At 33.4% G+C, this 72,089-nt stretch overlaps 1 protein-coding gene across 3 annotated transcripts; it reads left to right on the forward strand.

Moving 5' to 3' along the window:
* Positions 1–47,954: 47,954 nt before the first annotated feature.
* LOC149534377 (uncharacterized) lies at positions 47,955–53,995 on the forward strand. 3 transcript variants are annotated; one of them, XM_089807157.1, is made up of 10 exons: positions 47,955–48,062; positions 49,088–49,259; positions 49,376–49,518; positions 49,600–50,268; positions 50,476–50,565; positions 50,762–50,917; positions 51,053–51,118; positions 51,215–51,280; positions 52,384–52,452; positions 53,215–53,995. In XM_089807157.1, exons 4-10 carry the CDS (start codon positions 49,636–49,638, stop codon positions 53,677–53,679), a joined length of 1,545 nt encoding a protein of 514 aa, XP_089663283.1. In that variant the 5' UTR covers positions 47,955–48,062; positions 49,088–49,259; positions 49,376–49,518; positions 49,600–49,635; the 3' UTR covers positions 53,680–53,995. The 3 variants fall into 3 exon arrangements, with proteins under 3 accessions (XP_089663283.1, XP_089663282.1, XP_089663281.1); XM_089807156.1 differs by having other exon boundaries at positions 49,088–49,116; positions 49,188–49,259; positions 49,376–50,268; XM_089807155.1 differs by having other exon boundaries at positions 49,376–50,268.
* Positions 53,996–72,089: the final 18,094 nt, after the last annotated feature.

Raw genomic sequence — 72,089 nt, forward strand, 5'->3', positions numbered from 1 at the left:
GCTCAAATTTAGATTTATCACTAGTCATGTGGTGAGAACAACCACTATCAATAATTCATGTGTCATTCTTGTTAATATAAGAAATGAGGGCCATCTTATCATTTTCATCTTCTGATTCATCTTTTACAACAATGTAAACCATTTCATTTTCATCACTACTATCAAAGTCTTTAGCCATATAACAAGATTTCTTACCTTTATCCTTCTAGTCTTTGTATCTTTTAAAATCTTTCTTTCCTTTGAATGTGTCATGCTTATTTTCTTCTTTAACTTCTTTGTTTGGACACCTTGCAACAATGTGACCAACTTCTTCACAAGAAAAATAGAATATAGATATTTTACTTTTTACTTTCCTTTTCCTTTAGGGAATCTTCTTGCAAGAAGGGCTTCAATGAGTTCAAGATCATCATCAGAATTATCTTCATCTTCACTATTATACTTTTTTCTTTTATATTTTTTACCTTTCTACTTGAGTGATAGTTTAGCTTGAAATGAAGACTCAATGCTACCAAAGTTAGTAACATAGTTATCAAAGTTATCTAACTCAAAGGCTATCAACCTTCCCTTTAGTGCATCTAAAGTTATATCATTTTTAGGATCACATTTCATCTCTTGAATAGTTGACACTCTAATTGCATAAATAGGAAGAAGAGTTCTAAGTACCTTGTTGACAATTGTCACATCATCTGTTTTCCCTCTTGAGGCTTTGATTGCACTCACACTTTCTTTGATTCTTTCACTGTATTATGCAATTTTTTCATCTTCTCTCATCTTCATCTAATCAAATTAATCTCTTACACTTTCTTCCTTATCTCTCCTCACACTATTATCACCTTAATAGATATCTCTTAGCTTGTTCCACATTTCATGGGCAGTAAGAAAATCTTTGACTTCATCAAATTCAACATAATTGAGAGTAGACGCAATGTCAATCATCATTATGTTGTGATGCCTCTTTTCCACAATTTGATCCATAGATAAAGGTCCAGCAGATGCCACATATTTGTTCTCCAGAAATTTAGGCCTATGTCTCTAATGGCTACCAAATGTAGCTTCATGAATTCCTACCATGCTTGGAATTTATCTTCATTTAGCTTAGGAATCTCCCTTCTATAAGACATCTTGATCATTAGCTTAGGTCCTTGAAACCTTATCTACAAGAACCAATAACTTTGATACCAATTGTTGGAAATGGAAAGGATTAATTAACAAGGGAGGGGTGAATTAGTTACTACAAAAACAAATCCAAAATCTCTTTTAAGATGTCAACACAATATAAAACCAATAAATTGTTGTAACAAGGTTAACACTGAATATTATGTTGTAACTTGATTAATGCTAAATATATTACTGTCACTTGGTTAGCATAGAGATCGTAAGATATTAATATGATTATCCTTTATTAATTTAGTTGCAAAAACATAAAGGAAATAACATGAACACAAGAGACACCAAGATTTAATGTGGAAAATCAATTTCGTAAAACTACCAATTGCAACTAGTTATTGTTTTTTCACTCTTCTGAAGTGAGCTATGTTACAAGCCAACCCTATTAAAGCTTGAAAATTACACTATTAGGTGTAACTCTATTGGAGGATTTAATTCACCCTATTAGAAGTGGCCTTATTAGAGGTCTTCAAACACTTCAATCTAGAAATGCCACCTTGTTAGAGGATTTTTCAAATAGCTATTAAGTTAACTTTGTTAAGAAATTTGATTAACTACTACAATTATTAGAGAGTAAAAATGACTTGACCTAATTACTGATGCAACTGACTTTGTTGATTCAGATCTCAATTCTAGCTTGCTTAGTTGATCCTTGTTGTTCATAATTTTCTTTGCAACTCAGTCAACTCAGATGCTCGGCCCTTTATAGATATCCTTCTAATTCACTTCCTTCATTCATCTTCTTCAATTTTATATTTCAATCCTCAACTTGACCTTTCATATATATCATTTACCTTGTCAAGTTAGCTTGAATTCTCTTTTAATCAATCAAATATTAACCCTTAAGTTGGCTTGTATAAACCAATAAATTTATCAAACTTAATATACTGATAGGCAACTAATACATAATTGAGCACTTGGACAACACTCATAATCTCTTCATTAGCTGATAGTTGGTTAACAATTTGTCCCTCTTGCTAACTTGGCTTTACCTTGACTCTAGATACCCAAAATGTGAGGAAACAAAAAGGATGTTACCAACAAATGGGTTAGTATATGTATTATATCACTATCCTCTAAATTGTAAGGTACAACTCTCTTATATGCAATATATGCAATCACTTGTGTTTTTAATAGATCATTGGAATATGGGGTATGCTCTTAACATGAGAGTAGAAAAGGATAAAATAGGAAGTTCACAACTACAAACACCCTAGGGAGAAATATATTTGGGCAACCTATAACACCCAGTGGAATGGATATCACAAGCTACCTTGAAGTTCTTCTAACATCTACTTCTACTTCTAAGTGCAGATTTATGATCTAAATGCAAAAGAGGAATGAAGAGATATGCACATGAGGGAAAATGGAATTTCTTCCACTATCAGCCTTGAATGAAATGGAATCCAACCAATAACTAATAGATTCATATACATTTATCTTTCATTTCCCAATGAAACTATCTAACATGATATGAAATAGATAAGAGAGCACGCAAAATCATATATGAGAAAGTAAATGGAATCATTTCTACTACAAATATTAAAATGAAATGGAATCCACTTAATTATCATAGGATCACATATAATTTTCCTTCAACTCTTAATGCAAAACTCATCTATGTTAGAAATAGATAATATGGAGAGGGGGGGTGAATCAGTATTTTCAATCTTTTTGTCCACAACTAGATATTATTAATTACTTTGCCACATGCATAAGAAAGTATACCAATAATTTTGAACAATATAAACAACCACACATAAAGAGAGCTCATAACACCATATTTTTTTAACTAGGGAAACCTTGGCCAAGGGAAAACCTTAGTGGTGATGAAACCCACAAGATGATTCACTATATAAAGAATCTAGTTAAGGATATTGGCCCTATTAGGAGTCTATGAAGAATGTATAGTGGCTCAAGTCCATATTAGGAGACTAGGCCTTGTTAGAAGCCTCAACCCTATTAAGAGTTGGTGGATCATATACAAATATGTGCAAGAAGAGCCCACTACCCTAACATGCAACTATACAATTAAGTTCTTCAAGAGAATAGAGATAAATACAATACTAAATCACTTGTTGTACTTTAGAATTCTTTTGATTGTTAGTTCTTCATACAAGCCTTTGGTAGACTATAGGCAATCTTTCCTTTTTTTTGCTCAATGTCATAAACAAGGAGTAGTTGTGCACATATCAATTCACATCATATCTCGCATTATCATATCACATAACTTATTCACACATCTCCCTTCGAAAAATGAAGTTCTTTACTTATATCAATCATATTAATAAATCTTTCCTTAGTAGGCTCTCATGTCATCCTTAGAGTCAGCTCATCAAGAATTAATAATAAAAATAATTCTTCAAGTTGTACAACTCAATTTGTTGACTTGCTTTGTTCTATTCACTGAAGTATTTGTATCAATGTTTCATTCATAACTTGAACTTGGTTGACTATATAGACATCCACACTGGTATACATCATCAGGGTGACATCATGCATCTATAGTCAAATACACAAGAGAATATTCTAAAGGAATATTACACTAACAATGAATCTCATCATGTTGTTGTAATGGTGTCCATACTTAAACAATTTTCCATCACAAACAATTATAGTTATACTGTAAAACATATGTCACCATAAATGACAACCACATATCACATCTTATTTGACTGATTGACCATATTTCCAACAATCTCCCCCTTTGGCATTGATGGCAACATTTTGGAAAAATTGTCTAAGTCCCAAAAATGTTGTCATACCAATCAAAGAGAATAAACATACATAACACAGTAAAAACATTATATTCAGGTTTTGAGAAAAAGATTGCATCCCTTATAACTCTAATTGCAAAGCTTGCTTGAAGGAAAACTTACTACTATACTTCAAAATACAACTATATAAGTTATAATTACAATTTTCCTTATTTCTTCCCCTTTGACATCAATGAAAAAGGTGTCAAAAAAAAAGAAAAATTATGTCAAAATCTGAAAGCTGCATCAAAATCTGGAAAAACAATCATTGAAGTTAGTCTTTGACTATGCAAGGTGTTTCTTCCAACTATCTTTTAGTGCATCTGATACACTTATTAGCGCACATAGTGCATATGTGGCTAACTCTGCTACATTCAAGTCTATAGGCACAAACTTGTCATATGAAGTTTTAGCTACCGAGCATTCCTCCAATTAATTCTATAACAATGTAACCTATGGGGATAAATGATCTCTCAAAAGAGTAAATCTTTTTAAGGCTTTCTCTTTTTCTACTTGTATATCCTGGATGCTATCATGAATTGCTTCCATTGAGTGCTCAAAGTTTTCTAACTTCTGATCTTGTTTCATAAAGTTATCAGTAAGTGTCTGTAGCTCAATTACTTTTCCTTTGATCTATTCATCAAAACTATGAAGGTGAAGGTATTTCAGGTTGCACTTAGCATATATCAGCTTTCCTTCCTCCATACTCTTCCTTAATACCTTAATACATATATTTAATGTTTCGATATCATTCCTTATGTTTTTACACATAGTATTAAGAAGATTATCATCATGCTTAGTTTGTGCTTGCATTGTAGAAACATTGGTAAGCATTGTAAACTCACTGTCAAAATTTTTGCACACAATTGTTGCTCTTTTTTGAATGTCTACAAATGTATCAACAAAACTTATTGTCTTCTCTAATCTATCCAAAATTGAAGTTAAAGTCTTCTAAAGTGACTTAATTGATTTCTTCTTTTCAAGGAATTTAGTTAAAGAAGATATAAGGTTTTGTGCTTCATCTTCATCATTTGACTGTACTATTGTGGTGAATGTTGCTTCTTGTGTAGGTGGTGTACAGGATTTTACTATTACTATAGTTATGGGTGCACTTTTAGTAGCTACCTCAATGCTAGTTGACATAGCTTCAAACTTCTTCTTAGAACATACATCTTCTTTCTTTTGCTCTTGCTCTTTTTCTTCATCAAAAGAGCTACTATAATCAACAATATTGGCAATAATGACAGAACCAAAATTCTTGAATGGATCTTCAGTTCTATCCATTATTACATTAGTGTTATCTATGTGCATGGATTCACTATCAATGGTAATGTGTGGTGAATCACTTGGAATTGAAACATTAGTTGGTTGCTTAGAACTATGAGGTGGACTGACTGTTGCCATAGTAAGGCTTATCTCCTCTGACTGCACATTCTTCTCAGTCTCCTTAGGCATAGTAGACATGTATATGACTATAGTCTTTTGAGTTTCCATATTTACCTCTTCATAATTTCCTCCCATAAGAAGAATGGATCTCTTCTTATTCCTTAGTAAGGGTGCTATACCTTTCAAAATTCCCTTTAACTCTTTCTCATTGTTTACTATACATAGCTTTTTCACCATATTTATCCTTATTTTTTTATCCTCCTCAATTACTCTAGTCTTTCTATTTCTCAATCTATTATACAAATCTTTAGGAATTTGACCTTTTATGCTATCAAACCTTTTATTTTTCAAAATCATGTTCCTAACTACAACATTTTCTAGTTGTCTCCTATCCATATTATTGTACAAGTCATAATAATTATTCAATTCCACAAAATTATTGTCATTAATAATTTGCATATTAAGATTTTCTACCTTTGGCTTCCATGCTTTCCTTCCTATGGAAGTCTTTAATTCTTGATCTATAGGCTCTACTGGTTTATCACCAGTCTCTTCTTTAGATTTTGAGGAACTAATCTACAGTGTTTCCTTCCTCTTGCTTGGTCCACTTGTAGTTTTCTTAGTTTTCTCTTATGAGAGGGGATATACACTGGTTTTCTTTCTCAAACCTTGTACATTTTCTTGTCATTGGTGCTTCCTCTATTTTCTTTTGGTTTCTCAGGGGTTGCTGCTATGCAACTATTGCAGATGTTTTTGCACTTGTATGTGCAACTATGAGCTCCATAGTAGGTTTAGCCATTGCAATAGGTATAGGAGTTAACAATTCATTTTGACTGCTATCCTTCATCTCCAAGGCTATCCCTTTCACTTCTTCAAATTATTTTCTTAACATTCCTGATTCTTTTAAGATAGAATCAATTATTTTGTCAACTTTCTTCTTGATGTCCTTGTCCATTAGATTTGTTTGGACCTCTTTCATCTTTTCAGTATATGTACCCCATATAGGGCATCCAGAATCTACTTCAGAGTGTAGAATTATTTTTTCATAGCCTTCCATTAGTTCAACACTCATTTCATAACCCATAGGTTCAATGAACTTTACACAAGGAACTATTGCCTCCATGCATGTGAAATCTACCATGAAACACAATTCAAACTTATATTTCTCTATTAGTGTAGGTATCCTATACCTCTGCTTCATTTCATCTTGGAATGATTTCATCATTCTATCAATATCATTGTCCCTAACTATTTCTAATTTAGATCTATAAACTTGAGTGATAGTTTTCATTGTGTACTCGCTTCCATCCCAAGTTGAAACACTAGGAAGCTTCTTTGTTGCATAGAAGAATATATGAGTCAATAGGGATTCAAACCTAAAGATTGTACTCTTAGACTTCTTGATCCTTGATATGTCATCCAACAATTGAATTTAGATAATATCACATAGATTAGCCTTTTCACCCTTTACTACCATCACATAAGTTAAAATTTTGGCTAAGACTGAATCTATCCTGGATCAATGGTTGAATTTATAGCCCAAAATTTTATTTAGGAGTCATACTCCATCATCTTGAATGGTTTTAATCTTTATGTTTTGGCCATCAAAGATTGTGTTGAGACTTGTTTCAACTATTCTGTGCACTTTCTTAAAGTTCACGGGATTACATCCTTTATTCCTCAAACTAGTGACCTTGTGAATTAGGTCATTATAAATGCATATAAGTGAATCTCTTAATCATAGAAGGTCATCATGAATTATTCTCAAAATGATTCTTTTCCATTCGTGGTTTTCAAAGTCCATATAAAACATGTACTTAACTAGGTTAAGTTGTCCTAGGTATGCATAATCTAGTTTCAATGCTAAATCATTGTTGCACATTCTCTCCAATTCTTTATGGAACTTAGTATCTCCTATGCTTTATATCTTATAGTGAATATAACTTCTTATGTGCTTGACATGAACATTTTCCAATACTTGTGAAAATGCTCCAATGGGGTCATCAAGCAAAGAAATAAATGGGTGTTTCTTGAAGTTATATCTAGGTCTATCACTAATATCAAACACTTCTCGAGTTTTCATTACTAAAAATATGCTCAACAAATTCAAAAAAAACCTCAATTTTGCATATTAGGGCTTTTAGCAATCTTGTGTATCTACAAACTTCTTCAACACTTCAATTAGCTATCAAATCACTCTTCAATATTGCATCCTTTAAATCTTTTATAATCTGTACTTCACATTAAATGTGTATCTGTCACAAAAATGTTGTCTCTATGTAATAGAGAGACTATTCTTCCTACATAACCTTATACTAATCATATCAAGAGATGTGCACTTTATTGTAGACTTCTCTCCACGTCTAGTATATACTGCTAACTATGCAACTTCTAGTATTACCTCTAACACCAATTTTCGTTAACTAACGTGTTGTTTTACTAAGAGTGCATAATTTAGGTAGCATGAGTCACAAACAATAAGTGATTTTACTATCTTATTAGGTACATTAGGTTGTACTTCTTCCAAAACCATATGAGAACTTCTATTTTCTTTTGCCTTTACAAACATTTTCTTGAATTCATTTGTCAGCTTCTTCATTTCTTCCTTTAGACTATCATCATTTCTTTTGTTGTTTCTTCTATAGTTTTGATTCCTATTTAGGTTTCTTCTATCCATTTTGTACAAATTTTCCATGTGTCCAAAGTTATTACATAACTAACATACAAGTACATTGCTTCTTTGTTCACTAAGCTAGTTATCAAGTGCTCCGCAATTCATTTCAATGTGTCTAAGATTATTACATCTATAACAAACAATTTTTCTTCTTTCTCCACTTTCATTGCTATGGGATCTTCTTCTATTACATACACAGTTAGTGTTCCTAAACATTCTACTATTTTTATTATCATTATCAAATTTAGGTTTCTTACAATCTACTGCATAATATCCATATCCATGACAATTATGACAATAAAAATTTGAAATACATTTAAAAGACTTACCTTTGCAATCATCTCCACTAGGTTCATATTTATCACATCTAACATGAGATTCCTTCCTTCCATTTTCCTCATCTTGATTAGATTCTTTGGATTTCTCAAAGTGAGTAACATTGTCTTTGTCTTTAGATGTATCATCAGATTTACTCATGTTTAGATCTTTCTTGACTTTGGGAGAACTAGGTTATTTTCTCTTAATAGATTTCTTGGTAGATTTTCCAAGAAAGAATCCAAGTCCAGTCTTATCATAAGTAGGTCTTTGTACAGATATTTGTTCTTCAATCTTTTCATTGTTGGTATATAATTTCTCAAGTTGTTGTTTAGTTTTTACAAGTTCACCTTTCACAATAGTATTGTATTTTTCTAGTTCTGCATGTTCCAACTTGATAGATTCTAATTTAGATGTTACTTTTCTTAACTAGGATCTTAGATCTGCATTTTCAGCTTTTATTTTAGAATCATTCTTTCCTCCATTTTTCTTAAGACTTAGCTTGAGTTCTACTATTTTTAACTCATGTTTCAAGATCTCATTTTCTTTCTTTAGATCTTCAATATCATCATCGCTAGTTCACTCACTAGGTCCTTTTTGCTTCAGGTTATCTATCTTGTCCTTTAGTTTACCAATATAAACTTTTGCATCTTCATATCTATCCTTTAGGTCATCTCTTTCATCAGTAAGGAGATCAATTTGCTCAAGAGCTTCTTCAATATTCTTCTTCAATTGTTCCATATCCATAGGGATCTTATTCAAGTTTTTAAGCCTCTTTTGAATAACTATGCTCTGATACCAATTGTTAGAAATAGATAATACTCCTATATGGATTCAAAATACAAGCCTATTGTGAAGCCCTTGAATTGAACTAAGGTTCCTTGGAGATAAATAAAAAGGGCTCTACATCATATTGGTATTAGAGCTTAAAGATATTGAGTATATGGGTAGAACGCCGAAGGAGGCAATCCACACTAGGACCTTGAAGATTTAGTTTTGATTTGTTGATAGAGTTTTTGGTCGTAGGTTCTCATCCATCTTGCTGTAAAAAGATGTTTTTCTTGTTTGAGTTGATAGATATGGAATTTTTTTAAAGGACCATGGAAAGGTCCAATGGATGCCAAGAAACTAGGGAGAGGGGAAAAGAGGAGAACTCCTAGGTGAGGCATATGGGAGAGTTGTTTATGGTGACTTTCAATTAGCAAGGTAAAGGTGGATCTTTGACTGATAAGGCACTATGGAGTAGTAGCCACTAATGCTCCACTTATAGGATTATTTGAGAATATAATTTTGAAAATAGTCCTATGTCCTTAAAGGAAAAAAAATTTGATGGTGATAAAGGCATGACGAGGAAAAGGTAAAGATGAAGATTTTTGGTCTATTTTGTTTTTCTTGTAGGTTACTACTTCCATGTTTCCAAAGGACTTGGAAACTTTTCAAGGTTGGAAGTATGGTGCAGAGGCACCTAAATTTCAATAAAAAAAGGAGGTTTAAATTCCTTAAGTCATATTATGAATTAATGTGATCCATTTATGATATATTTGAGTCCTTTAAGTTAAGATGTAAAAGCTAGAGAAGCCATTTGTAATAAGTTACGAAAAATTGTAAAAGGAGGTCTTAATATGATCAATAATGTCAAAATGATTATTTAATAGGTGAATAGATCTATTTGTATCCATATAAAGTCATTTGATTCATAATTTTTTTCTAGGTTGGATTTATATGAAAGGTTTAATGCAAAAATGCATAAAATGCATACAATGTTGTCAAAAATGCAAAAGGGTTAAAAGAATGTAATGGGATTGGTTTAAAAGATGGTTGAGAAGTTGTAAACCACCAAAACCACTATAAAATCATTGTATTGGTAATTCCAAACAAGAAATGAATGAATGAGAAGAAGAAGAAGAAGAAGACATCATTTTGAATCAATTCTTTCTTGAGAACTTATCATTTTGATTAGTGTTAACTATTCTTGTGTCGGTTCCAAGTATTAAATGGTCATTTAAAGCTTGGAACCCATGTATATTCTAAAAATTGGAATATTAGGATGAATAATATTCTTTCTCTTTTTGGTCTGGAGAAATTTTGTTAAGTTTTGAAGAAGTTATGCAAGTTTTTGGTAAAATTGCTCATTTGTAGATTTGAGGGATGCCCAACTATAGTCAGATTTAAATGTTTGGTATGAATACATGTAAATGAAAAAGGAACTCTGTTTATATTTATTTGAATGATACATGAACTAGCTTTCATTTCCAAATGTTTTGGGTTTTTTCCATTTGGATTTGTGTAAGTTATGTGTAATTAAGTAAAGACTAGTTTTTAAAGATCTCCATTGAAGTTGCAAACAATGAATTGTTCTTGCATAAAGATTTATCTATTAGATAAATTAATAGATTACATATTTTGAAACTAGACTCATTTAATTTTAATGTGGATTTGGTTTGGTTTCATTTGGAGACATTTTGAGGAAGATATGGGATACCCTATGCAAGGTTACTGGTTTTACTTCTGATTTATGACAGAGAAAATGGGTCTAAGTGAAGAGACTCTAACTTGTAATGTATTTTTTTTTCTCTCAGATTTGGATATGTTCTAGAAGGGAAATTCTAAACACCTAAAATTTTCCAAATACTCGTTTCATGACCAATTAAATAAATATTTATTATTTATTTAATTACCTTACCTTTAATTAAATAAATTTACATTTATTTAATTATATTTATCTTTCCTTGATTTAAATAAACTTAGGTTTATTTAAATCCTAGCCTTTCTCCCACCCAATTTGTTTCCTAACCCATTCACTTTAATTAAGTAAAGTACTTTGTTTACTTAATTAATCTTTTGCTAATCCCACTTGGAATTAAATATTAAATTTAATCTTATTTGAGCACATGGCTCCTAACTTTAACCCTTACCCAACCTCACTTTCCTAACCTAACCCATCCTTCTAAACCTACCGACTACTTAATCCCACTTACTTTTCCTAATCACCTTGCTAAACCACTTTTAATCCTAAGTGTGTGCTCACACATGTGTGAGGAACATTCACACTTTCCACACCCCTCATGCCTTTCACACCTCTTACATATGTGTCCCCCTTCACATGAGATTCAAGGTGTCTCACACATGTGTGAGAAACTATGCTTTTCACACCTCTTACACCTGTTATTGACCTATTACATCAAAGGTTGTTCACACGAGTGTGAGCATCTTCCCCCCTTTGAATGGTCAAAAACCCTAATCACATGGACTCTACTTGGCCTCCCCCTCAGAGACACCCCATTCATCATTAGAGATCCTAGCCCTTCATCTTACATTGAATCTCAACCATCAGTTTCATCTCATTTCCTATAAAAGGAGAGCCCTTTCCTGATTTCAAGAAGCACTATCTAGCCCATTGTTATGTTGTAGAATTTGTGAGCAACCATATACAACAACATGGAATCATCAACTACATGGTGATTTTGTGAGGTTTTCATTAGTGCTATTTTGAGTAGATTAAGCTATTTTGATGTTATGTCTTTACTATTTACATGTTGTCTTTCATATTTGAGGTTTGCATGAACATATAGCAATAGGCTTTAGTTGTTTATTGTTTATTTCGTTGTTACATTTTTATGCAACACATTTTGGCATACCTGATGGGACCCATGTCCCTATTTTCCCTTCAATAAATCATCAAAAAATAATATCTCGATGTCAAAATATGCACATTGTCATCTATGTAACATGTAGTGTTGTTTGTGTTCTATCATCTTCGCAAATTGGTATCTCCACCTTTGTTGTTTTAACCCCTTTTTTTTTGCACTAAACCCAAGTTTTAGCATCTACACCTACTAAACTATCATCTCTAACATTTTGTCATCTACGTCTACTAAACTGTTGTCTCCATAGTTTAACTTGTTCTATCATCTATGTTGTTCAAACTGTCATCTCCACTGTGTACTGTCATCTACGGTTTCCTGGTGACTCACTGGTTTGGCATCTATGATTTTTCAACGAGTTTTAGTTTTATCGTCTACAATTTTTCAACAATTTTTGGTTTTTTTGTCTACGAGTTTTGTCGTCTGTGTTATTCTGTCATCTCCACTTGATAATTTTTTTTAAAAGCATCTACAATTTTTTGGTGAGTTTTAGTGTTGTCATCTGCAATTTTTCAATGAGTTTTAGTTTTGTCATTTGCGTTATTCTGTCGTCTCCACTTGCATTTTTGTCATCTGTAATTTATTGATTAAAAAAAAGTATAAATCAAATTTTGACTTTTTGTGGTTCCGTACGATTGAGGCCATTCTAAGCTTATTTATGTATAGAAAAATTAACAAAAAAAGTTAAAATAAATTTTCCCATAGTAAAGCCTTCATTTTGGAGATTTTTTTTTTTTTTCTTGTAGATTGGAGCATTTTAGAAACACTTAACCATGTTTTCTTGCAGGTTTTGCTTAATGTTTTATTGTTCTTGGGAATGAATTTGAATGCTTAATCATTTTTCTTTCAATGTATGTTGCACATAATGAGATAAATCAAACACACTCATGAATGGCTAAACATAAAACAAGCAAATCTAATCTTGAATGCATAATCAATTGAACAAAACCTTTCATTTTAGTTTTTCATTGGAATGCATGTTTAGATTAGTCAAACACAATATTGAATGCCTTAAGGAAATTGACATGAATGCTTAGGCTAGCAAACATTTGAAATTAGTTCTTAAAACGAATTCATACACTCTTGAATGCTTTAAGGAAATTGACATGAATGTCTAGGCTAGCAAATATTTGGAATTGGTGCTTAAAGTGAACTCACACACTCTTGAATGACTTAAAGGAAATTGGTTTCATTTTCAGCAATTTTCTTATGTTCACGAGCGATTTACTTTCTTATTGATGAATTCGTGTTTTTCATTTATGTTGACGATGATTTCAATTTGGAAAGAATATTGTATGCTATAAATACGTGTCTTTAAAGTAGATTACAAAACCTAATGCTTCATTGGGAAAGTTCAAGTGTCTTTTAAACCCCAAGGCCACTTACATATTCTCTCCCCTTGTGCCTTTGGGTGATTTAAGTGCATAAGAAATAAGTGATCTTGTTTTTCTTTTTTTAGGAGGCCTGCTTGGGGATTTCATCACCCCTTGGGACGACCTCAACTCCAATATTCTGGCAGAGTATAAAAATTGGGAGGTGAATCAAAAGACACCTCTTTTGGAAGTAAAATCTTATCTCTCTTGGCTAAGCCCCAAAGAACTTTATACCTTTGGGAAGTGAAGGGGGAGATTTGGGTTACTGTCTCTCCCCAGCTATGTGGCATTATTTTCTCTCATCTACAAATTTGGGCCTCACATAACTTGTGCATATCGAGGATGCCTCTAGTTGATCCTTGTACATCCTAGTTGAAACTTCATAGGATTGTTGGTGTGTTTGACATTCTTGAGTGTTTAAAACCCTTCCCAATTGAAGGGGACACACCAGCTATGCTTGACTTGTATATATTTCCTTGTTTGGTTTTGAATCTCAAATTTAAAAAACCCAAAAACATCATTAAAATAAAATCATTAAAAAAATCATAAAAGTTAAAAAATCAAAAAAAATCAAATAATCTCAAAAACAACAAAAGAAGTCTTGGTTTAAGTCCTCTTAGTCAAGTTGTCCACATCAATTCCACATCACTTCTTCTTTCCATAAAATTCATCACCCTCATACATCTCTTGTCTTCATCATTCAAACCATTCCTTGAAGTCTTAATCATCTCTATTCATCCAAATCATTTCCTTGTCTTCCTAATCATTCCATCTAATTCCCAATTTTCATCCTAGTCATGATTCATAATTCATCCTTAATTCTATCCTTCAAATCATCATTCTTCTAATCCAATTCCTTGTCAAATTCGATCATTTCTAATCAATTCTTAATTCAATCCATTTACATCTTCATTCATAATCAATCTTTCTAATTTCATTCACATCTTCCTCTAATTCAACTTTGCATCACATCTTCTACTTTGGACATAGGAGCATTGTCATAAACATCGGACTTTAATTCAAATCCAACATTCACTTGTTTGTAATATCATAAGGTTTTTATCAAAGCTATATCAAACCTTCATCCAATATCAAATCCAATAAATACATGTCAAATCCAATTCAAATCAAGGCAACACAAAGTCCAAAATTGCTCCTAGTCCCAAGTTCATATTCCATTCATCATCAAATCTCTCACCACTCCTAGTCTAATCTATGGATAAGAATTGGCCTAATCAAATGGTTGATGATCTTCAGAGGAAATATGGAGTTATACCTCCCTTTCAACCTATGTATCAAATTCATCCTCATAACTTCATATCCAATTCTAATCCATCTCATGTTTATTATTCTTCTACCTTTGACAAGGGAAATCCACCTCATTATCCTTCACACACATGTGATTCCATTCATAGCCCACACAATTCCTCAAGCAGAAATGTCATTACCAAGGAAATTGAGGAATTAAAGCATTCTATCTTGAGCCTAGCAAATCAGCAGAAAAAGTCCACCTTCCATGCCATGTGTCCTCCTCCCCCATGTTTTAAAGATCATAGTCCTCATGTCCCATCCAGCCCAAATCCTCCACGTAATTCCCCATACTTTGACCTTAATTTCAAAAACCATCATCCCAATCCCCTACCCATAGTTCCACCTTCACACACTCCTAATCCTCCAAAAACATCATCCCTACTGTGTAATGGGTTTTTCTCATGCAATTTCTTGGCTAAGTGTAAAATTCAAAATAAGGTGATCCAATCACCCAAAGTCATACCCCAAGTTCCATCTCAAGACCATCCTCCAAAGCATGACATTATAGATTCCTCTTCTCCTCTAGAGCTGATCATTTCTCCATCCCATCATTCCCTTATCCCTCAAGATCCATTTATCCCTCCTAGTCCATCTTATGATTCCCTTCCTAATAAAGATCAAGGCATTTCATGTACTACACACATTATCGATTCTTCTCCATCTCAAGAGTTGGCATCCATAAATCCTCCACTTCATGAAGAAATTCCTTCCACTCCATCCACTAATACTCCTCCATGTCAAGATCAAATCCCTCCATCTCATGGTCCTAGTTCATCTCATGCTCCACTCATTCCGCTACATGATCCTCTTTTAAGTCAAGATGAAAGCTCCCCTTTATTGTCCTTTCATGATCCCACTCCATCTCAAAACCCTATTATCCCTCATAATCCCCCTTGTGATCCTAATCCCCCACATGATCCTATCACACCTATCCAATCCATTCACGAACCCCATATACATGGACTCGCATCCTGTGTTGAAAATGATAAGTATCTCGTTCAAGAAATAATGTCTCAAGATGTTGGTACACCATCCACTCCTTCCAAATCCAAGATTATTCCTTCCAAACCTAAAGCTTCCCATCATTCATCTTCCAAGTCCATTTTGGGCCCTTATTTCCATCATTTGCTTCCTTCCTCACTTCCATCCATTTTGGGTCCCTATGTTCCACAGCCAAACCCTTCATCATTTCCATCCATTTTGGGTCGTTACATACATCCATCCACTGTATCCATGTTTTCCACTCCATCCCCTCATGCTCCTAAGAAAGATCAACAAAGGTACACATCCTTGAATTCCTTACAACGGTCACCATCCATATGCTCTCCACCCCATTTATCTTCGTGCACCCATACCATTGCCAACGGAAGCAAATTGGATGCCAAAGAAAAAGAGAATAAAGTCAAAAATCCAAGGATCAACATGTCACCTCTAAAATACATGTCCAAGAAAAGAAAAATATGATCCAAAATAGAACTCAAAGGCCACAAAGGCTAAAAATCAAAATACAAAAATTGTGTGGACCCCAAAGCTATTTAATGTAGCAATGAATCTCAAAGAAAGATTTAAAATGACATCCCATTTCACTTATCCAAAGGCCTCCTTCCAAAAGTTCTCAAATCTTCCATTTCCAAATCCATTTTGAGTCCTTATATACCCAAATCCACCATCCTAAATCCATCATCTCCTTCATCCATTTTGGGTCCCTATATCCCAAAATTCAAACTTTCTCCTACATATCTTCCACAATTTCCACCCTCCCATCACCTTCAAAATGTGTGCCAATGACGATCATTATACCTCCTTCATCCACCTATTCACAAGTCTTCCCTCCTAGCCTCCATCAATCATATCTTCCTCCCACCCACTCCACCCCCTTAATCCAACCTTTTTCATAAGTCATTGTCCTCCATTCACTCCCCTACCAACATCTATGAGAAAATAGTACAAATTCCTTGAAAATTCCTTGAAAATAACAAAGAAAGAGAAATAAATATCAAGGGATACCATCCATGTAACTAGATGCTTGAGTCCTCCCTTAATTTTCCTGTCATGTATCCAATGTCTTCAAATTCCACTTATCTTTCCATTCACTTTTCCTCTTCCACTTGCACTCTACACTGGGGACAAGCTCCATCCATACCAAACTTCCATACATATCTTCCATACTTCCATCTATCGTTCATCATCCATTTCCATCTTTGATCTTGACTATCCTATTCCTTTCATCCATCCATATGCTCACTTGACATATCCCTTGTGCATCCTCCACACATTACTCCATACTTTCATAATCCTTTCACATATTTGATCTTGACATCCTATACATATCTTGCATCCCATAGTCCTTTTCATGTTCATTCATCCATTTTTCATCCATACTCCTACATACTTCCATCCCCCTTTCATATGTCCTTGGTCTTGGTTATCCCTTCCATTTCATCCACTTCATAGCCCACATTTTATCCATATCATTACCCATTTTCCATACGCTCCCTCCCATATCCCTTATTCATTCCACTTTCATACCCATGCTCATGATCACTATTAGAGGCACAATACCAAAATGTTCATACATGCTTTAGAAGAGCACATGCCTTCTCTTCCTCTATACACTATCCTTCGTACCATCTTTCCATTTTCATGCATCCTTTCCCACCATGTTTTCTTCCATTTTATCCTTGGTATGGGGCATTTGGACTCCTTCAAAACATAGTCCTTGACTTTGAATTTTCCAATATCATATCATTTGGCCCCTCATATCCTTTCACCATTCCTTTCATCCACTGACTCACGTTGCTTTTCCTCCATTTTCCATTCCTTGGTTCTCCCTTGTCATTGGTCTCTATCTATTATATCATGCCTCCTTTCATAATAAATTCAATACAAGTCTTCTAATCCACTTTCATCAACTTCAAATATCCTCTAATTCAATCAATTTTCCCTTCTTATAATCTTTTCACATCAAATTAATTCTACTCTAATCATTCTTCATCCTATCAACATCATTCTTCCAATCTCATCCACGTTCATTCTTCTCCTTGCATTTCAATTTCATCTATCCATCAAAATCTCCATAAAATCAAAAAAAAAAAAAAAAAAATCTCACTATGCAATCAATACTAATTCAATCAATCTAATCTTGCAATCTTGTACCTCCATCCTTCATCAATTCAACACTTTGACCCAATCAGCTAATAATCCATTAACCATATTCAAACATTACCATGGGATGAATCGTTCCCAATCCTCGAATGTGCATTATGCTTATCATTAGCTTTGTCACCCTTCATCAATCATCATCAATCAGTCCATTAATTCGTTTTCAGCTTGACTAGGGGCAAAATGTTGGTTTTCTTTTGGTTTATTGTGCATGATTGCTTGTTACTTGTATGCATTAGTATTTTTTGCATTTATCATGGTCTTTTCATCCTATTGACCCCAAAAATCATGGTCTTCCATAACATGGTTTCATAAGGCATATGGTTGTATTAGACCCCTTTTTATCACATACTTGACACATTGTCATCTTGGTTCCTCATACCTTGGTGCATAGTGTTGAATACAAAATCAAACTTAGGTTGTTCACACCACTACAACATAACTTTATCAATCTTTTCATTCTCCCCTCCCTTCCATTCTTCCATTCATTTCGAGAGAACATCTATGATTACCTAAACTGCATGTCCTCTCGAGGGGGCATACCCTTCCACCCTCATCATCCTTCCTCATCCTTCTATGATTGGGGCATCATGCTACTAGTCTTATCCTTCCAACCACTATATTTTATTTTTCTTTGATATAACATTACTAATGCTATATCAAAGAGGGGGAAAATGTAGACACCTAAAATTGTCCAAATACCCATTTCATGACCAATTAAATAAATAAATATTATTTATTTAATTACCTTACCTTTAATTAAATAAATTTACATTTATTTAATTATATTCATCTTTCCTTGATTTAAATAAACTTAGGTTTATTTAAATCCTATCCTTTCTTCCACCCCATTTGCATCCTAACCCATTCACTTTAATTAAGTAAAGTACTTCGTTTACTTAATTAATCCTTTGCTAATCCCACTTTGAATTAAATATTAAATTTAATCCTATTTGAGCACATGGCTCCTAACTTTATCCCTTACCCAACATCACTTTCCTAACCTAACCCATCCTTCTAAACCTACCCACTACTTAATCCCGCTTACTTTTCACTTTTAATCCTACGTGTGTGCTCACACATTTGTGAGGAACACTCACACTTCCCATACCCCTCATGCCTTTCACACCTCTTACATATGTGTCCCCCTTCACATGAGATTCAAGGTGTCTCACACCTCTTACACCTGTCATTGACCTATCACATCAAAGGTTGCTCACACATGTGTAAGCATCTTCCCCCATTTTAATGGTCAAAAACCCTAATCCACATAGAGCCTACTTGGCCTCCACCTCAGGGACACCTCATTAATCCTGAGAGATCCTAGCCCTTCTTCTTGCATTGAATCTCAACTGTCTATTTCATCTCATTTCCTATAAAAGGAGAGTTGTCTCCTGATTTCAAGAAGCACTATCTAGCCCATTTTTATGTTGTAGGATTTGTGAGCAACAACAGCCCACAACATGGAATCATCAACTACTTGGTGATTTTGTGAGGTTTGCATTAGTGCTATTTTGAGTAGATTAAGCTATTTTGATGTCACGTCTTCAATATTTACATGTTGTCTTTCATATTTGAGGTTTACATGAACATGTAAGAATAGGCTTTAGTTGCTTATTGTTTATTTTGTTGTTACATTTTTATGCAACACAGAAATATTTTAACAAATCCTCTAAAGGGTTTGTCAAGAAAATGTTAGGATTGAAATTTATGAATATTTTATTCAAGTATAGAAGTTAGATTATGTTGAAAGGGAAATATTTATATTGTCTTAATTGCCTAAATGTCAGGTTCTCTATTGAAATCTTTGAGATGTTCTTTGTTCCTTGAGGGTGTACCAACCTATTGTGAAGATATTGAGTTGAACTAAGGTTCCTTGGAGGTAAATACAGAGGGGTCTACGTCATGAATCTTTTGTACCAGATGATTATTATAAGAAGCATATTAAAGAGGTTTAAAAAGTATTGGATTAGGGAATTGGTAAGAGCACAAGAGGAAAAGATTACTACGAATGTTTGGTGAAGCAGAAAAACATATCAAGTGAAGATGCTATATGTATTTCTCAATCTGATTTGGATTCATCTTAAGTTGTGATACTTTCATGATTCAGGAGAATCATTTATTTCAACCCTGGTTTTCTAATACAAGAGCATCCTGGGTTGCCTTGTAATCTTTCTCATTTGTTCATTCTACCTATTAGTGTCAAGTTGTAGTCATTACCGAGTTCTAGTGGTTTTCAATTTGGAATTTCTTTTGATTTATTTAGTTTTAGCCAAGTTTCTCAATGGTGGCTAAGTTGTTTAGTGTTGGCCAAGTTGTGTAGTATTGGCAAAGTGCTTTGGTGACCGAGTGTTCCTTTATGTGTCATGAGCCTAATTTTTGTTGATGTTTAGTTCTTTATTTTATCATATTTGTCTATGATTGGTTCATAGTTTGAGATGACTTGTGTATTTAATTTGGATCATGAATTTATTGTTAGGATCTTTTCTTGGGATGTGTGTAAACCATTTTAATGTCAAACTTCTTTTATGTAAAGACCTATTATATTTAGTAATCTGCTTTAGTAAGTTTAAAAATGCATGTTTATGCTAGGTTAGCTAGTAAGGAGAATCACTTAGAGATTCTAGATGGGAATGCAAAGTGGAAGAGATGGAAGTCTGAATTAAGGACTTGTGAATATTCTAAGTCTAGAATTCATAAATCTTGTTGGTCATAAACCAGAAGGCCTTATAGCTAGGCATGTATGTTGATAATTGGATGAATCAATAAAGTTTATGTTGTTCCTTCTCTCCTTAGTATTGTTTTGTGTTGTTTTCTTCTAGAGTATTTACTCAGCAAGGTGATTGGATAGTTAGGAGTGCCTCTGGCCCTATCTATTCATCCCTCCTTGCATCACATGTTCATCATATAAATTTCTTCCCTATAAGAATTAATAGAATCTAAAATACAAACATAATTATCATGTTTATTCATATGCATAGTTTTACCTTATTTAGATTCCTCCAAATACTCACACATGGTTTGATCAAAGGAAGGTAAAGGTTGAGATGAAGGTGTAGGTTGAGAAGCAAGAGAACTAACTTTAGCCTTATCTCTAGCTTGATAGTTCTTGCAACAATGATGAGAATGTTGATTATCAATAGTCATACAAGACATACTAGGAGGATTACGATCAACTTGTTAGAAATGGGGAATACTAAGAGGGGGGGTGAATTGGTATTTAGCAAACTTTTGTCACCAAGTGGGTATTATTAATTACTTTCTACCATGCATAATAAAGTAAACAGTAATTTTGAACAAAAATAATAACCATCCATAAAGAGAACTCATAATACCATATTTTGTTAACTAGGGAAAACCTAGCCAAGGGAAAACCCCAATGGGGATGATACCCACTAGATAATATACTGATATATATGTTCCTTGTTAGAGGATGGACCCTATTAGGATTCAATGAGAAAATTTAATATAGAGAGTCCCTATTAGGAGACTTTTCCCATGTTAGGAGATTCCAACGTTGTTAGAGTTGTAGTACAGTAGATGCAAGATGAGCCCATTGCACAAACATGCTCTTCCAATTACAAGAAGAGCTCACCACCCAAAAAATTAATTAGTCTTTGGGTATATAGGTGTTGTAACTTATTTCTTGACTAATCTCTAACCTCAACTAGATCTCAAATCACAAAATTAGGTTCTCAAAACTTTGCATGTATCGCTTCACATAAAGTTTGCATATCACAATTACATAGTAAATACACACAAAAGAATTTGCAAGATGTCCTTTGAATAAATACCATGCCTTTTCACAAATTTTTGCTAGGTTAGCTAAGACCATAATATACTTTTCCAACTTAGAGTAAACATTTAGGATGCCAACCTTAATTGGAAGAGTACACAAGATAGGCACAAGTGAATAACCCTTCGAAAGACTAAGTTCCATGATCTTGGATACTTTATGTTTTTGATAATTTCTATAGAGATGATAAGGATGAGAAGGTGTTTTTTATGATGAGATGGCCAATAGAAATAAATCTCAGCACAATGTCTAGGATGTGATGGTTGATAAAGAGAATAATTAATAGTAATAATGTCACCATCATGAGGAAAGTTAAGACATTTATGAATAGGAGAAGTTACATCTTACATGGAAGAAAACCATAGAATACCAAGCTTAACTTGAAATTCATTGGAAGTAGAAATAACAATAAAGATAGTAAAAATAGCATTCCATGATATAGTAACAAGTAAAGTGGTATAACCTTGAGGATAATAAAGAAAACCATTAAATTTTGAATCCATATAGGAGTTGTATCATAAGCATCTCTATGCAAACCTTTATAAAAAATATCTTCTTTAGTGATAACATTCACAACATAAGAAGGATCAACCAAAGTACCACAAGAAGGTATATGAGAAACTCTAGACATGATGTAAAGAGGACCATTAGGCTCCTTTAACATATAATAATAACTAAAGCTAATAAAAGGGGTATGTTTAGGTTTAAGTGGATAAGAAATCAAAGGTTGAAGTTCCAACTCAACATGATTAACCACATGATTTTCTTCTTTTATCTTCTCATCATAATTAATATGGTGATCAAAAGAATAATATTGATTAATAACATTCACTAAGTCTGACGATAAAGGATTATTGTAAATCTACAAAATCTAATTAGGTAGCATAATAGATTTATTTGTGTTGGTAACTAGAGCATCAATAGATATAGCATTAGAATCAATGAGGTCCTAAATAGCATTCTTCAAACCATAACACTTTTGAGTATCATGACTAGGTTTATGATGATATTGATAGAAAGTTTTTGAATCAAAATATTTAGGCCTAGTGGTTTACTAGAATCAATAGGACAAATAGGAGGAAGGTTAAGAATTACAACATGAATCAATTTAGTCATCACCTCAGACAAAGGCTTACATAATTGAGTAAACTTGTGATTAGGATGGTATATAGAGGAAAAATTAGTGATACCTCTAGATGTAGTAGCCACTTGATCAAAAACTATATTTTTAGTCTTTATTTTGATGAAATTATTAGGCTTAGAGAACTTATTTGAATTTTTGATGGAATTTATCTTACCACTAGAAACAAGAGCCATTAGAGTAGATCTATTGAGTTGACTCATGTATAACTAGTAATGATGAAGAACTGCACATAGATGTGAAAAGGACGTATAATCAATAAGAATAATCTTATCTCTAACGTATTTCTATAAATTAGAAATAAATATGCATTGAATATCATGATCAAGCACAAGATAATCAATTTTAGCATACAATTGTTTAAATCTACCAATAAATTCAGTAACTTTCTCTTTAACATTCTACTTACAACACATTAAATCAATTAAAGGAATATGTGGACCAATATTATTCATAAATTATTGAATGAAAGCATTAGAAAGAGTTTGACAAGAATCAATAGAATAAAGAGGTAGAGAGAAATACCATTGCAAGGCTCTATCCCTAAAAGTATGTAGAAATAACTTAGCCATAAGCCTATAGTCATTAGCAAAATTACTAGATATAGTTTGGAAAGTTTTGACATGAATAATGAGATCTCCCTTACCATTATAAGTCTCAAGATGAGGTACCTCAACATGTTGTGTAATAACAACATGAAGGATATTTAAGGAAAGAGGATTAGCAATATCACATGTAGGAATATTGTACTTAAATTGAGTTATATGAGTGAGTTGTTGTTGTAAAGTACTAACGGTTTGAACCAAGGTACTAACTGTTGGAGATATAGGGTAGGTAAGGTTATTGAGAGGGGAGGGGTGAATTAGGAACCAATAAAACTTTATCTTACTTCACCAATTAATCATTCATATGATATTCTAATCTAATTATATGAAAGAATGAAAGAAACCAAACATTCATAACACTTTGACACAAGATATGGTGACTCGAAAACCTTCCAATTAGAAAGGAAAATTGGGATGGGGATGGTACCCACAAGATTTAATACTGTAGTATAAAGTTAACCTATTAAGGCTTACAATTGACCACTTCTAGTGATCTACCCTATTAGTAGCAATAAGGACTGTGAGGTCCACCTTGTCAAAGGATTTACAAACACACAATGAAGTATGCACTCGGTTAGGAGATTTAGCAAAGACTGGTAAGTCTACTCTGTTAAAGGATTTTCCTGATGCACTTGTTAGGATGAACTAGTGGTTGATCTTTGATTTTTAACTCTAATTTTTTGGTTGAGATTCCTTGTATTACAATGATCACCTCACTGTGATAGATAAATCTTTGTTGTCTCTTATACTACTTGTAGCCTTCTTCAATTCACACTTCTTCTAATCATATACTCTTCACTTATCTTGTTTGGATATGATATAACGTATATTTTATATATATATATATATATATATATATATATATATCAATCCAATTTACAACTTACTAGAGTCAACTGCAATACCAATTTTATCGTAATTCACAAGGTCAGCCCAACTACTGTAACTTGGGTTCTAAAGACAAACTCAGTGATGTTTGGATACATAGAAAACACTATCAACACTCAACAATCTTTAGCACTTGGTTGAACTTGAAGCTCGGTCCATACTAATCACTTCCAAGGACCTTGAACTCAGTGAGCACGATATGAGCCAGTGAACTCTAAGAAACTTGGTAACAACTCGATCACTCAGTTGACACTACATTACTCGATCAACACTAGATCCACTTTGTTAACCCTGTGAGCTCAGTAGACACTATTGGACTTGGCTAACACTATAAAGCTCAATTAACATTACAATCTTCTTCACTTCCACTGACTAACTCAGTAGCCTCTGCTATGCTCAGTTTGCACTGAACTTTGTCTCTAAAGGTCAATAAACATTGTGTAGCTCGACAAACATTGCAAACTAACTTAGGTGCTTGGTAGACACTGTATTCTGACTACTTAGCTCGAGAACAACTGAATCATTCAGTTAACACTACAAACTAAATGATAAGCTCAGTAGCAACTGTAGAGCTTGGTAGTAATATAAAAAATTGACCAAGTGTTGATTCATTGATAGACAAATTGACCTTTATGTCAACACTAATAGTAGGATCAAAAGAAACACTAGTAGGCATATGTATGCTAGATGGATTAGTAAATTTATAAGAATTAGAAGGAATATATAAGGATCTTGGCAGAGGATTAGAAGGAAGATGTAAAGGGTTCGAATAAGTATAAGGAACCATATATGAAGGTAATGAAGAGGGAATGGAAGTAGGAGGAACACTCATGGGAAATAAAAGGCTAGGAAGACCAACACTTAAAGGAACAAATAGTTGTGTAGAAGTAGTCATAAGAGGTGGAGCATATGTAGATATGCTAGGAAGAGTGGTATAAATCAGAATAGAAGGTTCAAGAGTTGAAGAAGGAGGAGGATATCCTAACACTTGAGCACATTTTGTTAAAGACTTAGCATGAGTATTAATAAGGTGGAATATACCATGCAAGATAGAAATATTATTATCATCCTTGTTGACAAGCTTCTTAAGAGATTCAATAGTAGAAATAGTATTAGGATTTTGATTTTCTTGTGCAACCCAAGTTTCCAATTTATTAAATTCACCAAAAAGCTTATCAACCTAGAAAGGAGGAACTCTTAAAGCATCATCTTCATCGTAGGATGAGTGAGAAGATAGATGATCTAGTATAGGACTAAGGTCATGAGAAAAGATGTATTATCGTGAGTCCTATGAAGAAAAGAGGAATCTTGATCAAAAGAGCCCATGATTTTTTTGACTAGGTCAACTTGGAAGAATGTCCTATAACCCAATTGACGTAGTCCAATGACTATACAATGAACTTCTCCAGAAAGATCTTCAAGAGTAGGTTCCACGTCTATAAACTTTGACTAGTATCTTGCAAATTAATATAGAAATGAAGGGTTTTTGTGGTTAGGTTGGATGAGGACTTGCTTCAATATAGATCTCCTCCCTTGATGGCCAACAATAAGCAAGATCTTGAAGAGGAAATTCTCCCAAAGATCCTTCAATGCTAGAAAGAAATGGCCTTGCTTAAATGCTTGAGAATCTTGAATACTTGAACTCCTTGAATGAAAAAGAGAGAATTTTTGACTTGAGAGAAAGAGATTGAGAGTGCAACTTGATCTTGAAATAGAATTCAAGAAAATTAAGTCCCCAACCCTCCTTATATATGAGTTTTTGGTAGGAAGATAATACAAGCTGATGGGAGAGTGAAATAAAACTAATTAAACCCCTTAGGACTTTTGGGCCCCAAGCCCCAAAATTACAGGGGACTAGGTCAACCTGGATCAATCTAGTCTAGAATAGGTCGACTTGAGTCAACCTAGTCTTGGGAAAAGGTTCAGGTTACCACTGAAAGTATAGGCAGATAGTAGGAGAAACAGAGTAGAAAGAGGAAGAAAATAGGAGAAAAGGGGATCAATCATAGGTACATCCATGGTTCGAAGAAGGCATTATAGAGAGGTTTTTCAAAGGTCTTAAAGGTAGGTGCATCCATTTTAAGACGGTATAATAGGTTCCCATGTGGTTTTTCCCTTTTCAAGGTTTCCACATTAAATATGTGTTTCAAATGTGTGGGTGCATATTATTTATTTAGTGTTGCATCTTGGTATAAGCTAAATGATTAATATTATACTTGTTATAAGTAAAAATAGTGAGATAATAGTTTGAAGGAAATTTGTTACAAGTTTGATTTGGGAAGTTGAAAATGATTAGTGAGCTATTTGAAGTAAAAGTTTAAAGTTTGAATCGGTAATAAAATTCTTTAAAATCCTATAGGATAATTGGATATAACTAATTCACCCCCCTCTCAGTTATCTAACATTTGGTATCTAAGCTTAGTGCTTAAAGGAAGAATTTTAAAGGGAATTGAGATAAACATCTAAAAATGTATAAGAGAGATGTACCAAGGTTGAACATGGAGAACTTCTCCTCATGGAAAATCATGATGAGGATACATTTATCTAGAATTGGAGACAATGCTACAAACTAGCTAGATGGTGTAAATATTTCTCTTACCCCTCCTATGATTGTGGAAGAGATAGAACAAAAGAAAGAGCATAATAGTATAGTGATTGAGATTGCATCTTTGCTAAATAATGTCAAGTATGATGATGTTAAGAAATGTACTAATGCTAAAGAAATGTGGGACAAGTTGGCACTTTTAAATGTGGAGATGGGAATGTACTAAGAGCAAGAGAAGAAAGTCTGAGAGGCAAATACGATGACATGAGAATGAAAGAAGTTAAAAATATTATACAGTATGTAAACCGAATCAAGGAAGTTGTGAGTGCTATCAAAGCTACTAGAGGAGTCATCATTGATGCTCAAGTTGTAAATAAGGTTCTAAAAACTCTCTTACCTATCTATGTTATAAAAGTATCTACAATTTAGGAAGTTAGACCTATGCTTAGTAATGTTCTTACTCTTGATGGTTTGGTAGGTCATTTGACTACATTTGAAATAAGTAATTTTGATAATAGTGTGCCTACACTTGGGAATGCTTTCAAGAACTCACTAACTATTGGTAGTTCAAAGAAAGAAAAGAGTAGTAAAGATGAAAGAGAGCCAAAATGAGAAGATGATATGGATGAAATTGATGCATTGCTTACAAGGAGGTTGTGGAGAGGTACATGTAAATTACCTCTGATGTATTTTAAATGCAATGAAGTAGGTTATATTACTACAAGATGTCCTAACAAGAGGAGTGATAGAAATGATAAGAAGGATTAAAAATATAGAAATAAAAAATACTACAAGGACAAAGGGAAGAGATCATGATATATTGTTGAGAAAGAGCACACCGAGTCAGACACTAAAGATGAGAAAGGAGTAGAAGTGGTGTATTTTTTTGTTAAAAAGGACCCTAATGAGGAAAGGTATGAGGATTATAAAGCTATTATTTCACATGTTAATAATGAAACATGGATCATTAATAGTGGATGTTCACATTACATTCAACTAGATACATTAGTAAGTTTGAAAAAATTTAAGAATATGATGATGAAATTGGTAAATTAGGGAGTGATGTTCCATTTCTAGTAAAAGGTAGACATTCTTTAATGTTAAATGAAAAAATCACATGTGATGATGCATATTGGGTGCAAGGACTAAAATATAATTTTTTGAGTGTTGCTCAACTGAATAATATATGTCACAAGATGGAATTTGAAAACAAGAAAGTCAAGATCTGTGATGATGAAGGAAATTTGATTGGCACTGGAGAGAAAATAAAAGGTAATCTATTTTACCTTGATCCTATAATTAATACATTTTTTTTGAAAATTTTGAAGATGCATGGTTGTGGCATAAAAGGCTATGTTATGTCAATTTTAAGAATATGGTCAAGGTCAGTAGAAAGAGAAGAGTTTGAGGCTTACCAAATTTGCATAAACCTAAGAATGCTATGTGAAAACAATGTCATCTTAGTAAGATGAACAAGTCAATCTTTTCAAGTCAAACACATACTTCTGATGATATTCTAGAATTAGTGCATACAAATTTGTGTGGACCAATGAGAGTAGAAAGTTATTATGGTGAAAAATATTTCATACTAATTTTTGATCATTCTAGGATGATGGATGTCTTGTTTATGAAGTTACAGTCACAAGCTTTTGATATGTTCAAATGATATGAAGCTAGAGTTGGAAAAGAAACTGGTAAATAATTGAAATATTTGAGATCTGATAGAGGTGTTGGTTTTATGTCTATTGAATTCACTAACTTTTGTTTTGAGCATGGAATTAAGATACTGTTGTCAGCACCAAGGACACCACAATAGAATGGGATTTTTGAAAGAAGGAACAAGTCAATCATGGATTGTGCAAGAACATTGCTAATTGAAAAGGGGATTGATCAAATGTTTTCGAGAGAAGCCATTAACATTGCAGATTACACTCTCAACCATGTTCAACTAAAGAAAGGAACAAACAACACACCTTATGAACTCTAGTATGGTCATACACCTAATGTGAGTTATTTTAAGACATTTGGAAGTAGATGTTACATCCATAAAGATGCAAGGAATGGTAAATTTTATTCTAAAGGTGATGAAGGTATTTTCCTTGGTGATTCTTCTAAGAGAAAAGCCAATAAATGTTTGGATAAGGCTACTAACACAATGATTGAAAGTGCAAATGTAATAATTGACAGGTTTGTAGACAAGAATGGTGAGGAAAGAAAAAAGGAACCTGCTGGTTACTAAAAATTTGTCTATATATATGAAGATGCTCCTAGTATAATGCCTAAGAAAAAACAAAGAGCCACTAAGTGTCAGCCTCCATTACTCAAGCCATAGACAAAACAACCCAAGTAGGATGCCCCAATCAAGTGAAGATAATGTTGGAAATCAAAAGAAGGAACTTGTGCTAACAAAATATGTGAGAAGGAACCATTCACCTAGACAAATCATTGGAGATAAAAGTGTTAGGGTCATGAAAAGAAGTAAGTTGAAAACTAGTACATCTTTGATTGTTGAGTTTGAACCAAGAACAATGAAAGTTGTACTTGATAGTGAATATTGGATTAATGCTATGAATGAAGAGATATATCAGATTGATAAAAACAACACATAGACATTATTATGGAGACTAGCTGATAAGCATGTAATTAGAACAAAGTGGACTTTCAAAAACAAACTAAATGAGAAAAGAGAAATTATGAGCGACAAGGTCATATTAGTATGTAAAGGTTATGCCCAAGAAGAAGGAATTGACTTTGGTGAGGCCTTTTCCCATATTACTAGATTGGAGGCCTTTTCAATGTATATCAAATAGATGTTAAGTCAACATTTCTGAATGGAATACTTGAAGAATAAGTCTATATAGAACAACCAGGAGGATTCATTAAGCCAGATTAGAGGCACCTAGTTTGCAAATTGAACAAATCTTTATACAAACTGAAGAAAGCACCAAGAACATGGTATGAAAGGTTGCATTCATACTCAATTAATATTGGATTTGTAAGAACAAGTGAAAAAAATTATTTAAACTTGAAGAGTGAGGATGAAAACATGGTATTGATTTCTCAAATATTTTTTGATGATATCATATTTGGTGGATTATTTGTTGTGCAAATCATTTTCTATTCAAATGAGTAAGGAAATTGAAATGTCTATGTTTGGTGAGATCAATATTTTCATAGGACTTAAAGTTCATCAAACAAAAGATGGTATATATGTAACTCAATCTAAGTATGTTAAGGATATTTTGAAAATATTTGGGATGGATGAATTAAGGCCAATTGGTACACCTGTGGTGACTGGATGTAAATTATCTAAGGAGGATACTATTGATGACGTAAATGAGACAAAATATAGGTCAATTATTGAGAAGTTATAGTGTGTTGTGCACATTAGACCTGATATTGCACATACATTTGGAACTCTTGCAAGACTTTCCTCTAATCCTAAGGAAACATGCATGACAACTATAAAAAGGATATTTTTATATTTGAAAGGAACTGAATAATTTGGATTGTGTATAAATAAGATGGTTATTTTGAACTAAAAGGCTACACTGATGGTGATTGGGCTAGAAATGTCGATGAAAAAAAAAGTACAAATGGTGCAACTATCTTCTTAGGAGAAAAAATGATTATATAGTTGATAAAGAAATGGAGTTGCATATTGTAATCTAATATTAAAGATGAGTATGTAGTTTTGGAAATTAATTGTTCAAATATAGTTTGGATTAAGCAACTATTGGAAGGAATGCAAGAAGAAGTTATTGAGCCTGTCAATATCTATTGTGATAACACTACTGCAATAAACATATCCAATAATTTAGTGATACATGCAAAAACCAAGCATATATCTATCAAGTATCACTTCTTGAAAGAGAAAGTGCAAGAGAAACAAGCGAGGCTTGAATATGTGAAATCTAAAGAACAAATTGCAAATATATTTTTACAAAGCTGATGCTTTTGAATATCTAAGAGATCCTTCCCCTATCCAAGATTATTTGAGAAAAGATGCATGTTGCATCAATACATGGATGATTAGATATATCTTTGTGGATTTGATGCAAGAGTTCACTATTTAGGAATTATTTCTTGAACATGTGTAAGTGACTATAATGAAACTAATGTAAATAGTACATACATAAGGTACAAGTATAAATACAAGGTTTTATAAGCTCCACATTGGAACTTATATTTACCTAGCATTTCTTTCAAAGGGGGAGAGTATGACTAAAAGGGGAGAGAAATAATAAGGGAGTGAAGTGACTAGGAGAGAATATGATATGGAGAATATGTAAAGTTGAATAGAGAAGTATATCCAAAGGGGGAGAATTTGTGAAGATGAAGTTGTTGAAGATATAGATCAAGTGAACCTAATGCTGAAATGTGTTGTAGAGAACTTGAATAAAGATAGAGAGATGAAAAGTTGTATTATTTTCAATGCATACATTTGATTATGTTATGTGTAATTTTTTGTAATGTAAAATATTATGAACTTATGTGTTTTCATCAATTCTAGAGGGGGAGATTGTTAGCCCCAACTGATAATATTGTTATTCTATGTAAAAGAGTCATTAATATCAAGCCCTTGTTGGTTAGACGTTATTCTAATTTAGTAGAGTACTAGATCATTTGATTAATGAAGAGGATTTGATTGATGGAGAGGATTTGAACAATGTATGGTGATGAAAGAGATGATAAGTATGGTATTCAATGGGTACTTGAATGAGTTAGTCTATGATAGTGTAATGTTAGTTTGATTATTTTACAATCATGTAATGATGTGACTATGTGATGAAGATCATGTATGCTCAAGATACACTAACTTAACTGAACGGTGAAAGAAGAAATACAATATTAATCGATCTACTATAGTTTTCATAGAGCACTTGGAAAAGAAGAGTTAAAGTTTAATGCTAAATGAGTAATTTTAGGGTTAAGCAAGTGATGTACTTCTTGAGTAAATTTGTAGAGCCCACCGAACCTGAATAGAAAGAACACATTTGCAAAGATTAATCTAAGGCTGACTTTTGATGAAAACTAAAAATATTTGTGAAGTTCAAAGGATAAAGTCAAAGTTAGTTATGAGATCTACAACTAGAAAAATGTAATGAAGATCTAATGAAGAAGATTTAATAGAATGGAGATGAGAACAAAGCTCAAGAAGGAAGAATTTATTTTGAGTGACTAAATTCATTGAATCTAAGATCTATGATTGTGATTAAGCGGCAAAACCTAGAAGAGTTTGGAATGTGAAGTTACATATTTAAGGATATGAATGAGATTTTTTTTTTGTTTGTTGATTGTTCATTGAATTTCTTTTTTATGTGAATTGAAGTGGAAGAAGAAGATAGAAGGTGAACCAAGGGAAAAAAAAAAAAAAAGGTGCAAAGATCAAGAAAGAGGAAGTGCTAAGTGATAGTGTAAGTGTGTGAATCAACCAATAAGAGATCAAAAGGAAGAGACAGAGTGAAGAAGAGATTTTGAACAAACAAGGTAGTGCTAAACCTAGCAGATCACTTGACTATTACTTTCTTACCATTGTAGCAAATAAAATATTTTAGCCAAGTGGACGTAACAAGTCTTTGAAATTCTATTTGGTAGCACTGATTAGTGATGTTTGCAACTTCTTTAGAGTGAGCCATTCTTTAGAAATGTCAAGAAATGATAAGGTCTAGATGACCTTTTCTTAAAATACTCTAACCAGGTCACACTAAAAATGTGCATGTAGCCTTTAACAAGGTTGGCTCCTAACAAAGCTCACTTCAAAAGAGTGAAATATTTGGGTTGTCAGTTCCTAGGTGGTTTTTCCCTTTACATGGTTTCCATGTTAAATATTTATGTCAATTTTGTGAATTCTTTTGCAAAGTTCATTTTTATGGTATTTGTTTAGTGCTTCAACTCAGTATAAGCTAAGTGATTACTCTGATACTTGGTATAAGTAAAGAATGGTGAGATAACAGTTTGAAGTAAAGTTGTTACAAGTTTGATTTGAGAAGTTGAATGTGATTATTGAGTTATTGATATGAAGGTTTTTTAAGTTTGAATTGGTACTAAAATGTTTTAAAGGCTTGTAGGATACCTAGAGATAGCTTATTCACACCCCCCACCTCAATATAAGGTATGATCAATTAGAATTAATACTATTAATTCAAATACATTAGAACTTAATAAATACACAAATTAAAATATTGGCCTTAACAATTACTTACTTGCACACTTAATATTGTTATGACTATTAAAATTATTAACTTTAAGTTATAATATATTGCTCAATAATGTTGTTAAAAAAATGTTAGCCAACTTCTCCCTTTAAACTACCAAACTTTAACAATTGGATTTTTTTGGAGGACAGTCACTCCTAATAGACTTAGAAAAATATTCTACTTTCATGATGATGATTTCATTCGCAATGTTTCAATTCTATTGGGTCATGTGTACCTTGCAGTAGAGGGTCACTAAAGATTAAATGTGGTAATTCCATCCCTTTTCTTAGAATGGGGTCTAGAATTAGGCACAACATTAGAGGAAATGTGGGTTGTTACCTCTTATGTTCCGAAAGAATGAAGAGTTGGCTTGGAGGATATCTTGTTTAGGGTGCAATAGGGGATGGGTTTTCTAGCTCATGAGGAGGACTAGCTCTGAAGTGGTGAAGCCCAAGGGGATCCCTCTAGCTCTAGACAACCTTTGCTTCTTTGGAGTGTGCATGAGAACCCTATAGTGCATAGGGAAGCTATACATAAAGGCCTCAATGCCATCGAGGATCTCCTCTACATTTTCTCAATAGGAACAAAAAATTGTGGACAAGGTTGTCCAAAGGGAAGAAAAAAAAGCTTTGATAAATGGGGTGGGTCAGTGGGGTTTTCTAAAATTTTAATAATGCTTTTTCAAATTTTGATAATGTTATAAAAAATTTGTATTGTTGTCTATCCAAAATGATACCGGTTTTCACTTCAATATAAGTTGATTGTACATTTTTCTAATAGTATGGCTTTCCAAATTTGAATTTAAACTTTGAACCTTCCTAGGCTCAATTCAAAAGTTTAAATTATAAATTTAAAAAGTCACTCTCTAGCTTCATCATTAGTCGAATGTACATTTCTCTAATATGATATCTTTATAAGAAATAGAAGGTTGTTGGATACTATTTAATCAATAAGTGCTCTTTGAATTATGATGCTATTATTTGATACAATTTTTTTGTTATAATAATTCACATGTATATTTGTGTAATTTACCTATAAACTAAATTTAATAGATTAAATATTCAATGCAATTCACCATTTTTTGCACAAACCAAGGATAATTCGCTAATTGTTTTACAAATTTTTGTATGAACCAAGGGAAAATTGCCAAAAAAAATCTCTCATCATTCTATGCACTAGGAAAAATCATCCAAAGAAAACCTACAAGAGGGACCAACTAATAAAAACTATGGTTGAAATTGTCATTTTTTTCTCATATTTATTTGACTCTGTGGAGACTTTGCCAAGAATTTTGCACAAATTTTGGTTGATTGACAAAGATTCACCTACAAAACATATTTTTTCCTTTGCACAAGAATTGAAAATTTTAACACAAAAAACACATATGATTTTTACAATTACTAAAAAATTTTCCAAGTGGATGCTACTATTCTCAAGGATGGTCGACCTTAAAGTTATCGTTGCTCTCATCATATGACTAGTGATATGAATAAATTTGTTGAGTTTAAAAATTATGATGGGGGAGTAGCTAGAGTTGGAAATAATACACATTGTCGTGTTAAATAAAAAGGATCTATTACTCTTGATGGTAAAACTAACACTTGAGATGTCTTTTTTTTTTATGGATTGAGCCATAATCTTTTGAGTGTTGGACAACTTGTTGATAAGGGATGTCAATTTCAATTCACCAAGAAGATTTGTATAATCAAAAAAAGATGGTAATCCAATTGGAACATGTACAAGGACCAAAAGTAATGTTTTTCAATTGAATCCTACTGAGATGACATGTTTGGTTGCTATATTAGATGACAATTGGTTGCAGCATAAAATATTTTGTCACATAAACTTTGATAACATTGTGAAGATCAATACAATAAATGTAATAAGAGATCTACCTAAGATTGTGAAATCCTCGAACAAGGTTTGCAAGGAATGTGTGATGGCAAAAAAAAGAATGCTTTTCCAAGAAAGATATTTACTACATCGGTGAAGTTGGAGATTGTACACACATATTTATGTGGTCCTACAAGAATAAGAGAATTCTAAGGTGAACGGTGCTTTATTATTTTTGTTGATGACTTTACAAAGGTGATGTGGGTAGCATTTCTTAAAGAGAAATCTTTTTTTTTTGACAAATTCAAGTTATTCAAAAGTAGATTAGAAAATGTATCGGGATTGAAGATAAAATGATTAAGATAAGATAGAAGAGGATAATTCATTCAAAAGAGTTTAACATCTTTTGTGAGGATAATGGAATTAAAAGACGACTTTTAGCTCCTAAGACATCATAATAGAAGGTAATAGCAGAAAGGAGGAACATATCAATTAATGAGCTAGGTAGAGTTATGATGATTCAAGCTAATATATCACATATCTATTAATGAGAAGTAGTGAAAATCAAAGTGTATACTATGAATAGAGTATAGATAAGATAAGTTACTAATAAGACACCATATGAACTTTGTTTTGGGTACACACTTGCTATGAAATATTTTGGAATATTTGCACGTAAATGTTATACAAAAGAGAGGGTGATACAGGCAAGTTTGATCCTAGAAGTGATGAAGGCACATTTATTGGATATTCATTGAAGAGAAAGGCATATGGATGTTTTAATCAAAGATTGAGAACTATTGTTGAAAGCACTAATGTGAAAGTTGATGAGAAGTTCAAAATTTGAGAAATGATACTTGATTATGATTTAGATAAGGATGCAAATGCTAATCAAAGGCCTAACAATCAAAATGTAGAGCAAGATTTTTTTTATGAAATTGATAATGATTTACAAAAAGAAGATTCAAGAGAAGAACTTAGAGAATAAGTTAGAATACAATAGGGAATGCCAAAGTATATAGTGAGGAATCATCTTGTGAAATAAATCATTGGAAGTAAAAAGAAGGGAGTGATGACAAGGAACAAGGTAAGTGAAGAGTTGTGTTTGATTTCACAAGTTGAACCTAAGACTATATGTGGAGCATGAAAAGATGAATTTTGGATAAAGGCTATGAAATAGGAACTTGAGTAGATTGAAAAGACCAAGACATGGGAATTGGTCCCTAGACATAAAGACAAGAACATCATTGGAACCAAGTAAGTATTTAGAAAAGAAGATGAATGAACAAGGAGAACTGGTAAGAAACAAAGCAAGGTTAGCATGCCAAGGTTATTCACAACAAAAAGGAATTGATTTTAAGGAAACATTTTCCACTACTAGTAGATTTGAAGTAGTAAGAATGTTTTTTGCATGTGTATCTAAAAATAAATTCAAGATATATAAGATGGGCGTCAAGTCAGATTTTATAAATGGAGAACTTGAGGTAGATGTTTATATTGAACAACCTGATGGTTTTCCCTTTACTAAAAATAAAGATATGGTTTGCAAACTAAGAAAGGATTTGTATGGGTTGAAGAAAGCACCTAGAGCTTGGTATGTGAGATTGCATAAAAAAATGTAAATTTTGGAATTTAAGAAAGGTAATGCAAATAATAACATGTACTTAAGGATAAATTCAAAATGATTACTAATTATTGTTGTATTTATTGATGATATTATCTTTGGAGGAAATGTTGAACCTAGTGAGAAATTTTCAAAGGAGATGAAGAATTATTTTGAGATGAGTATGATTGGTGAGATAAAATATTTATTGGGATTAAAAATAACTCAGAATAAGGATGACATTTTCATATCACAGACTAGATATCTTAAGGACTTTTTGACAAGATTTGGATTAGAAAATTGCAAACTTTTTGGAACACCTATAGTTATAGGATTTCCATGCAAGGATGAATTTCCTAGGTAAATACAAACAAAGTATTCCTCTATGATAGGATGATTGTAATATTTAACACACACAAGGCCATATATAACTAATGCAGTTGAAATTGTGGCAAGATTCCAAGCAGATCCTAAAGAGATACACTTAGCAATAGTAAAGAGAATCTTCAAATATTTGAAGGGAACATCAAATTGGATTATGATATGACACATCACATTATTTTATGTTATGTGCATACATTGATGCAGATTGGGTAGGGAATGTTGATGACATAAAAAGTACAAATGGTGGAACATTCTTCTAGAGAGGAAGATTAGTTTCATGGCTAAGCAAGAAACACGATTGTATATCACACTCTACAAAAAAAAAAAGTGGAGTATGTTGCAATAGAAAATAACTATAATAATATTATTTGGATGAAACAAATGTTAAAAGACATAGCTATTGAGTTTCCAGAGCTTATTATCATACATTGTTATAAAACACATGCAATTTGTATGTCAAAGAATCTAGTATTACATCTGAAGACTAATAACATTGCAATAAAGTACCACTTTTTGAGAGAGAATGTAGCAAAGAAGGAAATAAGATTGGAGTAGTTAGTAAAAAGGAATGTGTAGTAGACATATTTACTAAACCTTTGGATAAGGACACATTTGAGTACCTTAGAGGCATGCCTGAGGTTTTTCCCTAACCTTCTTCAAAGAAGTTGATGCTGTATCACCTAATTTAGTAGTGCAGCATGAAACACTAACTATTTAAATGAAAGCATTATGAATACTAAACAAGCCAACACTTAAGATAGGACCGAGGGTTATCACCACAAAAGGAAGCAAACCAAGAATGGTAGGCTCCTAATGGTATAACGCATGATGCAAAGGATTTGTCCCTGATAAGAATGGGATGTATGTTGAGATAATGGGTGTTGCACACATTGCATAATATTGCTATTTTGTTATGTAATGTTGTGCCTAGATGGACGTGCAACATGTAAAGATTCCCATGGAATATTCTTGATGAGTTGTATTGTAACATTGTGAAAATATTTTATGTAATTATTTAATATTTGAGAAAAGAATTAAATGCCCAATATTAAATGTGGGGTCAGTGGGTTAGGTAGCACATGGTTTATGTAATACCACTTGGTGGTTTTGTGAGACTTGCTACTATATAAGCAGCCACAAGGGTAGTTGTTGTATAGAGACAGAGAGTGACAAGGAGAAGACAAAAGGCAAGAGTCGAGCGGGACAAGGCTTGACAGGTTAGCCAAGGGAGCATTTGTGAAGGTTTGGAAGCATGGCATGGGATGTGTGGATTCATGCTTGTTCACATAGTTTGCTCGGTTGTGGCTATGGCCATGAAGGCTTCCATGGTTGTATCACAATGGTATTTTTGCTGAATAATACATGATGATGGATGCTTTTGGAGGCTGGGTTTTTCCCTCAATGAGGGTTTCCCAGGGTATATCTTGTGTCACAATTTTATGGGTATGTTGTCTATTCTCTTGCATGTGGATTTTAATTTCGTGTTTATTTCAAATCTATTATGGGTTATGTGGAAACGGTTATATTCTTTATTGCCAAGTTTCCTTACAAGTGGTATCAGAGCTATGGTTTTATTATTGTAACCCTAGATTGAATCCATGGGAATGCATGAGAGGATAAAAGAAAAGGGCAAGATATATGAATTTTTATTGCAGATATAAGGGTTTTGGATTTGCTGTTATGATGGGATGTTAAAATATTTGGGCATGTGAAATTTTTGGACAAAAGAATTTTTTCGTATGTCTCATTTTAAATGAGGGTTTTGGGGGGTAGCATGTAGAAATGACCTCCTGGGTAAAAAAAAAAAAAAAAAAAAAAGACCTCACCATTGGATCCGGGTCGACATTTCCATAAAATTTGATATATAATATGCCCTAGTTTGGCCATGTTAAGAGGAAATGAAAGAGGTTTTTGGTTTCAGCTCATGATGGCCATCAAATTTAATCCCGTCGGAATTTTTGTCACTGAAAAAAATAAAAAATGAAAAATCATACTGAAAATGGTAAAAAGACTGTCTTAGTAAAATGGCCATAACTTTCTCTCAGAATATCGGATTTCAGAGTTCTTACAAGCGTTGGAAAGCTAATTCAGAGCACTACAAGATGGTGTAGGTTTGGTTCTATGATTTTGAGATTTTGTTAGGTTTTAAGAGCCCTAAAGTTAGATGTTGTTTATTTTGAGCACAAATTGGGGCATAACTTGGGCATACAGAGTCAGATTTTGGACTTCAAGTAGTCAACGAAAAGCTCTTGGAGAGCTCTACAAATTGGTTCAGATTTGGTGTAGGTTTGGCATGATTTATTTGTTGATATATTGATCTGAATAGTTTATGGTATATATTTTGACTATGGTAACATTGTGAGTTTATGGCATTGGAGATTTAAGATTTGATGTCATTGTATACTCAGTTCATATTTCAAATTGGTCTCATGATGATATGGTTATTAGTGTTTGGTTTGGATATGCATCATGACTTGTTGGGTCTACAAGTTGTGCAGTTTTGTAAGTGGTCTATACTTACAGGTTGCATTTATAGCTTGGTTATGGGTTGTCTTTGCCCATTGATCTTTCATTATTGATGCATATTCAGATTGGTGGCTTGGATTTGGGTTATCTATGCCCTAAGTCACATAATTTACTATTTTCTTCATGTAGAAGGGATGAAATGTTGTTACCAGGTACAGTCATGGTGGAGGATTGTGGTTGACTATGCTGACAGGTTGGACATATTGAGAACCAGATGCTCAGTTCATGGATGTGATCATGGTGCCATGGATTTTGGCATGACATGATTGGTTATGCAGGTACATCCTTGATGTTTATTAGCTTGAATTTCTGATTCAGTTATGGTGGTATATCTTCTTGGTTGAGGATCATGGTTATTTGGAGCTCATGATGTGCACTTTGAGTTCTTTGATGGTTTGATGCCTTGGTTGATTCTCATGGTTAGAAGATGGTTTTTTCATCATGATGTCATGGATAGCTTGGATACACGGTTTAGTGGGAGCTTGTGACAGTGATGAGGTGACAGTGCAGGATTAGTTCCTGGTTTAGTTTAGATCTTCATATAGAAGATGGATTTTATGATGCCATAGGTGACTTGGTACCACAATTGAGTGGGAGTTGTTGGCATTGATATATTTATTGAGTGTTTGTAGATGTTGGAGGTTTGTCTTAGATCTTGTTGCTGCAGAAGCGTCTTTGACATTTGCATGGTGCACTTGTTATCTTCATGGTGTGAAGATGGTTAGATCTTGAGGACTCATGGAGTTCTTGGTTATCTTCATGGTGTATGGAGATGGTTCTTCCTGGTATGTGGAGATGGTTTTCTTCATGGTGTGTGGAGATGATTTTCTTCATAGTGTGTGGAGATGGTTTCATCTTGAGGACTCACAGGGTTCTTGGCAAAGGTGTGGTTTATGCTTTTATTTGGCATGTTATCCTTGGTGTGAGGATGGTTTCATTATTATGTCATGGTATACTCTTGATATGCGTTTAGAGTTGTGACATGTTATGGTGTGTTCATGTGGAGCATGTTATCTCTTTGGTTGAGATGGTTAGATCATTTTGTCATGTTTATGTTCCTGAGGCCATGGTTAAAACTTTGACATTGATCTTGGTTTAGTTTCTTGGTATTGAGTACACTGATCATAAGCTGGATACTTCATGATATTGCTATGTTGCATTTGGAGTTGGCATGGATTGATTGGTTACAGGTGCTCATGAATACTTAGAGACGGTGGTGACGTTGTTTTCTCTTGGATTAGAGAAGTATTTGTTGGGACGGTTGATGGTTTCAGCAGGAAGTCCGAGGGGCAGTCACCTGATATGGACTTGAGAGGAGATTGTTCTTAGATGAGTCTTGGTTGGAGACTTGGGTATCTTGATGAGCATTCTCATTCTCCACTCTTGGTCTACTCGGCAGTTTGCTACTTGAGAGGTATAGCCCATTTTTTTCTCTTAGTTGCATTATATTTATGCTTGTCTTTCATGGATATGGATCTTGAGCTATGGAACATGAGTTAGTTCTGGAGGGTTCATTTGAGAGATGGTTTAGCATTGGTTATCTCCATGTGCATATGTTGTTATGCTGGTTGAGTTTGGGAGATGGTTTTATATTGGGCATTTTCCTTGGTTTAGGAATGGTTTTTAATTGAGTTTGGTCTTCTTGTGAGAGGCTTACATCCATGATGAGTTATATGATATGGTTTGGGTGTTGTTGAGGCTTCTTGTTGGGGTTTTATGGAGGAGATCATACTTGCACAATTTACATCTAGAGGTGTGTGTAGAAGGACATGATACAGGTTATGATTTGCATGGTTTCTCTGGTCTTGGTTATCTTCTTGGATGTTCAGTTTTGCCTACATTGGATTTGAGATTGGTTGGAGATTGTGATCACTGGTTTGTGCTCATGTATGTCATGTGAGAGATGACATGGTTATTTCTTTATCTCTTTCCTCTGTTGGTTGTGGAGAACTTGGGAGAGCATTGGAGACTTGTTATGAGAATTGTTCTTGCAGGATATCAGTTTATGTATTGTGGATGTCCTTGATACTACATGGATTCACTTCTTTGAGATGTGTTGAGTGGATTGGTTATAGATTTGACATTATCTTTTGCAGTGGGAGCTTCTTGGTATATATGTGGCAGGTATTGTTCTTGAGGCTTGTGATTGTAGGTTATAGATTGGATATGTCGGTGATATGAAATTCACTTGTTATACCTTTTGGAGGTATGGATAGTTGGATGGGTTGGCACTTTGTTGTGGGTGCTATTTCAGCTATGGATATTTTGACAACTACGGATACATGTGATTACCTTTGGATCAAGTTTTTTATGCTTAGAATTTCAGTTGGTACAGGATTTTATGATCTTCTAATGCGACAGGTTGGGTGGTTTTCTCTTTGGATGGCTTCTATGTATGTCCAGTGGGAGTGGCATAATAGGAGGTGAGATCATTCATGTTCGAGATGCTGGATACTTTGATTTTTTTGCGAGTACCAGGATGGAGCACTCGGTGTATTTTGATCCATGATGGTGGATGTGCTGGGAGGGATTGTTCCCTTGTTCATTTATGTGGCTACGGGTTGACCCTATGCAATGTATACAACAAGTGGGAGATTGTTGAGATAATGGGTGTTGCACACATTGCATAATATTGCTATTTTGTTATGTAATGTTGTGCCTAGATAGACGTGCAACATGTAAAGATTCCCATGGAATATTCTTGATGAGTTGTATTGTAACATTGTGAAAATATTTTATGTAATTATTTAATATTTGAAAAAAGAATTAAATGCCCAATATTAAATGTGGGGTCAGTGGGTTAGGTAGCACATGGTTTTAGCACATGGTTTATGTAATACCACTTGGTGGTTTTGTGAGACTTGCTACTATATAAGCAGCCACAAGGGTAGTTGTTGTATAGAGACAGAGAGTGACAAGGAGAAGACAAAAGGCAAGAGTCAAGCGGGACAAGGCTTGACAGGTTAGCCAAGGGAGCATTTGTGAAGGTTTGGAAGCATGGCATGGGATGTGTGGATTCATGCTTGTTCACATAGTTTGCTCGGTTGTGGCCATGGCCATGAAGGCTTCCATGGTTGTATCACAATGGTATTTTTGCTGAATAATACATGATAATGGATGCTTTTGGAGGCTGGGTTTTTCCCTCAATGAGGGTTTCCCAAGGTATATCTTGTGTCACAATTTTGTGGGTATGTTGTCTATTCTCTTGCATGTGGATTTTAATTTCGTGTTTATTTCAAATCTATTATGGGTTATGTGGAAACAGTTATATTCTTTATTGCCAAGTTTCCTTACAATGTATGCTCACGTTGTGCTCAAGCTTCCAAAGGATGGGGGGTTTTACCAAATGTGGTGTATGGATGAGGGTTTCAAACAATGGAGGTATGGAGGGATTTCAGCATTATGATTGTATTTTGGTAGTTTTCAAGCTCTCAAAATAGCATTATAACATTGCATGAATAGTGGATGATATTTGTGAAGGGAGAGGGTTCCATTTATAGGCCAAGGGGTAGAGAGATGGATGATCAAGATGCAAGGATGATAAGATGGCGAAGGAGGGTCAAGATGCAATCAAAAGAAAGCACATGGATTGTGCTTGTTTAGCATCAAAAGGGAGGTGACACTTGTAAGAGGGATGTAAGAGTCATCAAGTGAGGTGGAAGAGATATTTTGAGGATGAGAGATATTTTGAGGATGTGAGGGGTGTGGTTGAGTTTGTTAACTTTGGCTTGGGTTAGCAAGTTTTAACCCTTGCTTAAAGTTGTGCACATGTTTAGGAGAAGGATTAGGATTAGCTTAGGAAGGGGGTTAGGGGGTAAGTGAGGTTAGTATGGGTAAATGGGTTGGATTAGGGGTTAGGATAGGATTTAGGAAGGCTTTAGGGGTTTAGATATTTTATTAAATGATGTATTTAATAAAATGGGGATATGGGATTATATTACATATATTTGAGAATTTATTTAATTTAATAGAGGAATAGGGATTTAATTGATAAATCGATTTTGGATGATCATTTGATTTTATCAATTGGACTATAGTTAATTAAATTAATTAGTTAACTAGGTGATGACGAGTAATTAATTAAATAGCAAGTATTTAATCATTAATGTCCTAGGAGAAGACTAAATATGACTACCTAGTGATGTAATCAGATTTAGGTGTCTACAGATGCAAGATTGCATCCATCCAATATATTCAAAGCACATTCTTACATCTAGATTGCATGTTTGGTGATGCTCTCCTTGGGAGAGTAGTCACTTTCAATAAATATATTGAGAACTCTTTGTAAATGTATTATATAATAATGTCTTTTTACCCTTGGCAAACTTTTCAGATTATTTTGGAGATTAATAACTTTGAAAATTGGCGCAATGGTACCTTTGTCATTTATGTTGTGGGAGAGCAGTACAGAGAAAACCTTATACATCTATGGGGGAGAGTAACATTGTTGTATGTGAGAGAAAAAATGAGGAAAAGGAGCAATATGAGAGAGTATTATGTATTAATTGATGTCAATAAACACTTATTGACGTTAATGGGGGAATTTGGTATTTTTGGCACTTATGGTTTTTCATCTTATTTTGCCATTAATGCCAAAGGGGGGGATTGTTAGCATGAATGTTGATGGTAAATCTTTGGGGGAGTATGTTGTTATATTTGAAGAGATGATTGAGTGCTTATGTGTTGCATTCATGACTTGGTTTGCCATTGATGTCAACATATTTATGCTTTCTAGTTGGTATGGTCAAAGTTGCAAAGATAGTTTTGGTCAACATGATCAAATGAGGAAGAGTTATGTTTTGTGAGGTTATATTCATTTTTTTGGATGTCTTCATGATGTATCTATCTTCATAGAAAGAAAGTGAAGTTTTGAGAGAGTTATGGGATATTTGTGGAAGATTGGTTACAGGCTATTAGGGAATAGTTTACTGGTAATTGAGTTGTATCTATTCAGCGAGGTGAAATTTGGTTTAGCGGGATTAGACTTAGCACAAAGACATGTTCATAGTGATATGTTCGAGGAAGAAGATTCTAGTGATGATAATGTGATAATTGTTGAAGTGTAAGGTATCGTTTCTTCACTATCAGGCCAATTGTGTATTAGAATTTGTTTTGGATATATAATTGTGATGTAACATGTATTGTAATATTTTATTGAGGTCTTATATTATTTATTTTATATTGGGGAATCCTCGAGGCCAACTCAATTAGTTGATTAGGACTTGGTCTAAAGGAAAAAAGTATTTCTTGGTTTTACATGTGAATTATAAGTCTCATTTTGTAGTTTTGATTGTATGCAGATTATGGATGGCAACATGATGAGATCAGAGAACAGGATGACATTGATGATATGTTGAGAACTTCAAAAGAATTGCATTGGCAATCAAGTTGGTATTTTGGTCAGTTCACCCTTGGATATGTTATTGTGAGAATTATTTTGTGAAGATAGTTTTGAAGCAATTTAGATAATGGGTTCAGTTGACTTCCTATCATCTCCTAACATGGTTGGATCAACTCCTAAAAAGGTTGAAGAATCTCCTAACAAGTTTGGAAACTTCTAGCAGGGATTCAAAGTCTCCTAATAGGGACTACATGTACTGATTGTATGTAATTGGCTCCTAATAGAGTCTTACTCTTTCACAAGGAATATTTATATTAATACATCATCTTGTGGGCATCATGCCCATCAAAGTTTTCCCTCTGATGAAGGGTTTCCCTAGTTAACAAATCTTGTGGTATTGTGCATGGTTGTTGCATCTATTGGTTATATGTTTCAAAATTGATAAATTTTATTTCAGTTGTTTAAGCACACGACATATTTACCTTCTAAAAAAAATCCCTATGTACATACACATTTTTCTACCTTTGGCATTATTACCAAGAAATGGGAGAATATGGTATAGAAAACATGAGGCGTATATACATTATCAAGAGGGAGAATATAGTAGAGCAAAAATATTTTGGAGTTGAAATTTTTGTAGCCATGTACAAAAGCGACAACATAGTATTTTAAAATTTTGAGAAAGTTTTTACCATCAATGCCAAAGGGGGATATTGTTAACTCAAAAATCATATATTGGCTATTGATGACGATTTTAGTGATATGGTTGTCATTTCTAGAAAACCATTGTAGAGGTGGAATCATTATTAAGGAGTTAGAAAAACAACTAAATAGACAAAGGCAACAAGTTAAAAGATAAACCTTATCATTTTATAGAAGTAAATAGGTAAACTAAGCATTATCGGTGAAAGGAATCCAACAAGTAAACTACACAAGTTATCAATTGTTAGGACCAATAGGTAAAAGAGAAGCTAATCAACAAATAGACTGAACTAGTTAAGTGTTATCAACACAAAGGAAAGGTTTTCACTATCGATAAAAAATAGAAGAACATAACAGGTGAATTGACCCATCGATCACTCAACACAACTTGTAAAAGATAAACAGTTTTCAAAGAATGATCGAATTGATCATGTTACAAATAGTCTCATTGAATCTGGATAAAAGATGAGATGATCTACAAGAGAGATGTACATAATGAAATAGTCTATAGAGCTTTATGATCAAATCTAATGGAGAATCCAAGAATAGTTTAATGAACAAAATAGAAGTTATTTCACACCTTAGGAATGATAGAAAGATCAAGATTTAACTGACATGGTTAAACCTAATTTAGAAAGTTTGAGAATGAGATGAATTCTAAGGAAGTTAAGGAATATTCTAAAACCCTAATTAGGTTTTGCATGTGAAGGTAAGAAGGTAAAAGGAAATCAAACAAAGTTGTTGATGATTGATGAAGAGTTAAGAGTTTGATGCAAAATCGAAGTGTGATTACTAATCTAGTTATAGAAAGCCTATGGAAGGATTGAAGGAGAACATACAATGCATAGGGGATCTGAATAACTTTAGGGAGAAATCATTTACATGTCGTTTCTATCTTTTTTGGATACTTAACAATTTAAAAAAGTGTTTGTGAAATCCCTTAACCAGTTACTTCTTAACAAGACTAAAAGTTCTTAACAAAACTAGTTGTAAATCCTTTAAAAAAAAAGGTAAACACTGTAGAAGTGGGATATAATCTCTTAACAAAGTAGTCTCTAATAGGATTGTAGATATATCCAACAATGTATTAGTCACTCCTAACAAGTTTAGTCACTTAGAAGGTGACAACATTGTAGCTCTTAACAAGGAAAACCTTTTTACTGCGGTGAAGAGTAGTGGGTGTCATCCCCACTGCAGCATTTCCCTTTAACCAAGGATTTCTACGAGACCAAAAATCACGGAGTTAAGTGTGAATGCATGATTTAGTTATGGTTATTTGTTTACTATTTTACGTTTCAGCATATTGGTAAATTTATTAACATTGCAACAGTTAATGAATATATGGCATTGGTTAGTGAATTCCAAATCTGAATCATGGTTAAAGTTTGATTATGTGATTTTTTCAGAAGTATTGGTTCACAGACACACACATACTTGCAATGGGTCACCATCGCTCTTCCCAAGTGTGGGTCACATACTCCATGCAAGATTACTTGTCCTGCCCTAGGATAACCCTCTAGAGATAAAATATCATCCTTCAACACCACAACTTCCACACTAGTTTGACCGTAAGTGTCTTTGCCATCCTCTTCGACTCCTCGATGTTTAGAAGCATAGATACTACATCTAATTTGGTGCAATAATGTTCATTGTCGTAAAGACATTCATCTCCAAGTAACATTTGAAGAACATGCAAACCCTCTCCAACTCATAACTTTAAAATTTCTATTCATCTAATCTTCATAATGTCTCCATAGAATGTCAATCTTCTACAACAAAAACCAATATTCAATAACAATAATAATAATAATATGAAAACATGAATTCCCCTTTCCAAATGATAACACAAGTTCCTCGACCAAAGTGAACAAGGACTAATAATCATTTATTGTTTTACATTAATTATCTAAAGTTATGACTAATAATAATAAGGAAAAAAGGGGCAATATTACACCTTTTACAAAGAAGCATACCTTTTGTCCATCTTGAAAACAGTGGCACATTGTCCGAGAGGTGATAATTATAGGGCATTCATACTTAATTACAAGAAGAAAGAGCCCACCTAAGCCAAGCCTAATAATATCACCGGAGCAGTCAAATCTCAACAAGATTAGACACTGGCCCAATGCCAAGGAAAAATAAAATAAAGATTTTGCCCAGACTATGACGGCCAACAACTGACTGAGGCCGTCGGTGACTCCTCGGTTAAATAATTCTGTCTTGGCTCCACACCTTTTGAAAGGATGCAAAAGTTAAATTATTTACAATATTTTTAATTTGTCGGGGTAAATTTAAATTTGAAGAAAAAAGTTTCCGTCTCACCGCACCTAATTTGACGGTGCTGACTGTCGCGGGTTTGACCCGGAAACTTTTTCTTCGGGGTGGTTCGAACTGGGGACATCGATTTGACCGCACGGGTTAAATTTCAAACCAGAGTAGAATTGTAGTTACATATTTTCTGGCAGAATGTTGAAAGAAGGAAGGTGATATGAGTCCATGGAGTTTATCCAAACCCACAACATTTTATATATCGGAAAATAGTTCCTTTTCTACATTCCCAAAACCTATGCATATATATAGTCCCATGCCATGCTTTCTCATTTCGCAAAATCAACTCACACCGGGAATCGAAACGAAAAATCGGAACTTGCAAGGGCGGTTTCAGTTCTGGTCAGAAGAGATTCTTTTTCCTGCTTCTGACATTCTTGAGGTGATTTTTTAAAAGTTTGTGAATGGTTTTGGGTTTGGTTTAGCTTGAATCGGACTGGAAATAATAGCTTCTGTGTTTTTTTTGTGGCTTTTCTGGATCTTGGATGCTCTGCGGTTTCAATCTTTTCTCTGGATTGAAAAAATTTTCTTTTTCTGAAATTATTTTCGATTGGAATTTACAGAAGACGTGACGAGGTTTTAAAATGATACGGTAGATACTCGTGATTTCTCCGTATAAATTATACATAACTGAGTGCTTTTTTTTTTTCGTTTTCTTGGGTAGTAGAGACTTTTGATATTATAGTTTTTTGGTTTTGCCTTTATGTGGAGCAATTTTCACGCCCTATTTCCTGAGTCGCCGCATCCATTGAAGCACGCGATATTGTAAAGAGTTACAGACATTTCTTTGTAATTAAACATGCCTCACGTGAATTCGCAACCTTTGCGCCAAGGATCGCGTTTTTCACATCTCAAGAAGTTGAATAATTTTAAGAGCGTCCGTTCAAGTGTGGTTAGGTAGTTTCATTAATTATTTGCAGTTCTATCGATTATATGAAGCTCATTTCTGTTCTTTGATTTAGTTTTATTAATTATTTGGAGCTCTATTAATTATGCTCATGAAGAGCCGGCAAGTTTGGATTGCCTGATGAGTTTGCTGATGCCGTGAATGTTATTTATGATTTCGGGGTTCCACTAGAAAATTAGTTAATGATATTTGAATCTCTTTGGTTTACAATGCATTTACTCTTGTCAGATTAGGACAATATGTTAAGGAGATTTGGAATCAGTTTCTTGCTAAATTATTCGGTCCAGTTTCTGGTTAAATTATTCGGTTCCGATGCTTGCTTTATCTGAGATAATCTGATTCGATGCTTCTACTCTGAGACTAGAAAGAAGCATCGCGATCAGTTAAATTTACTTCTAAGCTCAGCTTCAATTCTCGACGCTGGCGATCTGATGTGCACATTGATGGTTTTGCTATTTTTCAGGTAGGACTAAAAATATTTTTGTCTGACCTTTGAGCAGATTTTTTAAGAGCGGAAGCGTAAGTAAAGGCGCGGGAGCTTAACTGGACAGATGTAATTATTGTTCTGTTCGGACATGAAATTTGCGAGCGTAAGTAAAGGCGCGGGAGCTTAACTGGACAGATGTAATTATTGTTCCGTTCGGACATGAAATTTGCGAGAACTAGTAACAGGTATGCATTTTTTTTTCAAAGAACAGCCTTGTACTGAAGGCTTTGCAACGTTTTAGGCCTTTATAAACTGTTCTTGTAATTCTAAAAAATTGTTCGAGATTTTTTTTTGTTTACAGAGAAGCTGACGAGAGTGAGAACTTATAATTCGTAGTCTCCGCCTCACATCAACAGATTAATACAGACTGTCAGCCTAGGGATTCGTTCCGCCTACAAACTTTAGAACTTGTTCTTGAACAAGTACAGAAATAAATCCAGTCAGGCAAGTTTTAATCCCTATTTTCAGAATCTGCTACAAGAAGGCATCCTGGCTAGTCTACTGGACTTTTTTGTTAAAATGCAGCCATCGTCATTGCTAGGCACAGCCGCCGGGCAGGTCATGAGCAGTGCTACATCTTGTTTAAGCAGCAGCAGTCCAGTAAGTTTTCAAGACCAACAGCCAATGCAAATAAACAGCCAACAACAGCAGCAGCAACAGCAACAGCAGCAGCAGCAGCAGCATTTTCCTTCACAATTTGAACAGCAGAATCAGCCTCAAATGGACGATTTTATCGAACAAATGTTCTCAATACCCTCCTGGTCCGATGTTGCAAGTGGAAAAGCCCCGTGGGAATACAATGGAGCCTCAACCAACAATAACACTCAGAACAACCAGAAATTATTCACCATGTCGCTGCTGCCTAACGAGGACCATGGCAGGGAAAATCTTCAATTTTCATCATATGATGAATCCATTTTGGCTTCCAGGCTGAGGCAGCATCAACTGGGCGGCAATAATTCTGTCAGGATTAATGAAAGCAATACTTCCCCGGGTCGATCCATGGTTTTACAGCTGAGTACAGGAGATCCAACCCATCTTCTGGCATCGATGGCTAATTCCTCCCGAAGCACTGCGGTGATGACGAGGTCACCCAGTTCTGGAGGAAGCGATGGGGGAATGCTTCCTCTCCCTCTCAGCCTTGGCCAAGGTAAACAGGAGGACATTGAAGCAACTTTCAAGTCTGCAAATAATGTAAGCAGGCCTCATCTCTTCTTGCAAAAGCCACATAAATCATAGGTCAGAATATTTACATATAATAACTGAAGCTTTTCAAGCAGCATAAAAATCCCATGATAGCATAAGACATTCAGGTTCAAAGTCTTTCTAGTACTATAACACCTTGAAATGTTTGGGCTTGATATCAAGCAAAATTAAAAGTTCTTTGCAATGATAAAATAGGTACGGGATTCGAACCCTGGAGGATTGTTCACACCATTTGCAGGATCAACTCGGCCTGTTCGACCTACAGGACCAAACTTCCATCACCAGGTGCGAGATTTAACTGAGAGTTTTAGAAAAGGATTTAATATTTAAGTAAAAATGAATTCTTCTCACAGATTTTTTTCTTAAAATTCCTCCTTGTATTTGAAGTGTTTTTTTGTGAAGCCTAAACTTTGTAACGGATATGGATTTCTGTAAATCAATTAGTATTTGACAATTATTTTTTGGATGTATTTTCCTTTAGTCCGGCCAAGTGCCAATGCAAGGCTATGGTGGTATGCCTCAACATCAGCACCAACACCAGCACCCACCTCCAAATGCAGTTGGATCCGCACCAGCTCGCCCTCGTGTAAGGGCACGGCGAGGTCAAGCTACAGATCCTCACAGTATTGCAGAACGTGTATGCTTTTACTTACTGTGCAAATCTTTGGAACACAATTTTTGCACATATTTTTTATATTGAAAGTGTTTATTCATGTACCATTGTTTTATTTCCTTTCATTTCTGTGACATATTTGTTTGCTTCTGGTTGCAGTTACGAAGAGAAAGAATAGCAGAAAGAATGAAGGCCCTGCAAGAGCTGGTTCCAAACTCCAATAAGGTTTTGTTTTTTTGGGTTTCTTTCTGGGCCTTCTGCATATTCTTCTGGCATTTGAAATTTCTATATTAATTTAACCTTTGCTTTCTTGCTGTGCAGACAGACAAGGCCTCGATGTTAGATGACATTATCGATTATGTAAAATTCCTTCAACTGCAAGTGAAGGTTGGTGCCTGAAACTCTGACTTGTTTATTTAATTAAGTCTCATGTTCGAACTCAGATAATTCAAATTGGAAATCAAAGAAACGTTAAACCTTAAATTAAATTAGCGTTGTTCATGCTACTGCCACTAAATTTTGCAGAACCTAGAGCTATAAGTACGTTGACCTTGGCAATGTATTTTAAAATAAAAATGAACATATACAGGTTGCGTGGGTAATTTAACAAAAAGCGAGCTATTCCAATCTTTCCCAACACACACAAAGACAACTTTTTCAAATCTTCCTGCCTTACTAAGCAATTATTTGCTTTTAATTTTGATGAAAAGTATCATTGTTTCTTTAATTGTAAATATGTTTTTGGCTTTTCTTTCTGTTGTTGTGGAATCTTAATTGACCTTTACTCATTTGTAATCCTAGAAAACCTCTTTTATGAATTAAACCAACCTGTTCCTACCAGTTGCTTTTACTGTTATCAGTGACATGCTTGGTAGAATAGCTTTCAACTGGATGCCTTTCAGCTGAATAAACTATCAGAAGCTTTTTTCAGTAGCTAACAACTTTTACATCATACCGTCATCAACCATGCCATTTTGTTTATGACTTAACCAACTAAAAATGCAACCGGTTATATTTATGGACAAATATCATGTGGTTGTTTAACTTCCTCTACTGTGCTTTATCTTTTGTGGGTCTCCTTTTATCAGCTTTCAGACAGACTTAATATTCCATCTCAGTACAAACATGTAACAAATCTCATGAAACGAAACTATTGACATGACAGTAAGAATCTCATGGTAGTTAACAGTTCAATTCACATGGACGAATCATTCAACCGACTGTCCTGTAATCATCCCATTATGTTTTATTGCTCTGAGAAACATGATACAAATTGTAGTACAGCACCAATATATGCCCAACATCGATGGCACAACGTCATCCGTACAAATCATACTGAAAAGAACTGTACCCTAGACGGTGTATTTTGTCTATACTCGAGTTAAGAATTTCAAGACAAAGTTTGCAGTCATACTAGACTTCTACACCATATTTGTACTTCATTTTGATTTTGCCAGTTAACTTAAAAAATTCTTATTCCATGGTTGCAGGTATTAAGCATGAGCAGGCTAGGAGGTGCAGGAGCAGTTGCTCCACTTGTAGCTGATATTCCTGCTGAGGTATTAAAATAAAAAGTCTTTTGTCACATCCCGACACATTAAAAGGTTGATTAGATATATAACTCTTGGAAGTAGCGGAAACAAATCCTGACATGAGTAGGTCTCTATAGTATTTTATTGAGGAACAACCAACCTTCAAGGTAAGGAAGGAGATCAGTATAACAGACAATACCACTTTCGCACAAAAGAAAATTTTCAAATTACAACCCATTAAGTTAATGCAAGAGATTAAATAGAGTTTAGCGGTTTAGTACCAATCTGCCTTAAAGCAAAGGGTTTTTACCCAGAAAGGACATTCTTAATTTGATACTGTTTCAAGGTCGAGAGCCTCTTAAAATCTGTATGGACTGTAGAGGCTTATGCCGTATTTTCTCCAACGTGGGACCCTGCAACATTGCACTCTTTTTAACCTTGTTTATTCCTTGCATGCAAAATGATAGTTTAGGTTTTTTTCCCTAGCTGGTCCTCAATATACTGCTATTCTTAAATATCCCATATTAAACAAGAAATTAAGTTTGAAAAAACAAGTCAATTTTCACTATTTTACACTTTTGGTTTAGGAATCAAGCCTTAATGTGTGATGTTTCAATATACTGATTGCAGAAATTAAGTTTGAAAAATAAGTCAATTTTCACTATTTTACACTTTCGGTTTAGGAATCAAGCCTTAATATGTAATGTTTCAATATACTGCTTGCCTAATATACTGCTTGCCTAAAATCTTCTTTATAATGAATAATCTAATTAGGTGTCTCTGATGCAGGGATCTAATAACCCACAAGTGGGAAGGACAAACGGAAGCCAAAACTCCTCACAAGATGGGCTGGCTTTAACAGAACGCCAAGTGGCAAAGCTAATGGAAGATGATATGGGAACTGCCATGCAATACCTTCAGAACAAAGGTCTATGTCTCATGCCCATATCATTAGCTAGTGCCATATCCGGCTCCGGTTCAAGGTCTCAGTCAGCTGTAACCAATCCTAATTCACTTCAAGGACTACTAGCATCCAATGCCTCAGAAAGGCAGCTTCTAGAACCTTCAAACTCGGCATTATCTGCTTCATCTATGAGCATTCAACCAGCCATCAGTTCACCAGGCAGTGGAATAACTGAAGCTGATAACAATAGTGGTAAGAATGGAACAAGGAATCCCAAGGATTCAAGAGAAGCTAATTCCATTACAAAATCTAATGGATTAGGACCCAACATTTCAAAGAAAGAAGAATAGCAACAGCGCACGACGTCCAAAAGGAAAGTGTACAATTACTCAATCAGATGTTTAGTTTGCATGAAATTGTTCAAGCATAGGAGAGAATATTCTGATGCTTCAACAATTTCTATCAAAATGGTCATTCTTAAAATCTGTTCTAAACTTGGGGCTCTATTTTGTTTAGATATGACCAAAAGTAAGTCTATTAAAATAAGGCACTCGCTCTATTTGGTGCCTTATTTACATAGACTTCTACATATAACAATTATGTATTGTTGACCCAAAGCCGTTTTTATTCACTAAATATGAAAGATTATTACGAGCCATGACAAAAGTCCTCCTTTGGATTGCCGTCTGAATCACTTTGAGTACATAGTCATTAACTTTTTTTTTAACTTTACAATTGTCTTTGTTGTTTGTTGAAATTTACGTTTGGCATGCCTAAACTTTATGTCAATATTTTGTCAATCACTTTCTTTACTTTCAATATCTTTCTTTTATTTTTCAATATCTTCTCTTTTTCTTAAGAAAAAGTTCTCTACAATCACATGCGCTTCTTGTTTCTTTAAATAAAGTATGATTTGGGTACACAATTATTATAAATTTATTTGTATGACCTTTGAAAGATACCAAAGCATTATAGCATTTGTCATTATTATCTCATTCAACAATATTAGCCCTCTACCAAGAATCATGTCTAGTAAAAGTAAAAGCATTACAGCTAAAAGGTAGCCGCTGCATGGAAGAAAGAGCTCAAATATTAGGAGGTCAACATTAATTCATATTCTATGCTGAGGTGAGGACTAATATCATCTAGTTTTGTGAGTTGAATATTACGAAAAGGCTCATCAATCACAAATGAACTAATTCATTTTCTATCTTAAAGTAGAGCCTAATATTGCTCTTGTATTGATATAGATACTTATAATTTAAATTATTCTTATCAACTACTAAATGAATTATATACGTGCACGTATGCTTTACGTCAGATTAGCATTCAAGGCCACACGTGCGAGCCTTGAATTATCTAAAAGCAACGTTCTAAGATTAATAGATGGAAATATTACAGGCATGGCAGCCATGATTCACTGGAATGTATACTCTTCTTTTATCTCTCTGCTATTTATATAACGTTGGATAGGGTGGAGATTTCATGTTCCGTTTTCGTTATGAATGTTTATGTCTCTTAAAAACAGTTCAATAACACAACCATAGACCAGCTTAGGTTTAGCACAGCATAAGTATTGCTTTTGAGGGTTGACATTTGTAGAGCATTAATGATTTATAGTCCTTACCGTATTTGAAGATTCATTGAGTATTGTATGTGTACTCTATTTTATAGAAATTGCTTTCAACAATATAAATATTTGTATTTATTTCTATATGGTGTAATTGGTGCAGGTATTGCATTCACTTCTTCCTAAAATCTAATTAGTTTACACGATTGGTTAAATTGGTTGGGTCTTATAGGGAAAGCCATAGGAATTTTTTTATAGATATTTTATCTTAGTTTTAATTATTTCATTTCAAAACTTAATTTGATTTTGTTGTTTTAGTTTTGAAATTTTATTTAGTAATATTCACTCTTTTTATACATTAATTTAAAATTTAAAATTGTGATACTAAAATAAATTTTGAATTTTAAAACTGTATAATTAAATATATTATAGTTTATATTTAATGTATATATTTGATAACTACTGTTCTAATATATAGTATTAAATTAATGTTAAATGTTTTTAATTTCAATTAATGTAGCACTAAAATTAAATTTTTTCTAATTATTTTTGATATTGAATTAAAAAGGAAAAATTATAATATAAATAATTTCTAAACTATTGACACTTATTTTTTATTTTAGCTTTTATTTTTTCAAACGTTTATTTGTAAGATTTGTAATTTCTAAATTGATTAAAACTATTTTCTTTTGATTCATTATATATTTTGAATGAATGGATTTTAAGAATAATGAATAATATTTCAAATTGTTTGTATAGAAGTTGTAGTTAATATAAATTATGTCTAAAAATGTAATAAAATAATAAAATTGCAACTAACTTATAATACTAATCATAAAATTAAAATTATTTTAAATTACTAATATTTTGTATTGAAAAGCATTATTTTTCTAATATGTAAATATGTATGTTCTTTTATACAAAATTAAATGATAATTCAATCGCTAAATTATTTTCATATTATAACTACTAAAAATTTTAATCTATTGTAATCAATAGTACTTGCCCACAGTACTATTGTAATCAATTTTTTGTAACTAGTGATTATTGTTCGTACTTGTTGTAGGTATAGTACTATTGTAATCACTTTCTATAATTAGTGATTAAAATTTATAAACAAATATATTGGAGTCTTAAACACAAATTTAAAAGCTAAAGCTAAAGTTTAAAATGTTTATAAAAATAAATGATTAATATACAATAAAAATCACTTGTAATAGTTAAATAATAATTTAATTCAAAATCAAATATAATAAATCAAAAATTACAATATAGATTAAACTTAGAGTTTTTAATTTAATACAATTTTAATTTTTGCACTTAAATTTTCAACTAGCAACAGAAATTTTATATTAATTTTCTTATACCAATATTATAAATAGCTATAGGAATGTATCAAATACAATAGATTTTGACCAAAAAAAAATTATGTTCTATTTATTTAAACATGCTTGTCTTAGATTTTGATTATTTTCTATTTTCTATTTTAAATTTATTTATATATCATTCTAATAATTATATGTTTTTCAATTTAATTTTTTTGATAATACAAAGAAACAAAAAAACCAAAATAATGGTCAATGAGAATCTATTAGAATAAATAGTATTACTTTAATTTTATAATCAATGAGAATCTATTTCAATCAAAATGAATTAGAAAATGTTATGATTTTTCGATTATTATCTATGATATTTTTATTATAATTTTTATAATGATTTTTTTTGTATTTTAGATTAAACTTAGTTTCTTTTTTTCTTTTCGAACATAATATCAGAGTGAACCAAAAACAAAAGATTAATACAACGATTACAATCAATAACTTGTACAATGTCTTACACCTTCTTACTATACCAATAACAAAATCAAGATCCCTATCTATACTTTAATTAATTATTTTATTTTATTTTCCTCTCTAACTAATCAATTATTATTTCGGCAAGTACTAGCCATTATGTGGCACTTGTTTCTTATTTCTACCAATCAAAATCAATTTAAGATGATTTTTAAGAATATGACCTACATTTATGAATAATGTCATAATATTTTTTTTTTTTTTTATATATATATAATAATCAAATTGCATTTCTAATATTGTCTAAAATTAAGAAATGATTTGATTTTCAGTGAATTTATGTGAAATATATTTGCTTACTACAATAAAAATAATTTGTCATTTCTTTAATTTTTAAAAAATTTATTTTTGTCCTTTTCTTATCCTATTTCTATTTCTAACTATTTCAATTAATAGGTTTAAATTAATTATGAACAATTTTTTATTATAATATTTAAATTGTTTATAACTTATAGGAATATATATTATTATTACACTTATAATTATTTAAAAATATCATAATAATATCTAAATAGATTTATAATTAATTTAAATATATTTATTTAAAATTGGAATTTAAATAATAATTACTATTAGGATTATAATTATATTAGGATTATCAATATTTAATTATATATAAATTAATATATTTAATACTTTTAATAATATAGAATAAATTTTTCATTAAATAGATATACAAAATCTAAACTAATTGAAGGCAAGTACTAAGCCACTAGATGCTACTTTTTTTTATTACTTTTACAGAGTATACACTATTTAAACAATCAAAATATTTATATTTATTAACAATTCAATAACATTTATTTGTATTTAAGTAGTGTTTTTTATTCAATTCACGTGTATATATTTTTCTAATGTTGAACATTAAGAAGAAAAGGCAAAAGGTTGTAATTAAAATAATCATTAAATTATTAGGGCTTAGTACTTAGTGTGTTGTTACATCATGGTGGTGGTGTTGTACCTGTTGGCCTAGTTTTTCACCCTTTATGATTTTGTTACACCCTTTAGTGAGAAACCCTAGCTTTGTGTTTAAAATTTATGAAATTTGTTAAAACCCTAGATAAAATCATTCAAATTTCATAAACTCTTGTTTGTATGCCCTAGTTCTCAAATTCATGGAAAGTAATATTTTATAAAATACGTAGGAAAACCTTTATCCTCAGTTTTCATTTTCCCATATTTTATTCTTTGTTAGATTACTTTTCATGAAGTAAACCCTTCACTAAAGGTAGTTCCCTAATCATGGTTATTTTCCTAAGAATTTGGCAAAATCTCTTAACTATGGTGGTTTGTTCCTGCAGACCATTGATCTTGGGAAGATCAACGATGAGTGCATGCCCACAAGATGAAGTTGAACAAAATTTATGGAATGCGGTCAAGCGTCCTTGAGCCACATAGCATTTGGTGACGTTGAGTTTTTAAATGCATTGCAAAGATTGGAGAACATCAGAACCCATTAGAATTTGTTAGAACCTTTTTAGAACTTTTGCAATATTGTCAACGCACATTGGAATTTTTAGCAATCTCATTGGTTGAGCTGGACAGTAAGGACACTTTTGGGCATCATATCACTAAGTTGTTGATCTTTGGAAGATCAATGGTGGGCCTATTACCGCTTCATGAAGATGTGTGGAGTTTAATCAAAGCAGTAAATCGCCATGGCGACACGTGTCTTTAGTGATGTCACAAAGAATGTTGATATAGTTCAAAGGACATAAGATATGTACCCCATTGATTTTGAGAAGATCAACAGGTAGCACTTACTTGCAATATAAATAAGCTCAAAGTTTAGCTGAAGCGAGGAAGTGCCTTACAGAGCATGTGATTAGGTCATGGGCCCACAGTTTTAAAAGGTAATAGTGCAATATGTGCAATTAGCAACTGTTAGAACATGTTGGAAAAAGGTAGTGCATTTAGTGGCTAACTCTTCTGACTAGACTTAAAAGGCACGATTTGTATACACCGTTGATCTTAGGAAGATCAACGGACAACATTCTCGCAAGACAAAAATGAGTGAACTTTAGTTGAAGTGAGGAAGCACCTACTTGCCATGTAGACAAATGGGACTACTTACGTAGAAATTTCCTAGTTATGCTAGGGTGGAAAAGAATTATGATGTGGAACATGACGACTGGTGGGACGATCCATGTGTTTGCTAGGCTAGAAGATGAGTGTATCAATGGGACCGTAATTTTAAAGATGTAATTGTAAAGTTATAATATTTTTTGTGATCATCGAGCTTGGGAAGATTGACGATCAGCGCTTCACCGATTTGTGAAAATGATCGAACTTTAGTCAAAGCAAGGAAGCGACTTTGTGACACATGGAAAGTCAACCAATTTTTTACCTAGGGTGGTAGATATATTTGATAAAAAATGTAGGAATAGCCCGAATGGTTCTATGTGGAGCCAAATAGAATGAGTGAATAATTTGATTTGCAGATGCAGTCTCCAAGTAAGGATTCAATTTTTCAGTTGAGAGGGGATATGTTGGAAAATCATCTAAAATCATATTCTCAATGACCACCAAATAAAAAGTAAATATCTCGAAGGAAATTGTAGAGGCAGATGAGAATTTCATGATCATGAGCAGACGAAGACAAAGAGAATTAAATTTAAGGCTCCTTCTTATCTCATATTTTCCAATAAAGTAGTTTTTCTCATTACTCTAAGGAGATATTTTGCAAAACAATTATTTGGCTGTGATGAGATTTGATTCTCAGCCACCAAGAAAGAAGAGATACATTTAAACAATAGCAACAGGAAGAGTTTCAAGTCGACACATGGAATCATCAAATATGATCTAGAAACTTCTTCTCATCTGTATATCCTCTCCTCCTTTCATTTGTAATGGTCCAAATTTTGGAAATTTTCTCACTATTGGGAGACCAATAAAGGGGTTCTAGTCTTTACTACTGTGATGGAAAGGATGACTCCAGTTTTATTGTTGTAATACCGCCCACTCTCAACATATTTCTCTGCTATGAACAACAGTATTGTAGTTCCCTTGAAGAAAACAAATTATGCAATCGTTTATTGTGTATATTCTGAGTTTTGGCATATACCTTGATGTATTGGTTTCAAGGAGATTAATACAAAGTTTCATTTTCTTAGTTTCACTTTGATTCTTGCCTCCTTCCTCTGTTGCCTGCAATATTTTGTGTTTAAGAGCAAAGATCTTAAACTCATTTGGAATCCCTTAAGGTTGTATATCTGGATAGGTTTGTTATTGGAACAAAGAGCCAAGTAAATGCTTATTTACCTTGACAAGGTTCCAGGTTTCAGCAGGATGATATTACAATAAGTATGAGAGTTTTTATGAAGATAGATGTTTATTTACAAGGTGAATGGATAGATCAGATATCTGAATATATGAGTATATCTTAGGTATCCATATGTATGTTTTGACTTAGCTTGTGCCCAACGGATAAGGGACTGATCATCTAGGAGATTGCATGTTTTTTTTGTTGCATACTTGGGTTGTGTTGATTTTTAACATCATTAATCAAAATCTTGTTCATTTCATGTTGAAGGAACTAAAATGTGATGCCCTCACTTAGCTTATCAATTTCTTAGGTCATATCATTATCTATTGCATGTCTGGGATCTTTGCATAAGTGTTAGAAGATTAAGGATTTTATCTACTTTGTTTAGATTCAACATATGCTTTTGACAACTGGTACCATATAAAGAATCTATAGGTACACATGCCTAGATTTTGCAGAGCCTGAAGTAGAAGAAGGGTATAGCGTTATAGTTGGCCCAGTGTCTAAAAGGGTATGTTGAAGATGGGAAGTAGCTACCCCTAGATGTATCTCATTCTCATCAGGATAATTTGAAACTGTAACATTTCAAAACACCAACAATAGCCACCAAGGTTAAAACATTCCTTGGATCATTGTGATTGTGGGTTTCATCTTCATTAATCGAATATGCTTGAGGGTTTAAACCTTGTTTATGGCCTCACCAATTCATAGCTTTAGGTCAAAAGTGTTTCATGCAGGACTAGAAGGCATGCACTAATGTCATTAATCAATTGTAGGCCTACTTTTGTCTTTACTAACCAATTTGGTTGTGAGTTTGAGCCTCAAATTTGTAAAATGGGGATAAGATACCTCATTTCCTCACTAATTCATTACTCTTTGTCAAAAGAATTTCATGTGAGGCTAAAGAGCATATAGTTCTGGCATCACAGGTTGTGCAAAAAAGTTTATTAGATGCTTATTAAAAAAATGTGTTTATGAAATTATGTTTGCATACACAATAATATAATACATATAAAATAGAATATGACAAGTGTTATTCAAATGTTTTGTTTTTTTTTTGAAGCAAGGTGGTAGTGTCACTTGATATATTATATTAATATTTTCATTTTTACATATTTTTTGGTTCTAAAATAAGGGGCTCCTAGAGAAAAGAACCAGTAAAAAAAACTTCATTCTTGACCCCATCATGAAACAAAAACCCAAAAAGAGATAGATCACTGTGAGGAAGAATCCATCAATAGTCCATCCATGTTACAACAATGAATAGATACAAAGAGCTAGATGTAGGCGTTACATGTTTTGCATCTCTATGGGACTATAACCCGAAGTTAAAAAAGATTGATCCACTAAAGGAAATGATATTACAATGAAAATAGAAACATAATCCATTAGAGAGAAGATGTATGTGTAGGAGAGCTTCTTGTAAGTAGGCTAGAGATTAACTTTTCAACTCGCTGAAAGTGGAGCAAACAAAACATGCATCAAAACCACAAAATTCACAGAGACCACAATGTACCATGTAAAAGAAAAAGTCAAGTATCTATATGAGCCAATGAGATATCCCCAGAGAAAGGCCAAGGTTCAAATTGGGAATAGCATGAGATTGCAAAGACACAATGGGAAAATGAGAGAACTCTGCCTCCAATAAATCGCATAAAAAATACCACTTGATGAATTTTGTTGATGCATTCCTTAGATAAAAAAACCCCATATTGCTGAAGGGAGATTTTAACATGGTGAAAAGACTATCTTTCCAAAGCTTTTTTGATGCTTTCATAAACCATAAAAACTGCATGGTCTCTTAACACATCATGGTGATGAAAGAGTCCCCCCAATAGAAAGATAAATAAAGAGTGAAATCAACATCTCCCTTAAAAATACTCGGAGCCATAATTGCAAGAACATCCATCGCTAGAAATAATGACTTCAGATGTTACACATAAAAGGTATAAAATCTAGTGAGAAATAAGCAAGGAATAATGACACATGAGAGAATTGACGTAAGTCAAAGACAACAAATTACCGAAGCATGTTAATCTTATAGACTAATTAACTGCAAGCATGAAACAGTAAAGAGAAGGGATAATTTGAGTCCCAAATCATACCCGAGGATCAAAAAATAATGAACAAGGATGACACAAATTGTAAGAATGCTGAAAAATACCTTGACAGATGGATATGTGACAAACAAATGGCAGGTAAAACATCACATATTTGTTGGAGGTAAATAATGACTAGAAATGAAAAATGAATTGAAAGGAGAGCCTACAAGAGCACGAGGGAGATATAATGATAAAGGTACCAACTTAGTTCTTTAGCACCAAGTAGGAGCGCAAACAAGAATAGATGAAGAAACATAATTAACTTATGTCATGCCAAATACTCATTACCAATTTGGCACACCTTTTTCATGACAAGACAAAATTGCTATGCAAATTAGTGTGTAGATATAACATCATAAATATCTCCACCTAAAAAAGATATGTCTAAGTGGCATTTGGCATGACATAACATAATTAACAACTAAAAATGCACACCCGTGAAACTAGAGGTTACTCTTTCTATACTATTTAGTGTTCAACACAAGCACTAATTAGTATAGAAAACTCTAGCCAAAGATATATATGTGTCACTAAAAATTGTACACTACTTATCTAGATTCTTTTCCAATAATAGCAAGTAGATCTAGATTTTTTTTAATTGAACTCAATGAGATAGAAGGCTCCAAAATTACCTTGTCACAACCCAAGTTAGTTGGAAAGAATCTGCCAAAGCATTACCTTCTCGATATGTATGATATATAACAAAGTTGTTTAAAGAATCAATGAGTCCCCAAATTTGATGAAGGATACTTCAGCTACCAATTTTAATATTTCTACTAATACAAGCATTAATTATGAATGATGGATCTCCTTCAATATGAAGGTTAGAGATTGACTTTTTTTTGCAATCGTCAAACTTGCTAACAAAGAAATAGCTTCAACCATGTTATTAGTTCATGGGAATATAGGAAGTTCTGATAGAACAAGAACCTTGCCTGACTAATCTCTCAAATAACAACCAATGCCTGACTCACCCAGGTTCCCTCTTGAAGAACCATCAAAATTTCCACTTAATATCAGATATTCAAATAGGACATTTCTAGATATGAGGAAATATAGGTGAACAAGGAACAAAATATTTTTCCAGCTAGATGTTACTGAAATATCCCACGATGTGAATAAGGCATTTGGGTTAAAATGAAGAGAAAACATGTTATTAACTTGCTTAGATATAAGATTTTCAATTGTGCTTAAGATTGAGGGGATGTTTGAACAAACTTTCTTGGATATTCTTTTATTCATTTACCACCAAATCAACCAAATTATTGAAGAAGGAATAATAAACCATAGGCATGAAAATAGAGAATTTAAGAATAATGTTGGCCAATATTGGAAGAGTTCCCACAATGAGTTAGGGAGAGGGAAAGATATAGATAATTTACTCATAAAAAAATACCAACACTATTGGGCAAAAAGATAGGGGACAAAAAGATGGTCCATTATTTCCTAATACATGTTGTATAACACACAAGTGAAGGGAAGTGCTATGTGAAGTCTAGCTAGCCTATAACTAGTTAGGATTCTTCCTTTTATAGCAAGCCATGAAAATACTCACTCCTTAGGAAGAATTGATTTATCCCAACAGAAGGAAAAATCCTGTTGATTACTATGATGATTTGCCATATGTTACAAGGCAACATGGCCAGATTTAACATAATACAATGCTTCTTTCAAGGGGCACCAAATTATTTTATCATTACCATTAGACAAATAAACTAATCGATTGACAAGAATAGTTGATAACTCTTTAGTAGTAGATATATATGGGAAGGTCAAGTGGATCTTTCCAAATAGCCTTGTGTGATATTAAATCCACATGATCCACATAATCTACCAACATATATCTCCACAAAGATGAGGAAACATGCATAAGTTTATCTAAAGAGATCAAGGAACATAAAGGAGAGAATTCATTCCACGAATCTTTCAAGAATGAAACACTAGACCCATTGTGAACTTTCCAGGATAGGAATTTAGTGACAACATTTCTAGATGAAACCATAAAATTCCATGTAGGAGAACTAGAAGGAGGGATAGAGATGGTAAGAATTCTATTAGGGTTGGGGATATATAAATATTTTTCTTGCATAATTTGGCACCATAGCGCATGTGATTTAAATACATATTCCAAACCAACTTCCCACCAAAAGATTTGTTTCTAAGGGATATGTCATGCAACCCTAACCCTCCAAATGCTTTATTGATCGAAAGATTTCCCAAAGAGACCAGAAGGACTTTCTTTTCATTGGACATATTAGAGGTCCAGAGGAAGGAACGAATGATCTTTTCAATACGTGAGATACTTGACTTTGGAGCTTTGAGTGTAGAGATATAATAATTAGGAATAGTTGTTAAGACGGTTTTAACTAGTAAAATCCTGCTAGAGACTAATAGCCATCTTGCGTTCTAGGCAGAAATTCTATTTTTCAACCTGAAGATCACAGTGTCCCAATAAGAAGACTTAACTTGACCAAAAAAGAAAGGAATGCCAAGGTATGTAGAAGGAAGCTTATCTAATGGAAAACCAAAAATATTGGAAATTATGTCCTAAATAGGTTGTGAGGTGAAAAACAAGTCAAGTTTGGGTTTGAGAGGATTGATGACTTGACCAGACCCTGAAATATAAGTGTCTAAAACCTTCTTTATGCATTTAGCCTCTTGGATGTTGGATTTCCCAAACAACAACGTATCGTTTACAAAAAAATTGTGGAAAATAGAGAGGACAAAATTAGGGATAGATATACCTTTCTAGTTAACTAGATATTTTTTAATATTTGAATCGATGTGTTGAAAGCCTCAGCCATTATAATAAATAGGAATGGGGATGAAGGATCTCCTTGTCGAAATCTGGGAGGCACAAAAAAATCCTAAGGGGACATAATTAATTAAGACTGAAAAAGATGCTCCTGACAGACAGTTCTTAATCCATTTACACCATGCATCTACAAATCCAAAAAAATTAAGAACCATGGGGAGGAAAGACCAATTCACTTTATTGTAAGCTTTCATCATGTCAAGTTTTAGGATAGAAGATGAGATTTGGGAAGATTCAATAGTATGAAGAACTTCAAGGACAACTAATGCACCGTTTGAGGTATCCCTACATGGGACAAAACCTTCTTGTTGGGGAGAGATAATTGAAGAAATGAGGGGTTTTAATCTAAAGTAGATTGCTTTAGTGAAAATTTTGTAGACAGAATTATAGAGAGAGATGGGTCTAAAATCGACAAAAGTACCAGGATTTTTGGTTTTGGGGATTAAAGCGAGATTCCTATTATTAAAATTCTTGAGAACATAACCCTGTTTACTAGATTCTTCTATAGCCAACAATAGATCAAAGTTAATCACATCCCAACATTTTTGAAAAAAAACCATAGTAAACCCATCTAGCCTAGACGCCTTATCTAACACCATGGAAAAAATAATAGAGTGAAGTTCCTTCATGGTAAAAGGATTCATTAAATGCTCATTATCCCTATCTAATATGAGGGAGGGGATGGATTGCGATAAATCGTCCACAACATCCTTATTATTAGATTGAGGAGCTAGCAATTTTTTTAATAAAACACACCCATTCATAGCTAATTAGTTGTTGAGAGTTAAGAGTTACACTTGATACCACATCCTTTATAGAAATAATAGCAAATGAAGCCTTTCTTATTTTGGGTGAAGCATGAAAAAAACTGGTATTTCTATCCCCCTCCTTAAGCCAAAGCTCTCGAGATTTTTGTCTCCAATAAATCTCCTCTCAAGTGAAAAGGATTTCCCAATATTTCTGAAGGGATATTTGTTTCTTAGCCATCGAAGGATTCAAACCCCCCTTGATGATCTTGGTAGCAACTTGAGTAAGTTGATTTTCAATCCTAGTCTTTTCTTGAAAGATATCTTTAAATACCTCCTTGTTCCAAATAAATAACAATTATTGATTTCAAAAATTTGTGTTTGTTTGAAAACTAGAACATCCTACTTCCTTTAAAAAAGGGAACACTTACCCACCAATTACTAAGAAGAGACAAGAAATGGGGGTCGGTAAGCCACATACTTTCAAATTTGAAAGTTGATTATTTTTTCTGATTAGCTGATACAACCAGATTTAGTGAAATGGGGAAGTTATTAGACTCTGAACAAGAAAGAATTTCTAAAGAAATAATGAAGTTAAGGATTTTGAAGTCACATGACATAAGAAATTTCTCTAGTCTAGATGAGATAAGGGAGGAAACTCTATGGTTAGTCCATGTATACAGACCATTTGATGGAGGAATGTCACATAAAGCATTATTCTCAATGAAAAAAGAGAACTCATCTATAACCCTCAGAGTTTTAGGGTTACCTCCATGTTTTTCCTCTAAAGCTAAGATAGCATTGAAATCTTGACCTAAAATAATAGGAAGATCATGAAATCTACTAATTGGTCAGCTAAGTCTTCCCACAAGCCAAGTTTATCATGTGGGGAAGAAGGGCCATAAACATTGAACAAAAGGAAAGTAACATCAAACTAGGAAAATTTTAGAAGTTGCCAATTTGGATTTGTAGACAACAATTGACCCTACATACCCTTTTTCTTCCAAAGGTTTAAAAGACCTCTAGATGCCCCAGAAGAGGGGACACAAGAGGAATCCCAAAGAGACCATTTGGAAATGAATATATCATAAGAATCTATAGATAACTTAGTTTCTTGAAAAATGATAATATCAGCTTAAGAAGAATCAATAAATCTTTTGATTCTACCTCTTTTGTCAAGGGTGTTTATATCGCTAACATTCCAAGACATAATCTTCATTGAGAAGTCAGAGAGCAACACACTCTCCTTTTTCTATTAATAAGGGAGAAAGAGTCAAGTAACATAGATTGAATACCTACTTCTATTTCATCTTTGGTCTTAGAATCCAGTGGCTTCCTACCCCTTTTCCTAGAGGTTTTAACTATAGGTGCAGGAGATAAAGATACGTGGGAGCTGGGAGACTATGAAATAGATAAATCCTGGCAGTAGTCAAAATCCATACCTATGACCAAAGGGGAGTTCATACCACCCAAATCTTGATCTTGAAACTCTACTTCAGCCACAATTTCATCAATAAGTTGTGATGCTGATGAGATAATGATGTTATTAGACATGAGGTGAAGTTCTTGATCTAAGTATAAGGGAGGAGAGGAAAGTGGGATAGGAATAAAGGGTTGACTGTTAAAGATTAGATTTTGCACAACCTTATTAGCGTAAACACTTTTAGAAATATGGCTATGGGAAATTAGAGCATAATCAATCCAAGATGCATAGAGAGAAGGAAAGATAATCTTGCAAATAGGGAGATTCCAAGAAATATCAGTACTGAATGTAAACAATACTAGCGAAATAACCTTAGAATGACAAGAGGAAAAAGGGGCTACAATCCTAGTAATATTAATAGCCAAGATTTTAAGCATAGATCAACTTTTGATGCTTGAAGAAAGTTTTAAAAAGAGAAAAAAAATTGACACAAGCAATAATATTGGAAATAGTTGAACTAATAGGATAAAAATTGATATCCTCTGAATTAAGAATAGAGGGCCAGAAAGGTATTAACTATGACTCAAGATCTAAAGAAAGAGGAGGAGAGATGGCCAATAGAGGGGAGGAGGGAGGTGAAGAAGGGGATTGGGAACAAAACTTTGGATTGGAGGCAAAGCTTTGGAAAATTAGAAAGATTTTGGCATTGATATGAAAAACAACCCAAAGAATTAGTAAGATAATCTATTGAAGTTGGATCTTGATACTCAATAGGCAAGATCCAAACCCAAACTTAGAACATATTGATATTTTCATTGGACGAACTTTTGTTTCTTGAGTAGGAGACAAACTCTCATGGGGATATGTTGTTGGATGAAAGGGATGAGATAGTTTTTGATGAAAATCCCTAAGGTGTTGGCCAAAATTTCCACTAAACCTAGCTTGTGCTAAGTCCAAGTAGCCAAACTCCTGACCCTAGGTTATCCAGTAGGGATGGGAACTCTAGAGAAGTCATTGAAGCTGAGATTGAGGTGCTCCAAGTGCTCCAGATTGAAAAATAGTGAAAGAACATCCCTGGTTGGATTAGATAGAGATATACCATCATCAAGAGCATCCAATTTTATTTTATTTTTTAATAAACTAGGTTGGTCAAAAATTTGACCAATACTAGTATGCATTTGTCTCAATTTCGACCAAGTTTGGTTGAACTTTCAACCAACGCATCAACTAGGATGTCATCATGGGTTTGGCATCATGGTCGATGAAGGATAAAAAATGGTCAACATTTTGACCAAACTTGGTTGAATTTTTGGCGAACCCATGCACCAATCTTCTCAGTGAGAAGTAGGACATTTTTTACCAACATGTGTGTCGATCTTTCAATGCTCAATAGACTTGGTTGACATTTTGACGACAAAAATAGTGACAAAACTATTGGTCAAAAATTTGACCAATATGAGTAAAAATTTTGACCAATTTTGGTAAAAACAAAAAGTCAAAATGTACTAGTGGTTGGAGGAGGACGCAGTGACAAAGCAAGTAAACAAATAAAGTGTGGTCAAGAATGAGAAGAGAAAATGGTACAAAAAGTTTCAAACCTTAATAGGATCCAATCATGTAGAGGTAGTATAATTAGAAAAAAAATTCTATATGTTTCTTTTTAACCATTGTAATCCCTTAGTAGGGTGAATCCTAACATATTCTTATTTGTAAATCCTCTAACAAGGTGGAATTCAAAAAGAATGTCTAGAGTCCTCTAGCCAAGTTTATCTTGACATGAAAAAAAGATTCTAACAGGTCTATAGGTAAGTCTCTTAATCAAGTAGTTCCTAACATTTATTTTTTAACTCTTAACCTAGACATCTCCTCACATGACCTATTCTAGAAGAGCACAAATTTCATGATCATCATACCATGGTTTTCTCCACGAGATAAATTCAGTGTCTTTATTGCGTGGTTGCTTTATTTTTGGTTGCATGTTGTGAAAATTTTATTTACATTAGATGTTGATTAAATGTTTTAGTATTTAAGTTAAAGGAATTTTAAATCGATGAGTTTTTAAATTATTAATTCACCCCTCATATCTCATCAATTAGACACATATTAACTAGAGAAACCTATGAAATGAAGAGATGGTTTTTCCTATTAGAAAAATCTAAAAGCTTGGGGTTGTGTCTGCCTCATCATCATGAGGTATCTCACACTTAAAAGAGGGTTGGAGTCTACTACTACTATCACCTTCCATTCTTGATTCATTTCCACAATCACGTTTATATTTTATTTTTATTTTATCATTTTCATTCTCTTAGGAGTGATATTAAGGAGGTTGTTGAGGCAAAAGATAGGGGGAAATTTCACCATTTTACACTAGGATTTAATGTTTTATCTCTACCATGTCCATCTTTCTCTATGTCCTCTCGACCATTTTATTGTGGACAAAGTACTAGATTAGACTCCTCCGAGCTTTTGGAAGCCTCACCAACACCCCTAGGCCTATTCATAATGTAGACACCCCTAGAACTAGTTATATTACCAAACACCCAAATCTTAAAATTAATACGAAGTCCCCTATAGAAAACCCAAAGGGTAAGAATAGAAAAAATATATATATGACCCCTCCCACTAAACCCAAAAGCCTAAAAAGAGTGAAATTAGTTAACTTTGACATCACAATCACATAAGAAACTAATACAACCCACCGCTTAAAACTTGATATAAGAATTAAAAAAGAGGCCTTTGATATTTAAAATGAAGGCTTTGGAGAGTCAAATAAGAAAGAAGTCTCTTAGACACAACCTTTGACAATGATTCCACCAAGTCTTGACCAATAATACTTTTGACCTTGGGGGACCCAACTAGGATATGGTGGTATTGGATGTGGCTTCACTTACTAGCAACAAAGGATAAACCCCTATCATAGAGGAACCTTTGAATGAGACCCTACATTTGGAACACATGGAGGCCTAAATAAATACCTTCAGGTTGTCAAGGCTAAGATTTGGGTTGTTGACAAAAAGAAAGAAAATTTGGACATTAAATTGTATAATGTTTGTAATTTTCCTAATAAATTCATGTACACATCAACCACCTTTATTTTTTTAATGTATGCTTCCAATAAGACGAACTTTAAGGATATGAAGGAGCATAAGGACCTATTTGGTTTCCTCGTGGAGGACCAGGCTACTCTCATGTTGACTTCAAAATGAAAGAAAAAGAAAGTTTAGGGCCTTTCCTTTCTTTGGGTAGAAATTTTTATGTTCTTCATGGTTCCCATAGTCATATAATAGTTAATTATGTAATTTTTAGTTGTTGGACTTATACATTTACTTTTGTGTCCTTGAGAGGACTATGTTTGAAACTGATGTTCTACTAGTTTAGATTGCTACTACTGGCACAATAATATAATGTCTAGTGTTTTTGTTGGGTTATGATATTATCTTTTTTTTTCAATTTATATTATATTAAGTACTATACTATTTTACATATTTATTACCAGTTCTATTTTAGTTGTTTTAGTTTTTTATAGTGATTCTTCAATGAATAATGATGTTTGGTGTTATTGGTTCCTTGTTGGGGTTGTCGGTCTTCTGACAATGTTACTTAACTGTCAGTTTGATTCTTCTTTTTTCTTTCCCTTGTGGCTTGTTTTATAGGATTAATGCCCTTGTTTTCTACATTACTTATCAAAAACATCATGTTTATTTGATACGACATTTCTAACATTATTTCCCAATGATGAATGTGATTGGTTTGAACCAAAAACAAGATGAGTACACCTACATGAGTATGTTAAGCCTTTTCTATGTTATAGAGATCATTATTTTGGTAAACACTCAAGGTTTTGATATTACATGATGAATATAATAATGAGACACCACACACACAATTCAACAATACCATTCAAGAAAGAAACCTTTAAGAGTTTCTAATCACCAAAAATAAATTGATTGAACATATGGATAACTTTATAAACTCACATCTTGATGATCAATTCATATGAGTTAGAGCAACATTAAGAGGTACCAAATGATGAGCGAAATTGTCTAACTTTCTCCATCAACTTGGAACACCAACAACATTCTTTACATTGAGTGTAGTTGATATGTATTGGTTAATTTTAAATGTAATAATTCCAAAAATAAAATTAAAAACTATCTCCAAAGATCATGATTGGAAAAAAAAATGTTATAAACTATCGTCATATAGTTTCTCACTCCATGCATTTAAGACATTTAATTTTTTGAAAGGAAATACTTGAGAAAAAATTATGTGTACAAGGTTATAGGTGCTATAAATTAAAACATAGGGGACCACTACATGTCCATAGTCTCTTATGGATATATGGGGTGCCAAATATAGATAATATTGATTGGTCTAATAAACAAGAGGTAAAGATGGTTGAAATTTATTTTCATTTTATTTTTTAGACATGGAATCCAAGAAAAAAAATCATTAATGACTTATATGAATATAATTATAATCTATTAATTATGTTTATGGAATAAGAGGGGTAAAATTTTATTAAGACATAAAGGAATAAAACAAGGGGAGCTCAACAAGGAGCTTGATCCTGAGCAACAAGACCATCAAATTCTTGCACCATCTCAAAGGAAAGTTGCCCCCTATCCATAATATTCCAACCTAGATCATGACTAGAAGCCCATTTGGCTAAACAATCAGCAACTCTATTCCATTCAAGAGGAATATAAGTGAACCTAATGAATTGAAAAGAGGTAGAGAAGAGAGTAATCTGATTAACAATAGTGGCTAGCTGCCAACTAACATCCTCAAGCTCCTACGAGGAAAGCAAGTTCACCACCACTTGGGAATTAGACTCACAGATAATCTTACTCCATCCCCACAAGCAACATTGTTCTACAACATATAAAATAGCCTGAGCTTCCATGAGATTGTTAGTGTAATCCCCCTTATGAACTGAGAAAAAGAATTTAACATCACTAGAACAACAACGAACCACTCCCCCAA

The sequence above is a fragment of the Cupressus sempervirens genome, chromosome 10 (assembly GCF_028749045.1).
Source record: "Cupressus sempervirens isolate cs-2001-9-10 chromosome 10, ASM2874904v1, whole genome shotgun sequence".
NCBI classification, from domain to species: domain Eukaryota; kingdom Viridiplantae; phylum Streptophyta; class Pinopsida; order Cupressales; family Cupressaceae; genus Cupressus; species Cupressus sempervirens.

Bases quoted from the DNA above. Each gene is read 5' to 3' on its own strand.
- LOC149534377 (XM_089807155.1), top strand. From the start codon at position 49,594: ATGCAGCCATCGTCATTGCTAGGCACAGCCGCCGGGCAGGTCATGAGC. The intron at 51,281-52,383 runs GTTGGTGCCTGA...CCATGGTTGCAG, and splicing joins TCCTTCAACTGCAAGTGAAG to GTATTAAGCATGAGCAGGCT. The intron at 52,453-53,214 runs GTATTAAAATAA...TCTCTGATGCAG, and splicing joins TAGCTGATATTCCTGCTGAG to GGATCTAATAACCCACAAGT.